This window comes from Sceloporus occidentalis, unplaced genomic scaffold (genome assembly GCF_023333645.1).
Source record: "Sceloporus occidentalis isolate IW3139 unplaced genomic scaffold, rSceOcc1.0.p SCAF_370, whole genome shotgun sequence".
NCBI lineage: Eukaryota > Metazoa > Chordata > Lepidosauria > Squamata > Phrynosomatidae > Sceloporus > Sceloporus occidentalis.
In genome coordinates, this window is record NW_028317350.1 from 245,969 (window position 1) to 318,057 (window position 72,089).

The 72,089-nt window shown below is 42.5% G+C and overlaps 2 protein-coding genes across 4 annotated transcripts; both read right to left on the reverse strand.

Moving 5' to 3' along the window:
* Positions 1 to 6,711: 6,711 nt before the first annotated feature.
* On the reverse strand, positions 6,712 to 31,367 carry LOC149273522 (insulin receptor-related protein-like). Its single transcript, XM_089506208.1, has 22 exons — positions 31,304 to 31,367; positions 26,091 to 26,639; positions 21,045 to 21,357; positions 20,674 to 20,816; positions 20,248 to 20,392; positions 19,534 to 19,748; positions 18,737 to 18,863; positions 18,119 to 18,357; positions 17,286 to 17,453; positions 15,877 to 16,069; positions 15,452 to 15,483; positions 13,725 to 14,003; positions 13,250 to 13,386; positions 12,993 to 13,158; positions 12,491 to 12,596; positions 11,462 to 11,532; positions 10,557 to 10,786; positions 10,157 to 10,267; positions 9,752 to 9,911; positions 8,936 to 9,065; positions 7,382 to 7,516; positions 6,712 to 7,051 (listed from the first exon to the last, which is right to left on the reverse strand). Exons 1-22 carry the CDS (start codon positions 31,365 to 31,367, stop codon positions 6,712 to 6,714), a joined length of 4,053 nt encoding a protein of 1,350 aa, XP_089362334.1.
* A 5,856-nt stretch (positions 31,368 to 37,223) lies between these two features.
* Positions 37,224 to 43,177, reverse strand: LOC149273523 (death-associated protein kinase 2-like). Of its 3 annotated transcripts, none has more exons than XM_089506213.1 (11): positions 43,116 to 43,177; positions 41,772 to 41,993; positions 40,656 to 40,794; positions 39,870 to 39,999; positions 39,536 to 39,584; positions 39,262 to 39,288; positions 38,634 to 38,786; positions 38,232 to 38,277; positions 38,007 to 38,096; positions 37,613 to 37,696; positions 37,224 to 37,304 (listed from the first exon to the last, which is right to left on the reverse strand). In XM_089506213.1, exons 1-11 carry the CDS (start codon positions 43,175 to 43,177, stop codon positions 37,224 to 37,226), a joined length of 1,083 nt encoding a protein of 360 aa, XP_089362339.1. The 3 variants fall into 3 exon arrangements, with proteins under 3 accessions (XP_089362339.1, XP_089362338.1, XP_089362337.1); XM_089506212.1 differs by having other exon boundaries at positions 37,224 to 37,298; positions 37,595 to 37,696; XM_089506211.1 differs by having other exon boundaries at positions 37,562 to 37,696.
* Between the last annotated feature and the right edge of the window lie 28,912 nt (positions 43,178 to 72,089).

The window sequence follows — 72,089 nt, forward strand, 5'->3', positions numbered from 1 at the left end:
TAGAAACATGAAAATGTGTTCGGTAGCAGCTCAGAAACCTTGAGCTCAAGACAGAGGACAATCAGCTGACCCCCCTACTGTTCTCTTATCGACAGACCTTTATAGGAATAAATTGCTTCCATTACACGTCCCGGTTCCCCAGTGACCATCGTCTGCGGAAGAAAGCTGAGAGTGGCAGTAGGAAGCTTCCAACTATAACCCAAACTGCAGCTGTGTCCTCCTCTCCCCATCATTAATCACGTCCAGGGTCCACTCCACATCCCTGCCTGTGTAAGGGGTTTTCATGGCACCTCCAAGGTCCATCACATTACTAGTCCAATGTCCAGTGGTATCGCAAATCATGACTTAATGACTTCTTCGACAGGACATAAATTGCCCTCACCTTCTTTTAGTCGTTTTTTCCCTCTCGCTCTGATTACATTTTAAAGCCATTAGTCCAAAAATGATTCGTAGATTTATGCTGATCTATGTGCGCCAAACCATCTCAATCCCCCTCTGTCTGTCTATGTGAACCCCCAGTTGTCCTGAGCCCAGGGACTGCAGCCTCAGGCACACAGAGGATTACTTCTAACTTGAAAACCTTTAGGGTTGTTTTCCCGACGTAGTCGAAAATGGGAAATTAGCCTCAGAGAGGTGTTGCTAAGTGCATTAGTACACACTGCCGCCTCATCAGAAGACAATTACGTTTAATTTGATAATGCTTTTGCTTAAAAGTGCTTTTTTTGATTCTGGTTTAAAAGTTTTGTTTGCCGAATATTACTTTTCAGAAATCTCTAAGCCAACTAAGGGCTACCTCCTTAAAGCAACATTATAGTTACAGAAGAATGAATTTGAACTATGAATGAGTTCCAATTTACTTTTGTCTGATGTTTTAAAACATTCCATAAGCATGTTGGTGGAGATGCTGAACCTACCCAATAGTGGGTAATGGCCCGTCATGTGCTCTTACTGACCCCGCACAGATGGTTATGAGCTCATGTCCCCCGACAGCTCAAGTTCATTCACTAAGTCCATGTTGTCAGAAGGTAGCCGAGTGGTGCTTAGGGCCCACCGCCAGGAACTCAATGGCCGACCGTCTAATATTATGGAGTGGTCCTGAGTGCATTGCTTGCATTATTGCATATATTCAGTCATACCATGTGTATGGGTAGAGGCAAACCATTGGGGCTTTAGAACTAGGTATGAGATAATGATATGCACTATAGGTTTAGATGACTGACCAGACTATAATACACAAGCCTGCGGTAGGAAAATCCTAAAGCATCCTCCCCATGATCTCACAAAGTAGAATAGTCTGCAGGGGCTTCTCTGGGCTCTGGAGTTGATACATTAGGCCAGCTCTCAGGGGAGATGGGGGTCTATTATAGTCATTATAATCATAGCCAGAGGCTAGCGTTAGACTCAAAGAGTAATTTAGTGACAAGGAAATATTAGCCAGAGGCCCATTAGTAACCTCTTTATTTGGTACAAAAGGGCATGTACCTTGAACACAAAATGGAATTCAACAATCGAGATGTACCATCTATAGAGATCCAGACATTGCTGAATAGATAATAGCCCAGTTCTTAAATTGAGGTATACCCTCCCCTTTGTTTTCTCATATAGACACTATGCGTTATTGTTTATTAATCTGTCCAGATCCAGGGGTTCCAGTAACAGGCCGGTGTCAGCAATGGCTGGTTACAAGTGAATCGAGGAGACCAGTCCAGTGGGCATAGAACAAGCAAGCCCCCCGGTCAATGCAGGCAGAGGTCAACATTCCATATAATATCATGGAAATCTGTTTAGGAAGGAGCGGAGTAAAATCACAAGGGCATAATCCAAAGAATTCATGGCGGGGTAACATAGCCCAGGCACAGGCAAGTGCCAGTGTGAAAGCAGTAGAAGGTATGAAGGGTTTTGCCGGTCTAGACCACACAATATCCCTGAATGGATCTGTGGGCATTTGTCTTGGAAACATTTAAACCTGAATCATAAAGACGTTTTGGATTATTTGTTCTAGATGATCGAAGGCGACATCAGGAAGGTAGATAATGATTTAACCAAAGCCAGTGCATGTGTTTTTTAAATTACCTTATGTCATCTTTCATGGGCCTGGCAGAGAAATAGTTAAATCTGCCATTACCACGTCTTTAAGAGACCTGTAAATGCCGTCATTTCCCAGATACGGCGGGCTACATAGAGAGGTTGCGATTATTAAACCATTTTGAGTGTGTCAGGATTATAAATATTGATCAGAAGTACTGGCTTCTACAAAAGGGCAGAAAGAGCGCAGCAAAGTGTGCCAGGACTATCACTCCAATTAACCCAGGGGTACCACGCTGCTCCAACGGCCCCCGGGGGCCCGTAAATCACAGAGGCAGTTTGTAGACATGCTTGGTATCACTGTATGGTGTGGCACGTTCACTGGAAATACAATGAGATGACCAGCAGAAGCCAGAGGCTTTCCGACTCGCTGTGTTAATAGTAACGCTGGTGCTTAAATCACGATGCGCTATTTAGCGTGTGAAGCTGGTCACATGTGATCTCCGGCCTGAAACACGGGTATCATGTAGCAAACAACCGTAAGGAGCTGGGTGGGAAGCGATAAGGTGCTGATTAGGTTTCCTGGCCAGCTGTTTGTTTAAGGTGCATTCAATTTGGCCAAATACGAAGGAGACAGGGAAGGAAATGAGAAAAAGATGAGAGTGCTCACTGCTTCACTGCCCTAGCAGTGTTTGTGAAAATGCATCTAAGAGACCGTTCAGCTTTAATTCTTTAACAAGCCTGAAGAGGACTTGTCTCGAAACCTCGCACTCTAGTTCTACTCTCATTAGTCAATCACCTCAACCGCACGCGTCTTCCAAATTGATATAAAGTTGTTAAACGGGCCAACTGGCTATTATCTGCCATAAGATCTTTTGGTTACAGGCCTACGGGCTTCGAGTATGTTGAACAGCCCCCTGGTCCTCAAAGGGTTATTCCTTTACAGGTAATAATATAGCAAATATACATCCAGGAAGATAGTGAACATCCTGTGCAACACTGACATCTAGTGGCCGTCACTCAGAATACCGCTCCAGGGCTGTGTCTGCAGTGTGGCACACATGGCGTTAACAGAAGGAAGCAAATGGGACTTTTAGGGTTGGCTAGTGTCTTGGCTCTCTTCTTCTTTGAAGCATGGAATGTTATATCGAGGTGGTCTGTTCAATACAGATTTGCAGACAGGCTAAATTATTGGGGCCACCTCCATCTAGTTGGCTTTCACACTGGAAACACTTACGTCAAGTAAGTAACAATTGGTTGGTTGGTCAAGCTGACCTTGAGTTCTCCACTTCAAAGGGGATGGACTCGAGTTGACGGAGAAGGAGGTAACTCAGAAATGGTCAGACCAGAAGTCGTGAGACTTTTGAGAAACAATTAAATGGATATTATCATATTTGTTCAGGCGAAGATAGTTAGCCCTGTTATGTCATCGAGGGGTAACAGTTGTGATGGTTCATTGGAAAGTACTATTGGACTTCGCCATTGAATGTCACATGGTGTCACCATTGTAGATGGGCATGTCCCTTTAATTCAGAAAGTGGGAATTTACCGTGAAACGTTTAAACCACGTTTCATCACCTAAGCAAACAACCGATAATTTATCAACGTCCAAGATTCTGAAAGTTATAAATAGACCCGGGGAGCAGACGTGTCAGGAAATCCATACGGTACACATTGTCCTGTCCCTGAGCTTTCAGAGAGTTGCCGGGGAATAATGCGTCAGCGCTTTGCTCGGGGTTCGTATCTCAAAGGCACCCAGGATGACTTATAATGAATTAACAGTGCTTTGTAAATATTGCCAGGTCCTCGGGTTGACTTTATCTCCCATCATATTTCTGTAGGAACCACAGAGAAAGTTTCATACGCCTGCATTGTACTACAATTTCGCTATAATCAGAACCGCAGCAATGAAAGGGTGGCCCTGGTCGTATAAATACGAATTCGCCTGAAAGGTAACATTTCCACAGATTTCGTAAATATTTTTGGGTGATTGGAACGTTTCGCTGATGTATTCTTGTCCCTTTAAAGAATTAGACCACTTTGAAATGCTAATGAAACGTGTAATAAAATAGATAATATAAGCATATTATATGAAGGGTCTCAACGACACACGATTTACACATAGCGTTTCTCTTATATAATTAGTTTATAATTACCAGGTTTTAGCCGTTAAAAAGCAAATCCGCGTTAATATCCTGTGCACACTATCCTAATAAACGTTAATGACAAAAATACGAGTGGCTCATTTGCCCAAAGTCGTGTTCCACAGGCCACCTTTCGCAAAGAAAATGTGTATCAGGTCTTACGGGGGTTATGTTTTTTTGTGCAGCTTTTTCTAGTAATTTTTTCATGCCCTCTATTCATGCTGAAATCCTAAGGATATCAATTATATGGGGCAGCTTTGGTGCCCCCCCTCCATAACCAACACACAATAACACCCTCTCTACCGAACACCATAAACTAACGCACACTCTTTGTCCCTCTCTTCTCCTTTCCCAGGTGCCACTAACCGTGAGATGGCCCCTGACAATAACATCACACTCTGATACAGATAGTCACGCTAACACCCACACACAAACACAAAACCAAATGCTAACACACATACTCACATTAACACATACACTCTAATGCCATAATGTAACACGCAATCACACACACTAACAGCATACAATAACATACATTCTAACGCCATATGCTGACACACATACTTACACACCATACAATAACATGCACTTATGCTAACATACGCTCACATACACACACTCACATTAACACCATAAAGTAAGACACACACTAGCACTAAACACTCACCCATACATAACGCCATATGCGGACATATATGCGGATACACTGAGATACACTCTTATGTGATATGCAGACACACATACTCACATTAAAAACACCCACCCTGACATGAACACTCACGCTAACACACCCATACTAATGGGTTCAATGCATCTGCGCTATAACAGGTTTACACAACACAATGTCACGTGACCCCGCTGAACCCTACCCTCCCCCAGAAAATTAGGGATAGAAAGAGGCCAGAGTAAAAAGCCCTGTTGCACCCTCCGCTGATCTGCCAATGGCTAACACATACGCTCACACTCTTATGCCATATGCTGACACACATTTACTTATATTAACACCACACAATGACACACATAGTGTAACATACTCTAACACCATACGCTCACACAAAGACACACATTCATGCCAACACCATACTCTAGCACACACTCTAACACCATATACTTACACACTTATGCTAGCACATCACAGACACACACATGCTCACATATAAGCCAACACACGCTCTTACTTCATATGCTGATACACATATACTCACATTAACACACACATTCATGCTAACACTATACTGTAACACACACACACACTTGTGGCAACACCATATGATAAGGCACGGTAAGAAAGAAACAGGGCAGATCCATTCAACTTTGAAACCTCAGAATTTTAATAAAACTTTTAAAATAAAAACAGCATTGGCTTTGTCGATATCACTCTAAACATGAGTTTGCATTTTGTCAAGAGAAAAGAGCGGTAAAATGAGATTGGAAAATATGAAATCGCTTAAATATTTCGCTAGTTTTAAAGGAAAACCGTCGTTTGTACAATTGAATTGATTGAGTTGACCCAGTTTCTTAGAAGAAAGCTAAGAGTTGTGAGAGTGGTGCCTTTCAACAACAAAGAGGTCCTTTACATCCAAGTGATAATAACACTCAGCTTTCTTTGAGGTTTATTTAACAGAGAACTATTTCCAAAAAAAGGAAGGCACAGTAAAACAAAAAAATAATTAAAAAAAAGCTTAAAATGCGATATTACTCGTGACCCACAACTCAACATTCTTGAAAATCACTGAAAATTCTGTCAATAGTCAAACATTTCTTGAACACAGTAGCTGCCGTCGGTTTTTTCAGCCCAAGATATCAGCAAAGTGCACTTTTTCACCCAGAATAAAAGCATTATTTGGAAAAGATCATTTTCAAACCATAGGTATATCCTGTATGTGGGCTAACAACGTCACGGGTTCTTCTTCTTTACCTTAAGAACCTTGTTGTCCCATTTAAGTGCTAAGATTGTTAGCGTTACATTGCGGAACTTAGAACCTGTGACTCCATTTTGCCATCGGCCATGTGGGCGTGTTTAAAATATACACGTCTTTTAAAATACAGGACTAGCGTCCCTGAGCTTTAAAAATATGCACACAAAAAACATAATTTAGGGTTGAAAGTTGGCTGGTACAGCCTAGAGATATGCTACAGAAATAAAAGTGTGCCGGTTATCACAGAAAATGTCTCATCATGACGATTAGTCGGGGACACGAAGAGAACGGTAGGAAGGCAGACATGGTCCTTTTCCTTTCCTGGCTCTTGGCATACCAGCTTCGTATCATGGAACAGCCACCAAGTTCTTTCTCACAATGACTTAACCTCACCAACGTGTTCTCCATATCATGCCGGGAGCCACTGGCCCCCAGTCAGGTCTTGAACCACCATGGAAGAATCTCAGAATTTTGAGATTATCTGTTTCGACAGGACTGAGAATTTGATGCATGTGCCTGAAATGTTCATTAATGTATAGAACCGGTATGATTGTGTGGCATTCCATTTTGTTTCATTCAAACTTGTATCGGGTCCCCTGTTAACTTTGCCGTGGGAAGTCTCCTCAGTGCTTAGCATTCCCATTCATATGATAACAGTTCTTGTTTTTTACTGAATCTCTTTTGACTGCTATGCCATTCAAAGGTGGGTCTTTCTGCAGTTTGCTCAAGGGAGAAAAGTTGTTGAAAGGAGGAGAAGGAGACTGATCCAGGAGAAGTTTCTGGGACTGGTCAACCTCCGTGTCAGAAGCCTCAGAAGACTCCCTGTATTTGTGGTCCTGGCTGTAGTAAAAGGACACTTTCTTGAAAGTGGAGTTTAGGTCGTCTTTAATACTCTCTAGGATATGGATGAAGGACGGACGATGCTTGGGATTCTTCTGCCAGCACCAGGTCATCAGCTCATGCCTGGTGAAAGACAATCAAATACCGTATTGTAAGTAAAAGATAAACATTATTACCGATTCATCTAACGGGACGCAGGTACTTTCACCAATCATACACAAGACCAGAGCCTTCACAGCAATAGGCCTGCTGTCATCTTGGGGTATATCTCAACCAGCCTTTGGCTGCAATGCTAAATATAACATCTTACAACTAACCATAGCAGAGGAACCATCAGGGGTCGTGTATAAAGACCAGTTTCTAAGGAAAAAACCTAAAAACAGAGCATTCAATGTTTTGTCGGTTGGCGCCATTAGTATTTTGTCTTTGGGGAATGGCGCCTGGAATACTTACAGTCTGTCGGGACAGTTCTCCGGTTTTTCCAAGGTCCCGTTGTCTATCACGAAGTGAAGGACTTGCTCGTTGGCCAAACCTTGGTAAGGCTGCTCTGCCAAAGTGGCGATTTCCCACAAAACGACGCCAAACGACCTACACAGGTAGAGGAGAGTAAGCCAATACTTAAACTAACCACAACCAAGACATTTGCTTGTTACGGAAAATGAAACTGAATTGTTTTCCCTAATCATTACATTTTTTTAGTTCAATATCCTAACTAAACCTATGTGGCGGTTGTTTATAGATGAAATACGGTATGAGAGCAGCCACCTTTACTTCCTGTTCTGAGGATCTGTATGATTTTCCCTCTCTTTTTGTCAGAAGATGATTGGTTCTTAGGGACAGAAAAAGGGGATCGTTTAATAACATTTTTATGAACTATAAGGAAAACTATTTTTTTGTACACAGGTTTTATCTCAAAGTACATTTTTGGATTTCCCAAAAAGTAACAAATACAGAAAAGCTGAAGAGGAAAGTGGCGGCCATTAGTAACGTATTATTATTATCATTATTGAGATACAATCCGGAATATTTCAAGCAGTTTTGATTCAAGGTAAAAAATGTTATGTAATTACATATATTATTTCATACATTATGTAAGTGTGGAAAAACAAAAAATTGAAAATTGGAATTGTTCTTTGTAACTTGGCTGGGCATGAATGGTGTAATATCTCATGGCGGCGGGGGATTAGAATTCCAGACCTCAACGGTGGTGCGAACAGACCAGGATCGCAAGTGATTTAACCAATTTCAAACATCTAAATTGTCTGTTTGTCTCTCTCTCTAACATGATACTCTGAGAAACATAGAAATGCTGCCAGAGATGCCCAAAAAAGTCCACGTAGAAGCAGAACTACTTGGTTCCGGGCCCCACCAGTTTGGTTTTAACACTGCCCCTTGTTCTCTGAAAAGATTACAGGTGCCATATTGCCACTTAATGTATAAATGGAAGCACCATTTGATAACAGACAAAGTTAAATTGTTTTGGCAGTCAACCAACATTGCTGAGATCAACTCAAATACCAAGTTGACCATTTTTCATTTCATTTATCCAGTGTTGAGTTGCAGTGGTAAGCACGGTGAGTCTGCGGTTTAGAAACATTGAGTTGACTTGGCTGTCAAGTTAAAAATAAATGCACAGATCGGACCATATTCTGGAGGAAGTGGGCTGATCCAAATCCTGCCAAATTCTCAGAATATCAAACAGATGAGCAACCAGACTGCTGTAGATCCGAGCGGTAGAGTACGACAGCTCAATGTCAGACTCGATATTTCAAACTTGACATCACCTTGGCTTTCAGCAAATAAACAAGTTATCGTAAGAGTCTGGTTTTATCGAGTGCTGTTGAGTTACGTCAACTTGGACTCTAGAGCATAGAACGGTCTTACTTTTCCACATTCTTGCCTCTCTAACCTTTCAATATGAAATTGTATCTCTTCTGACTACATGCAGTTTTGTCCACCATCAGGTTCACTAAATGTCCTCAAATATTGCAAGAAGGAGGTACATACCAGACGTCAGAATGTGGAGTAAAGATTCCATCTTTTAAGGACTCTGGAGACATCCATCGCACCGGGAGAAGCGACTTGCCCCCTTTACGGTAATAGTCAGTCTCATAAATATCTCGAGTCATTCCAAAATCTAAGGGGAGGGCAACAAAAAAAACTGTATAAAGCATTTATAGTAATTAGCTATTGTAGCTGGTTTAAACTGCGGGGAGAAAGGGAGATGTGAGAGAGAAAGCCACATATAGCATGTATGTATGTATGTATGTACATGGCAGAACAGGAGAATTAAAGTTCTCCTGAGGTAATAATAATGATTTTATTACTGTGGCATTAAGAGTAAAGAATGTATTCTGGTGGCATCATAAGACTGAGTTAAAGGCGGTAGCAATTTGTGTTTTCCGAACATACATAAAGAAGCGCAAGTGCCCAGGACATGACACGGTTTATTAATACTTTGTAATTGTTGGAATTACAGGTCACCAAGACCGGGAAGAGCCTTTGCACATCTGGACCTTTCAGCAAGACCATTCATAATCATCTTTCAAAGGCATGCGCAAACAGTAAAAAAAGGATCTCTACATAGAGAACGTACCAACGAAATCAGAAGCCTTCACTAGGTAAGGCCATAATTAATTGTGATTATTTTGTGTAAAGCAATGTGTTTTAATGTCATATATAATGTCAATAGAAGCTGACTGACTGAGTAACATTGTCTTAATTTAGAATGTAAATACAGATTAATTGTAGCTCACGACCCTGGAATATATAAAAGTATACAGCTCATCAAATAACTCATTTGGCCCCGTGGCAGGAACTTACCTCCAATTTTTACGGTGAGGTCCTCGGACACCATGCAGTTACGGGCAGCCAAATCCCTATGCACAAATTTTTTGGCATTGAGATAGGCCATGCCGTCCGCTATCTCTCCTGCCATCTGTATCATCTGCTTCAGGGATGGCTGAGATCCTCTGTGGCTATTCTGTGGAACAGGAGAGAGAAAGTTTTAATACAAATCTTTTGGGTGGAATCTGGACCTATCCCCAAACAGTGTTTTTATATTACACCATTAAAGAAAATGTAGTCTAATAAATTATTTGTACCTTGACATTTACCAAGTACTTTTCATACACACATACTTTCCTGTATGGCTTTTGGGAGGCATTGGAAATCTTTTGGCCAGGCTCAAACATAAATGTTTTAGATAACGCACAAGATAGACAGTACCTCGTCTTCTGATCTCAAAGAACGTAGGTAGCTCTTCAGGTCCCCCCTGGTCATCAACTCCATGATCACTATAGCCGGCTGTCCTTGGGACACAACACCCAACAGGCGTACCTGTCAAGGAAACATGTATTGCATTGTCAGCAGCAGAGTATAAACCCATGACCCTTGACTTGGCCTATGGACAGAAACCAGGTCTCTCCATTGAAGTTAAGGTAAAATACTCTTCACGGTGTTCTGTCTGGCCAACTTATCTCTTCCGTCTGTCTCTTACCATGCACAGTAGATGCTACAGCAGGCTAACGATGACCAGACATGTAATAAAAATTCAACAAGAGATCCCTCACCTACAGCAATTAAGAAAATAATACAGATATTACACCCACAGGACGCCGTTACTTACCACATGATGACACAGAAAGGCTTTCATCACCGAGGCTTCACTGAGGAACTCTATCCGTTCTCTCATGCTAGCCAGCTCATTCACAGTCTTCAGAGCCACTTTGGTCACGGGTTCATTATTCACAATGTCCTTGGCCACCCCCTCGTAGACCATTCCAAAAGACCCCTGGCCAAGCTCTTTGATAATACTGATCTTCTCTCTGGGGAATTCCCATTCATCTGCCACGTACACTACAAACCACAAAGAAAGGCCTTCGTTATATCCCGCCTGGTTATGCCCATTATAAGATGCAACAAAAACACGGTCCTTTTTTCAGAAGTCATGGCATGAAAGTAGAGTTTTTAAGCTTCACCAGAATAAGTTCAGAAACCCGGGTCTCTAAGTCTGCTTCCTCCCTTTTTATTTTATAAAATGCTCCTTTGCTCAGTTGCTTCTTGTAAAAAGTCATCCATTAAACTGCAATTTTATGTTTCATAAAATGTATGTTTACATTTTTTTATTCCAAAAGTATAAACAGCAATGGGTCATTACGTATAAGTTAAACTGTAACTTTAAAAAGGAACAATAAATCTTTTTTTTTGTTTGTTTTATTTCCCAGGGTGCAGGGAGGGGGGGAATGATTTTTATTTTAGAAAACGATCATTTTTTTTGCACGAATTACCTGATCTATATGTTTGGGAGGTAGGAAACACCTCAACTTCCTAATAGTACTTTAGATTATGAAAGGCCAACCCCAGTGAGCTTCTCCGGCAAAGGCAGCTTGGTCGGCCCTGTATAATGTATAGGTAAATCAGTGAGTTTAAATCACAACTTCCCTGGGAGGGAGACCGCCGAGCCCACATGAGCTGGAAAGGAACTGGCATATCGGTAACGAAAAACTAAAGAAACCAAAACATCGTACTCACTGTCTGTAGCACTTAAATATTCCGGGTTAACAGAGGCATATAGTGTTCCACTGGGGTATCCATCGCTGTTTCTATAAAGAACAAGAGAATACACATTAACAACCAAGACTGTGTCAGTGGGAAATTTATATATATATACACATATATATATATACATACACACACACATATATATGTATCATTGGAAATTGTAACAGTTATTAAGAAAAATATGTAAACTCTGCCCCATAGCGTTTCTCCTAATCTCACTCTGCCTAGGATGTCGTACAAACAGGTCCACGATCTGTTTATCCAAAAGGGGACGGAGCTCCGACTCCGGCCACGGCCAGGCCGTACCAGTCTGCTCTGGGCAAACGGATTGCTTTTCGCTACATGTTCACTTGTATTTGCAGAAAACGAAAAATCCGATCCAAAAATAAACACGACTTTGTTTATTTTCATTTCTAAATAATGGTCGGTTTAGCAGTCTAAGTGAAGACGGATCCCGTACTGTCACGTAGACACTTTTGTCACACGGTTTGCAAGAAGTTATACAAAGTCACCGCAGAAGCATTACTCAGCCACGTGTATGAGAAGGTCGCCTGGGAATACTTGCCTAGTTTATCAAGGTTAATATTTACACGGAAAATATGTTACAGATGAGAATATCTGTACAGGAGAGCCGAGGGCAAACCAGGGAAAATATTGGGGTTTTCATTATATAATATAATATACACATTTGCACTGTTGGTGGAGAAGGGGGTAAAAAAACCAGAAAAAAAAAAAGGAAGATGGAAAGTGTCTGGATCAGCCTGAAAAAAGTCCCATAAGTGCTACAAAAATACAAAAGGCTCGGCTTAAAATTTCAGAAGAATATAAAGTTATTCAAACATTTCAGCTGGGAAATGCATCTTCATTAGGGTAAGGTCATTAAAACAAATGGACTAACAAGAATACATCAGCATGCAGCACTGGAGACCCTTGTCATTGTTTTTCCCCCGACTGCCCCTCTGCCCCATCGCCCAACTGTTGTAAAAAAAGTTAACTTACCCTTTCTTGTTGTAGAAGAAGATGAACACGGCCAGTAAGGCAATAATCAGAAGCAAGATTATGGGCATCACTTTGAGAAGCAGATAGAGGTCCTCTGATTGCTCCTCTGCATCGGAAAACAAAAGGACAGGATAGTCAACACGTTTTTAAAATATTTTTTACTTGTTTCAATAGATTGTTGACTAAGTAACTCAATATAGTAAAACTTATAGGCACTAGAGACAAAGAACGCAGAGCAGCTGTGCGACTTTTTGACGCGAGTCCTATTTTTGTTTCCGTCGGGGACCCAAGTCCCGGGGTAAGTTGAGTAAACAAGCTCTCAATGCAAGCTGAACTTAAGTCGTCAGAATCCCAGGTTAGAAAGGACCCAGAAAAGTTTTCCAAGTTGGTTCGTGCAAAGGAGTTTGAATTGAGCTAAAGATACAAATTACTGAAAGCTTTCATCTTGGTTCTTGGAGAGCAGTAATGTGAAGAGCAACGCACACATACAGATCGCACCCACCTGGCCCAGGGACGAAAAAAACAGTCGGAGTCCAAGATCCATTTCCAGATAAGGATGTGGCTCTGATTCGAGCGGAATAATTTCCAGGTTGCAGCAAAGTGAGATGGGCGCCCTTGTATTTTTGGAATCGTTGGCGGGAGACACAGACCACAGTTGAAGGTCCCTCCTGGCAAAAGAAAATCTGGTTAGTTTGATCCGTGGGTCATCATTCCTAGAAACAGGATGCCATGGCTGGGGGTTTAGGTAGCTCTTGTTACCTCATTGTCTCTTTTATACTTTATCTCGTATTTAAGTATCAGGCCGTTGGGTTTTGGAGGCTCTTCCCAATTCATCAAGATGGCGTTTTTCCCAATAGGTTTCCAGGTGATGTTACCAGCGATGTTATCTGCTTGTGCTGTTAGATGGATTAGATTAGATAAATAAGACGAAAAAAAGACAAATCATGGATCAATAATTTAGTTGTCTTTCATATTAACATTAAAATGGACTCCTTTTACTTATGACATAATTTCTTTCCTTGTGTTATATGTATGTATGTATGTATGTATGTATGTATGTAATATATATATATTTGGGGGTTGCTTGTCTATTTGTCCAATTGAGGTCAAGAATATTAAGAATTTTAAGGTCTTACCAAGTCTTTCCCTTCCTTATCATACACAAACTAAAAATCTAGTAAGAGATTGACAATGACCAATAGGAACAATATGGAATAGTATAGAATCCACGTACGATCTGGCATTGTTCTGGCATAGACGAAGGTGGCTGCGCTGCACCCAACGACATCGGCAGCGTGGTTACAAGCATGAATGTCGATGCGGTATTCGGTGAAGTGCTTCAGGCTGGATATTACCATCCGGTCCCGGAAGATTTTGTCCTTGTACGGCTTCATGTCTCCCAGCGTATTGTTGATGGTGTGGCCAACAGTCCCTTCTGGTATCGTGATGTTTCCAAGAACATCACTAGTCAACCCGGATACATCTCTTCTCCTCTTGGGAGATCTGTGATTGTAACAACACCGGTTAGTGGGTAATGCTGTGAACCTTATGGGAGAACATGGCGATCCAATTAAAGGGTCGCTGGATGACCACACAGAGCTCCTCTGACATCCTATAACTCACATTAACAAAGGGGCAGAACCCCAAACAATGGTAAAAATCATACGGGCATGTGACTGCACTAGCATGCAGAGATAGCCCCCCTCAAGTCCACAAACCAAAAACTTCAGTGTTCCACCTATCTATTATATATTTTCTTGCTATTATCAAGACATATAGATGTTTCAACTTGATCGGGTCTTTATAAAGAATATTCATGAAAAATGAGAAGGACAAACAAATCTCGATGGAGTTGTGTTTACTAACCATGCCTGGGAATTCTAAGAGGTCAGAATAGCTCTGTATGGTGCGTATTAATCACAGGCCATGCAGGGAGGCAGCATTTATCAGAAACTTAGTCTGCGAGGAATACGGCCGCGCAGAATGTTCATAAAGCATTCCGCGTGATCAGAATTAAGCTTGTGCAAAGCGATGCAGGGTACGTTCTGATGGTGGTCGAATACATGGTGGCGGCAACAAAATACAGGAGTTATACAAAAAAATTACAAAATTTCCAAATAATGTCATTTTAAATGAGTTTGGCTTTGGAAGTGAACCTTCAAATGTAGAACAGTTGAAGCATTTTCTCTAATAAAAAATATGCATTTTTTTTTGCTTAGAACCTAATGTCCTCGCTTCCAGCTTCTTGATTGGCTGTTCAGCTTTTAGTTTCTGGTTTTTGTTTTTTTTAAAACCACAGCGACTGCCCTAAAATCTTAAGAGAAATCTGGAAACAGAGGAGGTTCTATGTGTGCCCCTAATGCAAGGCTGCAAGGGATGTCTGAACATCCACATGTGAGGTCCAGGGGTGTATTCACTAAACAAGGAGTGTGAATTACGAAGGATCATCCATCGTGAACATCTCCTGCAGAAATGGCTGAGCTGGCCTTGAATAGTGTTAAGTACTCAAATGTCTGAGATGACACAACCCTTCCTGTAGGAGACGCTCACTGGAGTTAGCTTTTCAGGGCGATAAGATGTTTCTGCAAACATTTGGTGCACAAAGGATAGTAGTTACAGTTGGGAAGATTAGGAAATCATAAACACCAGAAGGTTTATTATTTTGGGGCTAGACGACAATCCTCAATATCCATGTTTCACAGGAGTTTGTGAACTTTGTAGTTTAACCCCCGATTCTTTGAGAGGTGAGAAATGTGTTTATAAAACATTTACAGAACGCTATTCCACTCAATAAACCACCAGCAGAGCAATAAAGCCAACAGACTAGCAAAGCGGCATACTGACATCCCCACCAGGGGGTGCACAAAGCCAAGTTAACCATTTCTGTAGTGGGGGGTAAGCAGAGCATGGATTGGCTCATCCACCACTGAAGGGGTTAACTTTTCTACACACTATCTCACCTCTTGTTGATTAATGTCACTTTCCAAGGAGGCCTATAAACAAACAAATGCAAAACATTACAGTGACCACACAGCTAGGGGACATTGCCACTTTGTGCCAACTTAGAATTTCCTGGAGGACATCACACAGAATATAAGGCGAGTCATGGCGACATCATGTGTAAGTGTTTCTCCTCGGATGTTACAGTGCTCATCCCTATTATCATGGGTGATTTCTTGGTCGGGATCAGGAATAAGGAGGAAGAAGTCGCAAGCCCCTTGTTGACCACTAAAGTCATCAGGCCGGCTCAGTTTTTGAGTTTCCAGCTGTGTCTGAGTCACCTGGAGTCCAACTTTTCACCCACCCGAGGACAGGCAGACGCTAATTGGTAGTCAACCAGTCTTGGGGTAAAGATCTTTGAGGATGGGTCACAAAGCATCACTTACCTTGGGATGAAGATTGTGTTCCGCAAAAAGTTTTCAAACTTCTTTTGGAAGGACCCCTCTTCCCCTTCCAGAAGCTGACCCCCATTTTTTTGGCATGGGCAGCATTTATCTTCAAAGTCCTGGTTTGCATCTTGATTGCTGTTGTCATCATTGTCGAACCTGGTGTCGGCAGTACTGGTGGGTAGCTTCAGACCTGAGAAGGAGAGATGGGTAAGAGTAAAAACTTCAGAAAATGCTTTCACGGTGCAGGAGGATGGTTACTCTGTCCCTTTTAGATATATTTGATGCCAATCAGGCGGTTTTTGTAGTCAGTCACACGAGACATGAACCAGAAGCTCCTGAAATGGACCCAGATGTTGTCCCCAGTCACAAAAACCTGTTTTGTTAATGTGGGACAGATAAAGCAGTCCACTTTAGGGTATACCGTGGGAGCAGCAATTTTAACTTCCTGTTCTCAGGTTCTGTAGGATTATTTCCCCCCAATTAAGTTATCTCTCTCCTGTTCAGTTTCCCGATTGTTGCTAATTGGTTCTGGCAGCTCATCTTCTCCGGGATAAACTAAGTATCTCCAAAACACTTACACTTATTAACAAATAAAAACCACAGGCTAGTCTGATTCAGTTATGGATAAAGTTGTGACGGTCGCAGGTCATCTTTAAATCACTGCAGCCAAGGGTGGTTCTCTGTAATGTGGGTATATACGGTAAATATTCTGTTGAATTCTGTTGAACTACTTTAATCATTCCACTAAGATTGCTATGTAACCGAGTGCGAGCCGTGCAGCTCGGAGGTTAATTTTGCTACATACTGTATGTAAGTAACACACCATTAATCATCAGGATTCTCAGATACATAAACTTCCTACGGCATCTGTTTCCATTTTAGCCCCGGCTTCTATTTTGTCAACACAAAGGGTTTGCCGTCACAGAGGTCACTGGGTTTCTTTGGCCTGATGCACACGTTCTCAGCTTCGTTTAAAGCGCACATGTATCAGCCACGCACAGGTTCAGGTGCGGAGAACGAATATCTATGCGAGTTTAAGGCTATAAGATGCTACACTAGAACCAGAGCGTGCCCCCTGCCAGGCTCCTAGTCCCCACACAAACCTAGCTCTAAGACCCACACACATCACACACCATACACTCACACACACATATACACAACTTGCAGAGGCACACACTCACTCTGAAATCATACAGTAAGACACACGCTATACACTTACATACATACTCATTCTAACACCACACGCTAGCATTTACCCACTCACTGTAGCACCATAATTTAACACCCACTCACGCTCACTAACAATTTTTCCATATACACAAAACCAAAGCTTTTTTTTTTTTCTTTCTTTCTTTCTTTCTTTCTAACTGTTCTGTGCATTAGACGGAGCTAGGTTCGTGGCCGACCTTTGGTGCAGTAATCGTTAATGTACAGCTCCTGATCTTCCATCATCTGTTGCCACAAAACTAGGTAATAGGTGATGTTTCCGTTGCGTTGAGTTGGTGGCTTCCAGCGGACAATTAGCTGCGATGAGGAATTTGACATTACAATGACATCCTGGGGGACAGTAGGTGCTACGACAAAGAATAGGAGACCAAGTGAGTTCATTTAAACATCTGTCACACCAAGACTTCCTATCTAGTACCGTCTTGCAAATACGACAAGAATTCTAAGATACAAAGTAGCTCAAATAAGCCTCAACGTTCCATTTTTATTCCAAGGTAGCAATTTTTTTTCCGTTTAATTAACTGACTTTTTTTTAATTAACTTTTAATTAATTGATCCAAGAAAAATCCTACCACCCTGTCCATCTGGATCTACATGCATATACAAAATAAAACTAAATGGCAATGAGAAAAAGTCAAATTAGTACATGAAGCAGTCCTCTACTACAATACGGGGGGATTAAGGTTGCCCCCATTTTATCTGTAGACTGTTTCTAGAACCCCAACGTTTGTATTCTGCCCCTAACTTTCATGATCATGATACACGTTTGTTTGGAAATATTAAACACAATCAAAATTAAGTTGTGAGCGTTGGATTGGTTAATCTACATCTGCTTACTGTCTGGCTGTCTAGGTCCTGTGTCCGCAAAGATTAAGCCAATGTGTTGTGGATTACAATCTGTGAGTTTTGGGTTATTAATGTTCCAGAATACATGCATCTGAAGGTTCCCTGGAGTTCTAAACGCTAACTCACTACTACTCATTTGATGCGCAACAAAGATTGTGCGTCTTACCTGCTGGCTTAGTTCGAATGTAAACCACATCGCTCTGGGCTCCATAATTCTGTCCATCTTCGGCCGTAGTCAACGTGATGGCGCGGACGTATATTGCATATTGCGTCCAAGGTTTCAGGTTTGTCAGGGAAACGCTCGGCTCTTGATCTTTGTTCAAAGGCAGCTCCACATCTAGCACGTTCCAGCTGTTGGCCCCGCAGGCATCTTGCCCCAGGTACTCGGTGATGTTCTGAAACGGCCTATCAAAAACGCAAAGCCCACATGGAGCTTAGAACTTAGAACAAAACACAGATTCTTAATGAAAGTAAGGTTATATAAGTTATCTGCTGATTCTAAAATGTGCCTACCTATTTTGAGGCACATATAGAGCTGGGGTTAGAGGATATACTAAATCAAATCAAGTCCTACAAAGAACTTCTTCTTGAATCACGGGGATCAGGGTGGAGAGTAGTGTGGTAGATAAGGGGTAACTTGTTGCTGGCTCTCTAGGGTAGCTATAATACTGATGTTATTGGAACATCTGGCTGGGCTAGCCCCCTAGCATGCCCCAGTACCCTATGACAATAGAAGTGCCAGTTTCTTCTGTGTCCTCTCCTGAAACATCTGAGAAGGACTTACGATTCTTTGTAGTAAACAATGAAGCTCAGCAGGTCCCTATAATCTGGAGGCTGATATCGCTCCCATCTCAGAACAATGCGATCAGATTCCGTGGTGTTGCTAACAAAATGGAGGGTATGGGTTTTACCTGCAACCGAAATGCAGAGGGTCATTAACAGCGATATTAAAAAAAAAAGTTTTGCCTTTGCCTTCAAATTTCATGCAAACAGGAACCGAGTCACACAAACCTAATCGAAATTCTATTATATATTGTTCTTAAACTGCAAATCTTTTTTTAATGGGCAAATTCTGTTGTGTTTGGCTTCACCATCTGCATTTCACAGGAAGTCCTCAACTTGATTCCTTCTTTTTTTCCTCTCTTTTCCCTTTTTTTCCCCCTCTCTCTCTCTCTCTCTCTCTCTCTTTCATTCAAGTTACACCATTTTGGGGAACCCATCTCCAAGATAAGTTATGGGTTTAACCATACACAAACCAATTCTAATTTCCCTAAACAAAACTTTCTAGAGATATTATGATATAAAAAAAAAAGTCCAATGTGTCTACTAAACTTTTCTTTTATACAGTAAAGTAAAGGACATCATCAATCGTAAATGTGGTTTTGCAAGCTTTGCATAATAACCCTTTCCTTAGACACAAACTAATCACAGCTACTATCGCTTTCACTCACATATACGATAATATACGATAATGCCTACTCTGCTATAGAAACCTTTAATGAACCCTTAGAGGAAATACTACCAACTATTGAAGGTCGGAGGCCTGCAAGAAATAAAAAGAAAATGCAACAACTGACTCACAGGAAGCCCGGTCTCCGTTGGTACGAGGGTTGATATCAGCTTTGTTCTGTCGCCCTTTCGTGCCGGTTATTTCTTCTATGTGGTTGATCTCAGAGAGACAGAGCTTGGGGTTGAAAGCGAAGTAGAGTTTTCCGACGGGAATGGATAGGTTCTCTCGACTTGGCTCCCACAGCTGCTGAAGGTTCTGATTGTCCAACACATACAATGTGTAGTTCCTGAGCAGACACATTAAGAACATTGTAAAGAACATCGAAGGAACCCTCTGGACTTCAAGAATACCTGGCCTTTTTATCTTTATCCAGGGCAGAATGAACTGCTCAGGTATCCGTAGGCACAAGAATTCTGGAGCCCATCTACACACTAAAAAGGGAATCATTTCATTTTTGGGGGGTATATAGCTTTGGCTTTGGTCTTTCTGGCAAATAGTTAACTATCTGTTCCAACATAATTTTATAACAAAGATGGCTCCCGCATTACTCTCCATGTTTTGGGCTCCTAATTCGAACAAATTATGCTGACCAGCCAATGGTCTCTCAAATTATTGAACATAGAATGCGAGGAATAGTGGAACATACGGCCATAGTTTACCCCCAACGTGGAATCTATCAAAACCCTTCCAAGGTAGAGGATGGACAGGACACAGAGAGGTTATAAAATGTCCGCCCTCCTTCGTATTGTTTGTTGCACCCTGTATACAGTGAGGACTGGACTTACCCATCCACCATGGAATCTCCCCGTATAAGCTTCAGGTTTTTAAAAAACGACAAAGACACGAGAGCGAAGGAGTGCTTGATTTTCAGGAAGCCGGTGATGGTCTCTATTAATCCAAGGCTTTCCTGCAGCTCAGCATCTATGTTTACTAGAAACAAACAGAGTAATTCATCAATTAAAAGGGGGGGGGGGGTACATATCCATGTTAACCCAAGAGAAAATATAGCCTTTAATTGATGTTCATACCTTTAATTGGGCCACATAGGAAGAGATGTAAAGTTATGGGACCTCAGACATCTCTTCTTCAAATGGAAGAACAGACCCCTGGGTAGTCTTGACAGTTTGACCAAACTAGCCCACCCAATGCTAAAATATGAAGACTCCCAATCTGACTACTCATATGCAGACATAATTCATGTGAATACTCACTGCCTTTGCGAATGTTGAGGATTAAACTGCCTTCGATGTAAGTACATCCGGTGAGCTCCTTCGCTGTCTGTATGGAGTCAATGGGCTTTATCCCAACCTTGCACACCTTCGGACACAATCCCTCACACTTATGGCAAACGATGCTGGAAGACAAAAGTGAATTTACTAAAGAAAAAATGGAGCCCGTCCCAAAGTTTATTCCTTAAAACACGTTAAAAAGCAAAACTTCACGCCGAGCTTGGAACGCAAAGAGATTCTAATTAGAATTTCACTACAATCTTATACAAAAGCCAGATGTATGGCGGATCTCCCCGTGTACTTTGATAAACCTATTGAGAGCCACGTTAACAAGACTATTAACAACCACCTACCTGCTTTCATTCCTGGTGTATCCTGACGGACACTCTGATTGACAGCGGTTCTTGTAGATCACAAACTTGGAAGACTCCCGAGCGTTCTCGGACACCTTGCGCAGGCTGGCGCAGTACTCGGTGGTAACGCAGCGCCACCCTGCGTACTCGTAGGTTTCGGGCGGACAGGAGGGCAAGCACTGACCGTTGAAGTAAAAGTTTAGACAGGCCACGCATGCACGGTTGTCTCCCTGTCTGCTGCAACCTCCTAGGCACTCACGATGACAACATCCACCGTTTCTGGTGCAGGCGATATTCGTTGGGCAGTCACAAACTACAAAAATCATTAAATAAAAACCATTAAAGAATGAGGAAACAACTTTGGAAGTTGGAAACAACTTTACCCAATTTTATTTTTGCTGGAATATGTGGAGAAAGCATGAGGTTTTTAGCCAAGAGACAATACATGGGTTATAAGAGGGACGATTAGGACACAGTCCTAATCAACAACGAGAAGCAGAAACGCTGGATTGAAACTAGTAATAACAACCACAGAAGAATGAAAGCCAGAAAGATTTCCGTATGGAGCAGGAGAAGCCGGCGTGGTCTTACAGGCTAAGTCAATTTTAGGAACTGTAGGATTTTTCTGTATCCCCTGAACTCCGTTCTCAATGTCTAATAGACACAATGTCACCCACGTCTTGTTGCAGAAGACGGTAGACAGAGTCCACAAATCATTGAAGAAGAACCACTGAGCCGGGACATTTTATTATAATAATTATTGGTGTCCGAGAGCAGTTTAAAGTTCCAAAGAAAAGAGGTTTTTGTTGAATGTAATGAAATAAGGTACACGAGGTTCAGAGCGACCTTAGCAGAAGAGGTAGTGGAAAACAAACTATTTGAACTGGAGTTGGAGACCAAAAATGTTATATGAACTGAAGCTCCTGGCGCTCAAGCTACGGCACAGAAGAGAATACCACGTGGCCATCGACTGGTATAACAACTCTGGCTTAATGGGGACTCGAGTTTTTCATTCCGAATTAGCGGCTAATCTCCAACATTCTTTATCTGCCTTGGCTTAATACAAGCTAAATTATCCACACGGTGTTAGCATGAATCGTGGCGCCGTCCACTAATACGCAGAGATATTTAACCATAGAATTTATACATTCTGCTAAATTGACCGCCGGCTGTGGAGTAAACGTCGCTTTGCTTTGAACTAAAGGTGCGAGCGGATTTTAATTAGCCGAGAGCTCGCATAACGATGTTTAAACATTGACACAAGGTGAGCAAACGAAAGCGCAGGAGCAAGCGCCAAAACCGCTCAGATACATCGAGGTTGTGGACATTAGATTCCTCGGTGTCCAGGAAAACATCACAAGCTGCAAGGGGGGGGGGGCATTGAGCGAGGAGTCATGGCACCCGGGATGCCAGGAACTCGAGTCATCCGCCGTGCAGCCGTGGCATAGACACGGCGCTGAGCCTTAAGGGAACAGACGTTCCTCCTCGTGTTTACAAGCCAAACAATCCAAGTAAAAGGGCGTCCCGGGGCTGAAGACGCCCAGCCGTCAAGACCCCACGTTTGGCAATTGTGATGCAGGACATCGGTGCTGGTTTTGTTGTGATTTAAAACATACTTTCTTGTAAAACCCGTTTTAAGAGCTGAATGTGCAGATTAGGACGCTAATCCGGGTGACCTGTGACCTACATGTTTTGGGGGGGGGTTTTGGACAGGAGTATCAGATAAAGCATATTTCACGTGTGCCGGAACGTTATACATTATATCAGTACTGCTACAAAAAGTTCACAAAACGGTACCAAGTCTCAAATCTTCTAAAACGGTTAAAACATAGAAATGAAACCTAAATAACTGTGAATTACATTGTAATTTGGGGGAAAAACGGACGCAATCCATGCTGGGCATCGATGCTAAAATATTTTCAATTTGGTAATTAATTAACACTGATAAAAAGTATGATTGGGGTAAGATTGCCTTTGCACGTTCTGAACAGGAAGCTGCATTTAAACAATATTGGAAGTGCCTCGTGCAGTAGCAAATTGCTAAAGGGGGTAAATACACATACAGATTAGATTAGTTACTGCTAGAGAAGGGGAGGTCTGGGGGGAAAATGGGGAAAAAAAATTAAAACAAAATGGCATGTGGAATATCTTCTTTATGACACAGCATTCAAACTATATTACATGAAGACCTTTATGAAAGATGAACAAATGATGCCAGTTACTTCACTTTTTAATTTGCAATCGGTGCTAAGGAGCAGATCTGATTGGGCGATTGTGATCACTTTCCCCGTCCAATCCATGGAGGAGGATTAGAGGAGATCTTGGTTTTTTTCCGTTGATGGTGTCTTTGTTTATTTTGTTGCATTTGAGGTAAGGGGGGGGGGGGTTTACCGGTTCTAATGTAGAGTTAAAATATTCTTAACATATACAGACCTTGTTCAATTTTTTTCTGAAAATATCAGTTTTCTTGCTATCGAGAAATATATTATAGCTGACAAGAAATGCTCCTGGTGCTATCTATACACAACCCCCCCCCAGCACGTGATCTGGCCCTGCAAAATGCATAGATCCAAGGTGATTACACTATGCATTTTGCAGGGCCGACTAGATCCTCGGTGCAAAAAAAATAACTCACAGGGGGTTGGCAATAAGAATGCATTTCAGGCCATGGAATGTTTCTCACAGTTTAGTAAATAAATCGCAACAAAGAGGGGATTTTTGTATTAAAAACAAAATAAATAAAAAAATAGCTTTAATTGTTAATGTTCAAACTAAGAGCATGGGGGCCGCTGGCGGCCATGGTTTAAGGATTTGACAGCCGTCTTCGGCCATACGGTGCAGACAGAATTCCGCTCTCCCTGATCTTCTTCAGACTGGGATTAAATTTTAATTTACCTCGTTGGAAGGCTGAAGGTCGTTCTTCTAACTAATGCTCGCAACCACCATGATTACGTGCCTAATACCATGGAAATGAGGCAGGAGAAGGGCCTGGAGACCTTTCTTGGAGACATTAAAATAAAATAATCGTCACATGGGCAAGGGGGGTTATTTACTTGTGACCGGAGAATTGGCTGTGAGTAAAAGGGTTAACGAGCAAATCACATATGCTGAGAACGTAACATAACATATACTGTATGTAACATACAATGACACTTTACTATAAGTACAGAGAACACACAATTAAATACTGCTGTTTTGTACTAAACAATGCATAAAGAATATATATTATCATTTAATTACCCTGGAAATACAAAATCTGCTCGAGTCCTATCCTTATCAAGTCCTTAACTATCAAGGGTTAAATAATCACACTAAAATAAATAAATAAAGAATTTGTACAATTGTACAACTTCCACTGTAAAATATTTTCGTATTATTTATTAAAACGTTGTTGTGTATCGTGGTAGATCTGCTACATTGTAGCAAGTTTTACAAACCGGCAAGAGCCCAGAGGCCGGAAAAGCCCTGACTTATGAGCTCCTCTCGTCTAAACCAACCATATAAGCCAAAGTTTTATTTGCACCTTTAAAAAAAAAAAAAAAAAAAAAGTAAAGGAAGCAGATAAAAGAAGAGCGACTATACACCTTAAAGACACACACCGCTTAAAAACAGGCATATAAAAAAAAAAAGGGGACCATGCAAGTGTTTAGCGTTTCGACTGGGGATATCCAAAAACGATCTGATTATTTATTATTATTTATTTATTATTTATTAGAAATAAAACTGTTTGCTAATAAAATACTATAGAAATAAAATGCTAAATATATTTTGTCTTTTTTGTTTGTTTTTTTTGGCATAATTTAAAAATATAAATAAATAAATGACACGTAAATCTGTAAAAGCCTTTAAGATGGTCCTTTTAGCATCACTCCATGTAAGCTTCGTGGGCACCTACGTTACACGTGCTGGGTACTTAGGTTTAGGGAAGGTGCATTTGGCGGACGGACAGAAGATGTCGCAAGTTTTAATGTAGTGTTTCTATTGTAAACTCAGAGCAAGTATGAGATGTGCGAGGGACACCAGCCAGGCCCTCCATGAAAACAACATGCGATTAATTACATGGAAACCTGAAGTTTATGTGGTCGGCTGCTCCATCTGTATCAGTATCACATAAAACACTAGTTGTAGCAGGGATTGGGTAGGGGCCGTGTGAAGACCCAAAGTGGGATGGGGACAATGGACTGTAGACCTCTTGGCTACAGGTCACGCGCCTCCTCTTCTTACCGTTTCTTAAACCGAGCAACTCAGTGCTGTCCCTTTAAAATGCTGACCATTGGAATTCTCTGTATCAAGTCTGGATATGGCTATAAATTACACGAGGTATGTGCTTTCCTGCTATAAGCACAGCCTGGGAATTCTGCCAAGTCCGTAACCCGTCTAGTTACCATATTGAGATAAAAATTAGGTTTCTCTTTCCATTTTCGTCATGTCAATGAAACGGCTTTCGCAAACCGCGATCAAGCCAGCCTTAAAGAGTGACTGGCGTTGCAGAGGCGGCAGGCTGACACGACATCGCTATTTACCATTGGACTTTCAGCGAGATGTGGCTTGTTTACTGCAAACAGAGGCCTGCATATGGCTCCTGTCTTGTAAACATGCGCCTGGAACATGGGCCGGCTGCCGCGATACATTGACAGCTAAAGAATTCCTTGCATAATTTCCTTTTCTCTCCAACAGCTGTAAGGGGCCCTGAGGGACAGATATTTAGCAATCTGAATGGCCTAGAACAGAGGTTACCGGCAGATCAGACTCAAACCTTAATCAGTCGTCGGTCTCGTCTTAGATTCAGGAGCCGTATGTCTATCCCATGCATGTTTAATACCCTCACTGTATTACCCTGTACCACTTCTGCTGGAAAGCAGTTCCACTTTTAAACCTCTGACCCTAGTTTTAGGTTATAGCCTCTTCTTCTAACACTTCTCCACCATAAAAACTTTCCCCCTTTGTTAAATCCCTTTAAGTACTTAAACGCTTCTACATCATAAACCCCACGTGAAGACAGCATAACACAAATTACCAACAGAGCCATAGCACAGGTTCTCTAACCTTTCTGGCAGTTACTGGAAGTCCAGCAACGAGGCTCGGTGACACCGTTTATATGCGTCTTTACGCAGGACTCTTCCATATCCAGAATCCCAGGACAGACGTCGGCACATTCTTCTACCGGCTTGTTCCCCACGATGTAATGGCTTTCTACGGAATCCGAGAGCAGCGCCCAGTCAATGGTGTAGATGTGACAAAGCTCTTGATTGCGTTCAATGCGAACCACCCCGCGGAGGATGTTGGTGAGGCTGTGAAGACCCACGTCTCGCAAGTTTGGCATCTCGTAGATCACCAGAGAGTAATGGAAGAAGAGGTCCGTGCCCCGGATGACAGACAGGTTGGGGAAGAGCTCTCGTAGACTTTCCAAGCCGTAGACGCGGAACAAGAGGAGGTACTCTGTGATCATGGTCAGGCGGGGGAAGCTGAGGCCTCGGAAATCCTCCGGCTTGGTGCTGAACATGAGCAGAATCTGCAAGTTGCCTTGGATAACGGTGCAATTTTCCAGCTTCTGGAACTGTGAAACATCGTTGCGGATGTCCATGCTGCCACAAACTAAGGGGGGGGAAAGAAAAATCGTTATGAAGCCACAAAACTTTCATTACCAAATCTCCATTTGTATCTTTATCCTCAGACGATGTACAAAGAAACAAAATCACTTGCGCTGTACCACACCTTGTTGTGAAACCCAGAAAGACACTGTTGCAGTCATTTTTTGTAGTCATAATAAAAAGAGACAAAATGTAACATACAAGCGAATGGTGTGTAACTGTTCCGATTCCATACACACACACATACACATACACATATAAATATATAATATAAAACTTGAATTTATTGCAAAAGAATAAAAATTGTTAAATAAAAAGTTGTGCAATCTCTATATTTACATAGAGGGGGGCCGTCACACACACACTGTACGGATCTGCCCCTCATTTACAACATGGCCATGCAGTGCAGTTGTTCATTTGCATACGAGGCCATGTAGTGATGTCATAAATAAAAGAGAGAGAGCGGCCAAATTAAAAACCCATTTGCTCGTCACCTATACGTTGGCACGCGATCCAATAGCACAGCGTGTAGGTTACCTTATGTGATCTACACTCTCTCTGTTTTAAGTTTGTTCTTTACACCCTGCGCATCTCAAAAGGAGAAACGAATAAGGAGAACGAGGCCTCGCCATATGCCTATCCCGCTTACTGTATTAACCTCTACCAATTCTGCATGGAACCAATTATCTACCACCCTCTCTTACATTACCCTTCACAATATCATTCTTTCCTATACTTTGTTTAACCCTTTTATGAATTGAAATGTTTAATCAGAATATTTACATGCCGAGATGATTGAGATAACTGCGTTAGCCGCCACCTCCGCGTTGTAATGGCTTCTAGATAACGACATGCAAGCGTAAATCGACAGGTTAATGTAACTTTCTATACATTCATTGGCACACCGCAGAGATCAGATTACCTGGATTTTTACAATCCGTACGGGTCATGTTTACATACTTTATGTACAAAAACAATGTATTTATCCCCAAAACAGTTAAAGTACAAAGTATCAGAAACCACCAAAGCAAGTTTACAGTAAACAGTGAGGCTATACCTGCCGTGTACCCCGCCAATAAACCGAGTGGAATTCAGAGGAGGAGGAAGCAAGAAAGCTTGAAAATTACGCATTAGTTCATTTATACATAGAACATAAATTTGCCGGCAGATCGGCCCCATTCACCCCGTCTAGCCGCCCATACTTCCTGCTGGAAAGAACCTTAATCAGCCGTTGGTCTCGTCTTAGATTCAGGAGCCGTATGCCTGTCCCACACATGTTTATTACCCTCGCTGCATTACCCCCTACCACTTTTCTTTACATTATATCTAAGCCTTTCTCTAGTTTTACATTATGGCCTCTTGTTCTAACATTTCTGCTCCTTTGAAATAAACCATTTGTCTATAACAGTAATGGAATCGTAATGGAGCTCTTTGGGGCCATTTTTTTCCGGGACCCGTTTAAAGTGCTGCCCCCTGCAGTATGTGGGATGAATAAACTCCCAGGTCTGGTAACATGTTTAGTTATACATCCCTTTTACTGCAGAGGGCAGCACTTTTACCTGTGCCGCTGAGCATAATGTGAAAAGTGTAATGACCAATGGGGGGTTTTTTTTCCCCTTTAGTAAGCTGTAGGCTCCTTTGGTCAGGGCCCCTATTATAGTATAAAACTATAGGCTCCATGGAGATCGGTCCCCTGTAAGCTCCTGGATTTTATCATTGGCCTGAACACCACGACTCAATTCTGACAGCAGGTTGTAACCTCCTTAACTAGAACACTACTTTATAAAGTCATTCTGAAACTAGACTGTAAGCTCCTTTGGATAGCTTTCCAACCATACCATGATTATTAGCTCCTTCTGGCAGGATGTTCAGTAATATTGATTATATGGAAATCCCTCAAATACTGATTCGTCTACATCCTACCCGCACCTTACACCCTCTGAGCGTAACGATAACCAATTGCTTTGGGTAAATAGAGTCCTGAAACAAATGTTCAGAACGCTCATTACTACCAGTCACATTGTTACTTAGTATGTACAGTAAACAGGCTCCCTGCATTAGAAGGTCACGTCACCACACTTCTAAACATGTGCATTCATACACATGGCTGGGGAAAAAATGTATCCGAGGGGGTAAAGTGAATAAAGGGTAAAGTGCCCGCAGGACACATCATAGGAAGTAAGTTTTTTCTGCAGAAAACATTATTATTCAATATATGGATGTGTGTACCCAAGGCTGGCATGGACCAGATGGCTCCATAAAGTTAAAAAACCCAAGGAACTTGGCGGCCCACTGGCAGGAGACACCTGGGCTGCCATGGGGCAACTAAGCCGCATCCGCAAGGGAATTAAAGTGTGTTTTTGCTATCTACCACCAAATTTCACCTAAATTATTTCCTAGATGTTGGTTGTGGTGACCAAACCATTGACCAGCATCCCACCACATGGTAGATATCAGATCTTGGTTTAGTTTAGAGTACATCTAGTTGAAACCATCTGACGACTCCATCTCTTACCCCGGGCAAACACCTACTACCCAATCCCAGTAGCATAATCCTGTCTCATTGTATCCCTTCAGAACCACCAGTTGGGTTAATTTCTGGTGGCTTGAATCCCTTGGCTCCCTGAACGACTCCTTATTTTCCTCCTCCAAAGAAGTCAAGTGCCTAAGGACACTCTACAAACCAGGAAGGCCTTCATACATACCAACAGTCCTGAAAAAACATATGGCTAATCAATTTATACTTCTATAATATCGCACCCTGAATTCCATGAATGTGATACAAAGTCTGATACAGAATGGAATCTCGATGCACTTTTAACAGATGGCAACTAACATCAAAGCTCTGGCTACTAAACAACGAGGCTGCTCTGTACAGGCTGCCAGCCGACCAAACATATGTGGCTCTAAAGCCAACGGACCTTGAATGCCTTACTGTAAAGCTGGAGGCCTTTTAAACTACCTGAACCAGCCAACCTTGGCAATTTTCTCGGAAAACCCTTAAGGAAAATAAAGCAATTAAAAAAAAAAAAAAAAAACTTTTACAAATATGGGAAAAATCCAAACAATCCCTTAACAAAAGATGCGCGATCAAGTGTTGGATCAAGTCATGCAAACAGGCGCAAGGAATTCCCTGTGTCCATCGGGACCGAAAAATAAAGAGATTCCCCGCAGAAGAGACAAAACAATACGACAGGCAACCCATGCGACACGCAACCCATCACAGCGACCTTAAAGGCATACTCCGTTTTAACGGCAGGGCTCAGTTTCTATGTCAACAGCCTATCAGAGACTGCTTTTGTGCCACATGGCATCAATCAAGTGTTCCCAGCAAAAACAAAAAGTAAATGAAGAATGGAGTTATATTTTGAAATGATTAAATAATTATTTCCTGGAAGCGTTTGGATATTCAACAGTACTGGGAATGATGTATGGAATGAAGTATTTAGTAAGCCATCACTCGCTTCTTCCCAGCGGGCTCTATTTTAATTCTACACGTTTTGGCAGGTTGGTGCCCCTGGATGGTGGGGTTCGACAGACCCAGGCAAAAGTGTAGGGGAAGACTATCTCACATCAGACTGGTTTCCTGGCATAATTTGGACCCTTTGGGTGCCAGGCTTGAGTGCAAAGCTTTCCAGCTCATCTCTGGCAATCAGGGGGTTAAACAGACATACTCGGCCATGCAGCCGGCTGTCGGCAGGTACACGCTGCATGCCCGTCACTAAGCGTGTTTGACGATGCCAGCAAGGAGTGATGCGTTTCATACGGTAACCGGTAATATTTAAATCTGCTGTTCCACTTCCTCGTCTGAATCTTACACTTGTAACTAAATTCTGCATTAGAAACATCATTCTTAGTCCTGCTGAATAACCAAAGCCTTCCCAGAAATAATTCTTTAATCATGTCAAATTTTGTCTCATTCATCATTTTTATTGGGATCACTTATCATGCGACACAGAAGCAAGCATGGAAAAGCTTCTTTGAATTGTGAGGTTTTTTTTAAACCTCCAAGGAAAGAATAAAATGACAGATCTGATTACGTTTGTTGAACCCACTAGAATGCAATTAATGTTTAAGTGGAACAGCAGCTTTAACAAGAAGTTCAAAGCTCGTCCACAGATCAGACCCACCGATCAGACCCACCGATCAGACCCACCGATCAGACCCACAAACACCGCTGGTTCCTTCCATCCTTCTTCAAGAAGTTTGTGGCGGATTTCAAAACGTCCTTCGCTTTCTAGCATAGTATGAGTACATCTCTGCTTAATTAGCCTGTGACACCTCTGCTGGAAGTCAGTTCCCTGCAATGCCAATATATGCAGCAAGAATAGAAACATTTAAAAATATCCATCACTACAAATTGAATCGCCTTATTTCCGTACTTCACTTTTTCCAAGACTTAAGTAATGAATGATAATGAGCTTCTTCCAACATGCCAAGCCATTAAATGACAACATATCCATTCCAGCTCCAGACTTCGATTCTCATGATCCTCAGCCACTTCAACGCATCCAAATCATCTATTCTGTACATAACCGCTAACCGTATGAGCTTCCAATTAATGGCATTACATTGTATCTGTATAATCTCTGCATCGTTTGACATACAAAGAGAAAATAACCCTCCAACCCCTTCCCAGGTAGATATAATGAAATGAGTGGCACTTACAGTCCGCTGCCTCCCCGCTTGCTGCGAACATGGCAATGACCATCAGTGCCTGCATTAAGCCCATGATGCAAAAGGGGGCCGCTGTCCTCGTGTCTCAAATGACCCCCAACTTGCAAAAAAGATGATGATACTTCAATAAGAAACAGCTAAACAGAGACTCAGCTTCACCGGAGGGCCAATAACACAGGTCTGGGGGCCACTGGATACATTGTCATCAGGAAAGACTGCATGCACCAGATTCAGGCAGGTAAGCAAATGCTGTCTGGCAGGTCATAGACTGCTGCAGTGTGAGCGGAGGTGATCAGTAACTGCCTACACACCTGTGTGCAAGGGGCAAGGCTTTCTCTGGATCTGCCCCATTCACACAGCAGGTAGGGTGCATGCACAGCACTGATAGGCTAACGCCGTCTCCGTGGGACATCCTCCACGTCCTGCAAAAGCACACATTAATACATACATTATTTAGGGCACTTCTAAAGATTGGCCCCGTCATGGCCACTGTGGCCATGATTACAAATAAAATAAAAAGTATAAATATATATAATAGAAATGTATATGTACATATATATATATATGTGTGTGTATGTATATATATATATATATAAAATTATAAATGGCTTCTTATAGATTATAGATATTCTTTCACCAAAAATACACCCCCCAAGTGTTTAAAGGGTTAATTAAAAAATATATTGGTTTTCTGTATGTTCTGGAGTTTCATCATTAGACAGGCACGGGGGTTACGTATAAAAAGTGTTTTAAAAAGTGGTCTTATCACCATAGAAACCAGCTGGAACATTCGAATGGTTGCTATGGTGATAAGACCTTGCACCGGAATAATTGGGGGGGGGGTTAAGTTTAAAAAGCCGCTCCAATCATCATATGCACTTTAACGCGTGTGATAGCTGACAAGTGCCTTTAATGTTGGTGGTGTTCCCCTTGCAGGAGGGGTTTCTGCCGAATGCCCCCAGCTATGTTCCATTTGGACGAAAACATCTCCCTGTCCGTGATTTACTTTCTGCGTTTCAGCTCCAGGGCTGGCTCCGAGATCTCTGCCAATGGGGGTCTATTCAGACCCCTGTGCACTTGAGTGGCAACCGTTCCCATTGATTGGCTTCAAACAGCCAATCAGTGGCAAGAATCGTTGGACCATATAGGGGAGGTCAACTTAGGGTCATTTGGACTTGGTATCCTGTATGTCCCAGAAGTGCATCAAGATCCTAGTGAAAGGGAGATGAACCCCAAGTGAATTCCTCTGGAGAAATGCTAGGAAAAGATGTCATTATCTAAAACTACAGGGTCAGAGGATTAGATGCAAGTAAAGGAAGTTTTACTTTACTGAGTGGGTGGTAGATAAGTGAAACAGCTTCCCAGCAGAAGTGGTAGAGGGTAATATAGTGAGGGAATGTAAACATGCGTGGGATAGACATACGGCTCCTAAATCTAAGGCGAGACCTACAACTGATGGGGCCGATCTGCAGGCGGGTTCTATGTTTCTATGAACTCACAAAATCAAACTGTATTGGGACTATAAGGCCAATGGCTGGCTGAGGATTGTGGAGTTGGAGTTCCCCAGCAGCTGGAATGCCCCAGGCTGGCCGGCCCTGATTCCCTTCTGCACAGGAGATAATGCAGAACGTGTCTGGCAACCCGCCATCCCTGCGCGGCACGCGTGTGGCCGCCGATCCCCGTGTAAGCGGAGCAGCCTGCTGAGCTGGTTAAATTCTTCTGCTCCTGCTTTGTTTTGGGTATTTCGTTACTAAATATTTATCCTCAAAACTTTGACTGTAACAAATCTTGCGAAGCACATCAACATACCAACCTGTTTGTCAAATAACATGGAATGGAAACACCTTCGGAAAAAGAAGAAGAAAAGAAAAGCTGCTATTAACCCCTTGCTAGCCACACACATTTAAACTACACATATAGGACAATTTGTGTAAATTCGCTATGTGGTCAACTGCACTTAGGAATCCTTATGGTAAATGGGCAGATTCTCAAGGTCACCCAGTCCAAAGCTGCTTCCTTTATATTCCGCCCACACATTCTATATCACAGCCGGAATCCTTGCTTGAATACAGGTGACTTTGTCTCAAATATTGTCGCCTCCTGACAAGTCACGGTTTTCAGAAGGACTGTTATTAGAGCCGTTTGGTCGCTACCATTAGCGAGTCACCGTGATACAATCTTTGTGATGGGCTAATCATCAGAGGGTTAATGTTTGAAGCATGTCATTTTGAAAGCGCCGAGCACCCGTTCCCTCTTACCTCGCTGTCTGCTGGAAAAAATACTTAGCAGAAGGGCCACTTTTGTTTTAGGGGGTGTAGTTAGAGGTTATGGGGTGTAGCTTTATTTTATTATTTATGTGACTTTGTGCCCCATTGCTTGGTATTTAAATGACTGAGTGGCGTTAAGTACTTGAATACATTTTATTGACAATTTATAATGCCACCTCCTTCTGTCTCTATACATATTATTGGGGCTTTTAGGGCTGTAGAACCCTGTGATACCCTCATATCCAGCAAAAATTCTGAGCTCCTAGAAAAGGGGGCATCGGGGGAGGAAAAAGAGGGACGGGGGGGGGCTTAGGACACCTGGACAGTCTTGTATGACAAAGGTTTCATCAATCCAAACATTATCTGCATCACAGGAACTCAAAACGGTCTCATTGTCTTCGAGCACCTGAAATATCTGAGGGGTTAAACAAAAATTTCCAGATACCCATAACTTTTTTTTCTTTTTCCTCTAAATAAAAGCAAAATAGACTAAATGTACTGCAAAGATTGTAATATTCCACTTGTGTTCTGGTTTGATTCAGACTGCCTGCTAGGAAATAAGTGTGTTTTGTGTGCATCTCTTGCCAGAGCTGTAAAGGATAACTATGCTTTGGGTATAAACAACTTCTAGAACTTACTGTTAAGAAAATCATTACAAAGTTGCAAAAGCAGCTGGAATCCTGCCAGGTCTACTACTGTATAATAAGGCAGAAAAAAAAACATATAAAGAAGAACATATAGTAATAAAGAACATATGAAGAATATTGAGTTCCATCTAGTGGTAGACTGGGGGTACTGCACGCAGACTGAGCTTTCATTAAAAGCTATTCTTTTAATTGAAAAAACATGTCTACACAAATTTGTCGTTACTTAGGGCAATTATGATACAATATACTGAATTTGTAGCAAACACACACAAACAAAAATACCTCGCACAGCAAACTCCTGCACTGACAGTCAGACCTCAAGGACCCCCACCATGGCCACTTAGATTAACCTGAATAAAGGAGGGGAATCCATGTGGTAAATTATCCAAAGAGGGCTGGCAGCTTTCTAGTGCTTCCGTTTATATCGCATGACCTCCCTCTCATGTGCCAGGGCTGTCACTGAACATGCAACTACCCCTCATAATGAGAATTCTTATCTAGTCTTAAATAACCTAACCCTGTGCTCTGTATGCCATTACTGTTTCATACCCCATAAGTGTTATGACTGCTTAGAACCAGGGCTTTTCTAGAATGAGGAATATGTAACTAATTCAGGACTCTTGCCTGATCTTCGAAATAAAACTCCTGCACTATGTATAGTTTAATGCCTTTCAGTGCTCAGTCATGTAGCCCTTTCATCAATGCTTCATTCCAGGGTTTTCTCTCCAAGACTATACACGTATACATACATACAATACATACATGTACACACACAAACACTCTCTATTATACACTTACATACAGTACATATATACATACACACACACACACACCCTCTCTATTATACACTTACATACAGTACATACATACACACACTCTATTATACACTTACATACATACACACACACACCCTCTCTATTATACACTTACATACAGTACATACACACACACACTCTATTATACACTTACATACAGTACATACACACACACACACACAACCTCTCTATTATACAGTTACATACAGTACATACACACACACTCTATTATACACATCCATACATTTATTTTGATTAAAATTGTAGATCTTGTGAAGATGTTTCAAAAACATTCTATAGACATTTCTGTTAAGCTCGATGGTTCTCATTTGATCTATACACGCAATGTATGATTTGCACATGTCATTCAGTTGATCTCATGTTTCCAAGTTGTTCTCTTTTGATCTGTACCTGCAGGCTCTGGGGGTGATATTCAGTTGATCTTTGTTTCCTTGTGGTTCTCATTTGGTCAGAAGCAGCACGCAAGCCACTGCCACCATCCACTAAGTGACGCCTGGGTCCAATGGACCTTTCTGGACCCATGATAAGGCCGGCCCTACTTCTGGGCCATTTGCTTGTCCACTGGACTTAAAGCCCTGCCCTGCTGTCCCTTATATGAACTCACATAAATGCATATTTCTGTTTCTGTGGAAACTTTAAACTTCACACCATGGGTGGTGCAGGCTTTTAAGGGGTCCTCCAAGTCATCCAATGGAAGCGACATCTGTGAAACACTTTGGGTGCTACATATGGAGCAGCCCAGCAGGTGCTATAATTGCTTGCTGCTCATAGACAGTAATGCTCACACACTCACCCAGGTTCATGTATGCAGAGGTTATTGGGCACTCATTTACTGTCGTCATCCTACGGTATCCACACCAGTGTTGTAGTTACCTTTGAGTCAGACCAAGAACAGCACCCCGAGTCCCCTCCATCTCCATTGTCTGCGTCTCCTATACAATAAAAGGCGCTACATTTCTTTAAGAAACAGAGCGCCGGCTTCCTAAAGAAGCGCAATGTCTTTTAGCAAAGTCTATGGAGGTTGTACTGAGCTGGCACAGCGTCCAAAGCATAATGGTTGGGAAGGGGGTTTGATCGACCAAGAGAAAGATTTGGACCAGAAGTAGTGCCACCCCCTGGACCTGCCGCCCTAGGCCTGATCCATACTCAACATTGGCCTCAAGTTGGTAAGCCCTGGGAACTGGGCAGGCTACCAAAAGCTCTATTTTATCTGGGGGAGTGTGGCTAAGGACGGGCTAGCCCCAGACAGTGAGGTAAAATGTGCATGGCTAAACACCCCCCCCCTTACCCAGAGAATGACCTGGAGACCCAGGGAAGCAGCACTTTACTCAGAGACTCCAAGCCAAACTTATCTTTGTTTTCCCATCTGAAAGTAAATCTGTTGATATGCCCCCTCATCAGACTCGAAGAAAGCGTGTTATGGACCCCCATCACATACTTTTCTTTTTTGTATACGGAGGTCAATTCTTTGTAGTGAACAGGTGGTGGGGGAGTGTGTAGCAAAACCATTACCTACAGATTACGATGAAATGTTACTCTGGGAAAGAGCATTCTTCAAACATGTATTGGGGTTTTATATTTTACTTAGAAATAACAACTCTACACAAATTGGGTTAAAATCTTAAAAAGAAATGAACCATCCGTCCGCAAATTAGTGCCATGTGACTAATTCCTGTCGTTTCCAGGCTGTGCAAGATCTAGATGATGATGCAAATGTTGTAAGATGGTTACGTAGGTGGCTCGACGAGAAATACATTCAGTGGATGGTTTGGTAACGTAGAGTTTCACATAATAATAAGTCACGGTCGTGATAAAGTAAAGCACTCATAAAACATAAAATCGCTAAATCAAGGCATGTTTGGTGAACAAGGTTTTCAGGATCCCTTTTGGTGACTGAAGGGTTAAAGCCATGCGGCATGCTTGCTCTGTTGTTCGGTCATTAATTATTGACATGCAGGTGGAGCAGGCTTGAAGGGGTTAAAAATATCAGCTTCTGGAAGCCCCCCATTTGCCTCCTCTTTGGTTCCTTCTAGCAGCATATCCGCTCTCCCGCGAGTCTTCTTGGAACCTGTCTGTAACACTGCGGCGCCCGGCTGCGCAACCAGCCAAGGAGGGAGCCACACGCTCAGGGACGGATAGCCTTCGGAAGAGTCGGCCCCGCTCAGGAGCAGCTGCTCAGACGCCTGCGCAAGAGGGTGACGGGTTTGGTCTTCTCATCCTCCTGGTCGCTTTCGCACTGCCGCTAAAATTGTTTAAATTAGAAAGAAAAATTATGTTAAAAATTGTTTACTTGAGCGAAAAAATTCCGGCTGGGGTGAGAGCGGCTAGCAGTGAAAGGGTTAAATATATCGGAAGTGCTTGCGCTCCGAGATGGACAGGTCAAATAAATGGGAGGGACATGTGAGAGTGGGGGCAGGGCCATCATATAGCCACACCCCTCTGCCAGCCAAGCACGCTCTGGGGGGGGCCAAGCAATTAGCAGCCTAGGGAGATCCAGACCCGAGTGTTTGATCGTTGAGTGTAATACCCCACCCCTGTATTATTACTGACCAACTCCTCCTGGTCATTCCGGGGGCTGCAGAGCAGTTTCATGCGACACAGTCTGTTACATGCAGACACCATGTTGTACGATAGCTGAAACAGGAGGTAAAGGACACATTAAGCACATAAGTAGAGTCACCGATTATAAAGTTAGTCTCTCATTGGGTCGGCATTAAAGTTTTATCATGTATTGTGTTGAAAGAAACCAACACATTTTACAGTCTGGTTTTTAACTGTACTTTTGATGGCACAAGGGGATGTAGCGGGTTCTGACCGCTGGAGAGTCGATACAATGTAAAAGCTTTGAGCTGCCTCTTTGTCTTTTCATGTCAGACTTTCATCCCCTTTGTGTGTCTTTTTGTCATTGTGGGGGTTCTATAGAGAGTTTCTTCAGGTCCCTCACCTTCCACTTCCTCCGCGCGTTGAACTTTTTGAAGTTCTTCATGTTAATAGAAGAACGGCTCCTGTTCATTGCTTGCTTCCTTGTCAATGGCTGTTGAGGGAAAGAAAACACAAAATTAATATGAGTTTTATCACTCCATTTCGGAAATAATTTCGCATCCAAAAAAGCCACCAAACCCAACGCTGCTGGCCAAGCCCATGGTGCATACAGCGAGTATCAGCTCACCTTTATCCAGGGGTGTATGAGACACTCCACCGCCGTTAGCCTGTCGCTGGAGAAGTGAACACAAATGGAATGTCTCATTAATAACGGGGACTAAAAGGACAACAAAAAAATAGTTCCGAACAACCAACAGCTAAAACACAAACTTTTACTGATGCATATTAACTGCCCTTTTTGAAATATTTACAACTTAGATGGCAGTTACAACGAAATCTACTAGGGGTTTGTCTGTAAGCGTTTAAAAGCAACATACGGATTGGTGTCTTGCAACTTGACGATTGGAAGAGGGTCTGTTGGAACGTGCTGCTCTCCCCTATTCAAAACCTAAGTCTAGAGACAGGCAACCAGCCTTGGTAGAAAAGCCCTCGATTTATTAATACGTTGAGACGATTTACAGGTGCTAACCTTGGGTCTTTGACCAGTAGCTGCCGTATGAAATCCTTGGCCATTTCGCTTGTGTCCTTAAAGTATCGGTCATCGAACTCGAAATTACCGGATACGACATTGGTTAGGGTCTCTGCGTCGGTCTCTCCTTGGAAGGGTGACAAACCGCTGAGTCTGCGATGATGAAGCAGGAAAGATAAGCATGACATGCTGTACAAAACAATGATCGTAGTATTGGTCTTGGGGGAAATTGTCGGCCAAAGCTGGCGGTGACTCCATGGGCCCACACTTCATACTGTTGGCCCTACATGATGGCATAAACGGACATAAAACTGAAACCTTTAAGGTCCATAGGATTCATGTCCCGCTCTTGGTTGGGCAAACAGTCATACCTATACATTCATTAACCCACCTTCTAAGAAAAAACAGCAATACCTGTTAGCTTTCTGTTCTTTTAATTTTCACTACTGTTTTTAATGCTTCTGGTCAATAATCCAGGGAAAAAGGAGAATGCATGGACAGTGCTTTCTGTTTAAACCCTTAAGGACAATGGGCGGTCCCTAAACCCATTGAAAACAATGCATTTTGAGCTCGTACATGTACGGGCTTTGTCATTAAGGGGTTAACTAAAACAAAATATTTTACTCACAGGATGTAGGTGATGACTCCGATACTCCTGCAGAAATAAAATAAAACAATTTTAAAAAATGCTGATCTGAAACGCACCAATGGTCCTCAAGAATGTTATGGTGCTACAGAAGATTTTTGTTTGTGTTTTTTTTTAATATATATATATAATAAACCATGCTTAAGGTCCTGCGCGTTTAGGAAGCAGCTGCTCGTACCTAAAGTAATTGGACAACTAACTCTAAACGAGGCTGGTTAAGGATTATAAACTGGGGTAAATTGCTAAATGTACTTACCACATGTCGGTGGGGGGACCCAAAGGTTCATAGTTTATAACCTCGGGAGCTGAATAGTAAAAAAAACATAGAAAGGAAAGTGAAAAATTATCAATTTTACATTTTATAGATTACGAGTCGCTGCCATATATACGGTGTTTGTACGCCATGTAAAATAACTCAGCTACACAGTATAATCTTTAATTAAATCAACAATTTCCTTGTCTATTTAAAAAAGTATATTCAGGATTTTGTTTATTTTTGGAGGCCAGAAGCCTTATTGAAGAGATGATTTTGCCTCTGCATACAATGAATGAACAAAGGGCACAGCAATGATTTCTCCTGCCGACCGTACCGATGTACTGTGGGGTCCCACACAGACTTTTGAATACTGTCCCATCCTCGATCTTCTGGGCCAAGCCAAAATCAATGATCTTTATCTTGGGGTGGGGAACGTCTTTTTCTAGCAGCATAATGTTTTCAGGCTACAAGAAAATAGAAAGGAAATGTGTTATCTTGAAAGTGCGCTGTATCTTTACCTCTTCATTTATTCATCTGAAGAACAATAGAATTAAGTGTCATTTCCATCCAAAATCCATCATACCTTCTTTGGGATAGTCACAGGCTGCTCCTTTTATAAAAGGTACCTCGAATGTGCGATAATTACCATGTTAACAAAAGGAAAGATGGCAAATGGAAGTGGTTTGATCTAGCGATCTTACCATCAGAATGCATACATAGCGGGTAAGATTCTATTTTTGGAAGCCAGTGTGTGGTTGACTAAGAAGTGTCGAAATATGTTGCGTAAAGATACTGTGGTGTGCTACTCTCCCCAGACACAAGGTGGCAGCATAGGCTTGTATCAAAAACGTAACGTAAGCTTATGGTGTGGTGTTTGTTGAGCTGCACCAAACCCTTACAAGTTTATTGTGGTTTAGTAAAGGGATCCTTCTGGACATCCAGGTATTGGATCAAATATATCCTTTATATTATGACATCATGATGATGAGGATCCTCCTAAAACCAAATGAGGCACTCTTATCGAGAGAAATTTATAGGTGGATCTAAATATTTATCCCACCGATAACCCCCCACACACAAACATAAAACACTTCCATAAAACCATTGAGAGACATCCTACCTTGAGGTCAAAGTGAGCAATGCGTCGGCTGTGCATGTAGGCAACTCCTTTCAGTATCTGCTCCAGGAACTCTATGGCGTCCTCTTCAGAAAGGGCTTCCTTCTCCGCTATAAAGTCAAAGAGTTCGCCACCACGGATACTGCAGAACCAGCAAAGGACATCCGTGACACAGAGAACAGCGAGATAACTTTTAAGGTGCTCACGTAGGCATGTGAGGTCGGTCGTGGGATGCTACGGATCAACAACTCCGTGACATGTGATTGGGTCAACTTCATTATCAGGGCAGGCATGCTCCTATAAACAGCGTATGGCAAAGACTGGAAGGAACTGGTCCTTCACAGGCATCATCAAGATCAATGACCAGGCTTTTTAAGTATTTTAATGGTGGATCAAGACCCAAACTGAGCATTTGAGGCCAACTATAACTCTAATTTGCAGGGGTGAGACTTTTTTTTGGGGGGGGGGGAATAGGATTTTCGACACTAAGTATACTTGAAAACATCATTGTATAAACAAAAAGGATGATTTCTAACTTTTTAGAAATTGCCTAAAAATTGTTTTTCTCAACAAAAGATACAAGTGTCCCCAATTAATAATAAATAATAGGCCACCCAAATCGCACCCAGCTGTGTATACACAGCCCCTCGCATTTCATCTATTTATTTTCTAGCAGGATAAATTCTGAATGGACAGATTCAGGCGTAGCCTCTAAATGGAATGCACAGCTGGTGTTTAATATCAGCTGTTTAATAACAGCTCATATCGGCCCCCTCTTCACAGTGTTATAATAACGCGTACAGCACGGAGGATTCTACGCTTCTCTCTGTTAGACCTTTAAGGCGATGAAAGCTGCAGAGCCTAGAACAGGTTTGAGGAAGTTCCTCAGAGACAATGGAGCCAAATGTATTTAGAGATCTAATATTCTGGATTTATGGCATTTGCGTTTTGAATACAGAAACTCTAAAGAATCGTTGTTTTAAGCTCGTGTGGAGCAGCCAATCAGTGTCCACTTTTGTGTGACAAGATTTTGGAGGTTCAACAGCGTTAAGTTTATTAGAGTAGGTGGAACAGCACCTTTACAAAACACAGTGACTTTTTTTACTGCTCAGAACTCACAGTTCCAGGATCAGAACCATCTCCGCTTTACTGGCAAAGACGTCGTACAGTCTCATGATGTTCGGATGTTCTAGCTGCTGCAAGATGAAAACCTCCCTCTCCACCTGCTCGCGGTCCAGTCCGAGTCGGCTGCCTTTACACTTGCGTGTCTTGATGAACTTGCCGGCGTACAGGGTGCCCGAGCTTCTCTCCTTGCATTTCTTCACCTCACCAAAGTGCCCGCTGCAGAGACAGAAGAGTGAAGAAGACACTTAACACCCCAACGAGGATATCACACTTATAGGACGGCTCAGTTGGGTCGCATTGGTTGGGAAGAGTTCTAGAATCCACGTCATCTAAAAAGGGAGAACGCTACCATGATTCTATCAAAAATTTGCCTCTCTGACGAAAATTAATTAGTTCTACAACTATAACAAGAAACCTTATCCTTAAAGGTCTCCTTGTTACCGTCGTACATCTTTTTCTGCAGAGCTCAAGATACTCGATTTAACCGTTTGTCAATATTCTGCATCTTCCATGGAACATAATATACATATTTTAGTTTCTTTTCAGTAATGCCTCTCCCACGAGTGGGAATGAATACCAGGCTCCTTGGGGGTTGCCAAATTAATCACGTCAGAGTTAGTTAGAAATACGCTGCTTTATATGCATTGCAGGCTTAATTTCTGATCATTTAATAATTCAGAACTTGAGTCACAGGCCGGGCAGTAGCTGCATAATAACAAGTCTAATAACCCAGATAGAATGGATTCATGCCATACACAAGACAATTTTATTGAGACTATAAGACCCATCATCCAGGCTCTCGGACTCTGGAATTCCTGAAGGCCACATGAAAGCAGAGGTGGGAGTCAGAAGGACAGCTGGTGAGGCATTGAGGACCTAAAGTCCTTTTAAACAGAGCAACAAAGCTTATGTTTGACTACAGCAATGGTTGTACAACGTGAGGGAAGCGACCAATCAGATAAACAGTGACAGGGTGATAATGCACGGATTGGGTAACCAGTTATACCTCAACAAAGTCCTATGAAGCCTGCACCAAGGACCCTTAAAGCAGCTGCCCATGGGCATTGACTAGGGCTTACACACTGCCCCCACTGTATTGATGCTGCATGCATAGAGATGGTGCTCTATATAAAATATAACATAATAATAATAATAATAATAATAATAATAATATGTACTTAATCGAAAGCTGGGGGCAGGCATCTTGTTTTTGAAGCCAACCTCTCACCAGGCTGGAATCTACACCATTTCCTATACTGCGCTATAGAGTTTGAAAATAAGACAAATAACACATCTTTAGTTCTAAAATTATTATATATATATATTTTTTGTCCTTACCTGCCCAGCTTTTCCAGCAGTTCGTAGAGCTCCTCCACGTTATCATGCTTAAAAGAAGTCATGTTCGGGTTAAAAACTTCGTCCTCCAAGTTCAATATATCTTCATCACCCTCTGAAAATCTGTTCTCCTCCTGGGAAGACTTAAACGGAAATCAGATAGAAGCCAGTCAGAAACTCATCAACTCTGGATAGGACAGCTCTGAATGCCCCAGACATTAAACATTAATTTGCCTGCCTCGTTAGAGCACTTCCCTGTAATGGAATTAAATTCGAATCCTCCTTAATTAATCTCAATGACAGAAATCCATTTGGAATTAAACATCTGGAAGTTCTTATTGTATTCCACGCACATTCCTGATGCAGTTTCTCTTTTTCATACTTGATCTGATTAATTGGACAGTTTAAAAGCCCCCAAAACAAACATCTAAAGGGATCTACGGGTCGTCTTTGGTGAATTCATCAGAGTAAAACCATAATACCTAGGGTCTTGACCTCCAGAAAAAAATTTTTTTCCATCCCATGAAAAACGTTGGACAGCCGTGAGCAAGATCATTGATGTCCATGATCCAGTATCAAAACTAGATGGACTCCACTGTAGTGTACCATTGATTCAATCACTGGGCCCTGCCATATACCTTTAAACGTGTGTATTCATGTTAAAACGATGGACAACGCTGATTTAGACCTTTATACATATACTTTTGGTCCATCTGATGCTCTTCTCCCCACCACTAAATCCCATGGATGGACAGTCAACACCACCCTTGAGAAGCTTTTAATTTTAATAAGCCTATCCCTTGGTATACTAAAGAAAAACATATTAAATCCTAAAGCATTAGCAGGACTATGACCCAGATGGAACCAGCTAAAAAAGACTTGAATTACGAGTTTGAGATGATTATTTCCCGCTGGGGAGAAACAAACTTAAAAACATGAGTCATTAAAGTTGCATGATTAGAACGTAAACAAAACCCTGTGCCAGGCCATGATGTGATCCTTCATTGTGTCCAGGCTTCTGTATATGCCGAGCTATATCTGTTTATTTGTTTCTAAAGGAAACAACCGTAAAGAAAAATGGAACATCTCGAGCATGCAGGAAAGCATCATCATCATCATAGATCAAAAGGATAGTTGGTGAAAGCATTGAGAAGCCAGACTCTGTTTAAAAAGAGCAGCAAAGCTTACAAGTGACTACAACAATGATTGTAGCAACCAATCAGATCAACCGCGAGCGGGGTGTCATGCACGGATTGGACAAACAGTTTTAGCCTGGCACATGGTCGATCCAAAACTTGATTGATCAACATGATTTGATATTATCTGGGATTCCATGATGGAACACGAGGTCTACAGGAAAAGGAACCACCCATTAGACTGTGTAATAAAATAAATAAACTAGTTGTTTCTGCTGTTGATGGACATTCTAGGGCAGTTGATGCTGTCACAGTTGGACGTGTTTAATTTCACAACTTTAGTAATAAAAGTGATGAGGTATTTTATCTAAAGGACAAGCAATTTCTTCTAAAGAAAAGGAACTCTCTAGCAAACTTTGAAAAAAGAAAAGAATTTGTACTTGGTGGGTGTTGTCGGCAAATTCTTGACAGTTGGGGTCATGCAAGGGTTTTCTAACAGGAGTGTCCTGATTTAAGAAATGCTCAACCCCTTCAGCACCAAACCAACCTCAAGCTCGGCGTTCTGCTAAATAAGTTCCCCTACTAGACTCTACAGGGCCACGAAGACCAAAGTTGTAGCTATTTAACCTGTGCCTTTTCTAAAACATTCATATTTCATCCTCGTTGATTATATACAGACAGCGGATTTTAGTAGAATTAGCAATAAAAAAAAGCATTGTTTGCAAGCCTGTGATTAGAGGGCAAATTAAACCACTGCGTAGATAGACAACATAGCATTTATGCTCCCTCTTTGCCAGTAAGAAGGTAAAAAGCGATGCTTGTTTGGATCTAGTGCCAGCCACCCAACACGCTGCACACCTCTGGTCCCTATGGGACTCTCTCACCTTCGGGACCCCAGTGGGGCTCCTTGCCCCCATACTGGCAGCGTCTGGTAACCTGACACTCTCTGCCATTGGCTGGAAACACAAAACACGTACGGTTAGGCTGCCCCCAGAATCCAAGCTATGGCACTCATTTAACGCTCTAGAAAACAAGTGTCCGCCTCTAAAAAGGAGGACAAAGTGAAGGAAAGACAAAAAAACTAATAAGACATAATTTATGACCATCTGCTGAGATCACATGTTCAAATCGTGATCCCTTAAAGTCATGGACTGTGTGAGTGATTATTGGTAGCAAGGGCTTAAACACATCTCCTAAGTGTCCCTGTCTCGGTTCTCCAGTCCCTGTGCCTTCTTGGTTATGAGGGTATCACAGGGTTCTTCAGCCCTAAAAGCCCCCATAATGTGTATAGAAACAGCAGGACATGCTACCGAGAAGGCAAAAACTCCTTATATAAATGACCTCCGCACTAGGAGTAACGTGCCACCAGTAACATTTACAGTCCTGATAGGAGAGACATGTGAAAACAAGAACAAAATCATGCGTGTTCCTCCTTTCTATATAAATCATTTAATTGCAAGATCCAAAGAACGTTACTTACACTTTTAAGGCCGCTGCAATACGCAGATCATGATCAAACAGTCCCCCCTGGAGCTCTGGGCGTCCGGCACAGCCTGGAAGAGCTTTCCCGAATTTCGCTACGTCAGTCTCGGATCTGTAAAAGAGCGTCGTGTGTCACTGGACTGGTGTTGTGACGGCACGAAAGCGCACAGTCCTTTGATGCTAGAAAAGGGTGTTCCACAGAGAGCTCAACGCAAAGTTCTTAGACTCGGATTGTCCCGGAGGATGGATTTGTTCTGGATTATGAAAGATTCTTTAATTATACAAACAGGCTTAACTCTTCGAGATAAACGCTGGGAGGGTCAAACTGTCCTGTAGACATTGATGGGGTCAGCTGACGAGTTTGATCCATACACTGTGCTAGCAAAAACTATTCATCAAACATTGTACCTGCCTTCTGCTGGCCATGAAGCCATCCATGGCTACAATGTATAATAGAATAATAATATTTTTTTAATAATCATCACTTTGTTGTACATTTTGTTAAAAACATCCCCGGCGATAACATAAAAGATAAAATGTTACCAAAGCATTTTATGAAAACGTTGTTCAAAGCGTAACAATGGCAGGCAGCGTATCCACCGGCGCCCCCAGACGAATACAGAAGAATAATGAGACAGGAGATAAAAAGGTTACCTGTCTCCGGGTGTATCCACAAAGACGGCGTTAGCCGACCATTAGTGTAGCTGCGGGAAGACGCGGAGCCAAAATATTCCTGCAAAGAGGAAAAAATGATTTATTCGCATTCACACAATAACACACGTGCTAAACACGACTACGAGCCGAGTCCCGTGCAAGTGCCTGTCATGGAGGCTTGTTGTTGCATGTGATGGGAGTTGTACCGATGCTGTAGGCTTCTACAACAAATCAGGACAACGACATTTAGCTCAGATGTGCCGTCTACATGTTAGTAGATTGCAAGGGATGCAAAGATTGTAGAGTCTTTAAAGAGTCAGTATGGATGTTTTAACCCTTAGAGAGACACAGCTGAGCAAAATGCATTGGTGGCTAGTATGTATCCCCCCCCCCCCCCATTGGCCTGGATAAGTGGCCGGTATCAGAAACCAGATGCCATAGAGTTTTGTTAAATGTCAACCTTGTATAGGTTAACAAATACCTGCCACTTATAACGCCCTTTATTTTATGTTGGGATTTGTTTTTGGCTTTTGGGTGTGTTTCTTTGCTCCACAAGTGGACGCTTTTTATAAAAGGCCTCTTTGTTTTTCTCCTGTAAACGGAAGGCTGTCCAGCCTCCGCTGACCCGTCTATCAGTATCGAGCTCTCCAGATCTGGACGAGGCCCCCCGGGTGCACAGAATACAGGCTCTTGTGTATCAAAGTAGTCACTTGACTGTCACTTAGTATCTCCCAGAGCTGGACCCATTCCAAAGCTGTCGCCTCGCAGAGATCTGAGTATTAATCCACTACAAGCTGCAGACACCAGGACATCTAATGCCTCAATGCCCCTGTAATATACAGCCCCCTCTCTAATGGAAACCACCTTCACAATTCTAACCAAATAACTGTATATTAGAATATTCAGACAACCAAGTCCCAGACAGCTCCTCCACTTGGCTCCGGTAACGCTGTATCTTCCCCCAGAGGCTCTCTGTGACCCAAATGCATTATTTTACACCTCGCATTGGGTTACTGTGGCTTCTCTCAGTCTCAGCACTTCAGCCATTATCAATCATTAGAAAATGGACTTTTTCCCAGATACCCTCCACCCTGGGGCAGGCACTTAGGGGGCCAATTACCCACAGGGGCCCTCTACCATCCCTTTTGCCCAAAGACGGTATGCTAGAGGTTGTTGCGGAGTATAACGGTCAGTGCAAAAGTATGGAAAACTCTTGTAAATGTATCCATCCCATTTGCATGGGAGCTAGGACAGCATATAGATCAAATTATCTGGTCCTGTTTTTAGTACAATAATAGCATCAAAGTGTGAGTGTATGGAGCAGACGGCTTATAATCTCCCACTGCAATTTGCCCATAAATGAATGAAAACAATAAAGTCTTTCATTACTTAATGACATCCTCTGGCCTCTTTGGGAGAGAAGTCTGAGGATGTACAAGTTTAAATATCCTGTTTTTTCCCCCTAAACTAAAGTTTTATCAGTGGTCTTCCTCTAAAGGTTTGGTGCGTTTCCGGACCCAAGATAATTTCACTTCCTTCCAAGTGAGAGTTTCTGACAAGGCAATAACTGAGATGAGAGGGCTTTCTGTGGGAAAGTGGCCCATTCAGAGCCAGACCTTTGAGGGCGCAACACCTGTTCTGTCCTCTTTTAATAAAGCGGGTCTACCAAACCAAGTTTGTGATAGGACCCCACGTAACTATGCTTACCCACTTATTTGTCTTTCCCTTTACTCCAGGGGATATCCCCATTGACCTACCTGGCATGACCTACCGAAGAACTCATGTCCTTAAGTCAATGAGACTCTATTCACGTCACCAACATGGCGAACAAGTGATTATATAACTACATTCCTCACCAGTGCAACAATGTTACATTGTGTCTCAACTCAGTAACAGAGTCAAGCGTTAGTGAAACAGCCCTTCGGCTTACAGGCCAAAAGACTCCAGGTGACACAACAAGACCAGAAGGAAGGGGGGGACAGAACTAGCTTAGAGGAACAAGAGATCCCCCTGAGGGAATCCTTAGAAGAACGTGTGCAAACTTGCAAGGGGGATGAGAAACAAAATCAATATAGTCTATTAGACCAAGAGAACATGGAGTCCTTACTTGAAGTTTAGAACTTCTATGTTGGCCCAAAGATATCAAGTTACATAAGCCTTCTGAATCTGGGAGGTCCAAACGCCAAAGATTGCAGAAAGAAGTATCAAAAACTCAATGTTCCAAAGATTCCCCTGAATACACAGAAAAAATGGCTCATATGAGATGGGTCCATCAACCTTTTTATCTCCTACCCCAGTGTGGGGTCACACAACCCTCATTCCAGAACCTTGTGCCAAACCATAATGGTTAGAATAGTCCATCTTAACTCCTTGTCACTGGTTTTACCCGATTCCTCCTTTTAAATTCATGCCCCTCTTTTGTTCTACTTTGTTCTAGCAGGAAAACAAGAGATAAGTATAAAAAGTCTACTTTTGGTTTTATTCACATTTGCCAATTCCAACTGCGCACACAACGAATACTGCGGCATACAGAATGTTGAAAGAGCAAATGTGTCTGACGAAAGAAGGTTAAAGAGGGGTTGGGTGTGAGAAATACACACATCAAGGCGTGAATAATAGGGATCTATTAGAACATAATCTCTTGCACACATGTACGAGGCGGTAAATTATGCCGAAATGTCTCATTTCATAATCTACCAATGTCTGACAATGCAAACGTGCTGTCCATACAGCTGCATTCTGTAGGGTCTGGACCAGTCACACCTTTGCTACTAAAAGGATTAGAATCTAACTGGTTTTATTTCACCGGCTGCTCGTCCTTCACGTTGGCCAATGAACGTTTGATAGAAGGCGCAGACACGGGAACAGCTAAACGGTACGGAATGTATGGATCAAGCAAAGTCAACCTTGTCACAACTTGAAACCTAGTTGCAGGATACGTGGCCTTCAGATATCTAGCACCCCGTGATCCAAGTCTTAGAGCGTTTGTTGGCTACGTTCGGCAGGGCTCTTTAGCATTTCTTTTAGTTTTTAAATATAAAACCTCAGGAAATGAAAGGCAGTGTCAACAGCTAGGTTACGAGCAACGGAAAAAGGCTCCCGCCGAGCGTGGTCAGCGCTGCTATGAGCCAACACACAGAAAACTGAACATTTCTACCCAGAAATAACATTTAACCTCAACGTGACTGATCCGAGACGGACTTAAAGTGAACACGTCACCTTTATACAATAAAAACCCCAAAAATTTGATTCGACTTCTTTATCACAATTAACAGGGCTAAAGTATTTAAAAGGGACGGTATCATTAAATTAGTGTATTAATTTAATTACGGCCATGACGTACATTGAGATAATTGGGGGATGTTTACATTCCCTCACTCTGTTTGTATTTCCATTTTGCTGGGAGGCTGTTCCACTTATCTACCACCCTAAGTAAAGTAAAGAAGCCCTGCACAGCAGTGAGCTCAAAGTCGATGAGAAACTGCTTGCTAAACGCGTTGGACAATTATTGCACAGAACTAGAACTCAGAGGGCTTCGGATTTGTTTACAGGCTGAACAATGACTTGAAGGATGAAGGGTCACTTTGTAGCTCTGTAACCGTTCCTTGAAACAATGAGATTCGAACAAAAGAGGAGAAGCACCTTTATAACGTGACACAAAGGGAATTTGTGCTCACAGTTCTGCAGTTTTACATGGCTATGTATGGTGGATATATGGATCAGCAGACAGGCAGAAGGTTTTATGAAACCTTCCAACATTCGACACGACCAAGGAGAGACACCCATGGGGGTATGCTTATCGAAACATAGAATCCGCCGGCAGATCAGACCCATCCGGCCCATCTAGTCGCCCGTATTTCCTGCTGTAAAAGACTCAAACCTTAATCAGTCATTGGTCTATTGTTAGATTTCAGGAGCCGTATGCCAATACCATGCATGGGATGCTTCTGCTGGGAGGCTGTTCCACTTATCTATCACCACTCGATACAACTTCCTTACATTCCATCTAAGCCTCTGACCGTCTAGCGTTAGATTATGACCTCTTTTTGTAACATTTCTCCTCTTTTGAAATAATCTTCCCTTCTCTACTTGCGTAGAACTGTTTGAAAAGCAAATTAAAAATGCTACAAATTATAAATATTTACACTGTGTTTACAAACAAATGTAAAACGTACATAAAACTCTTTTAGGTTGGAGGAAACCTAATACTTCCTGCCATAGGGTAGCCTCTAGTTAGAAAGTGGCCAGGAAGTGCTCCAAAGAGCAGGTGTAACGAAAAATGTCTTCCCCCACACCAACCAAAAACAAATTAATATAATTTAAAATATAAGTCAGCGCAGAAATACAGCCGCGTATTTAACATTTCAGCGGGTTTAAAAGACCGTTTCCTATGACGGTTTCTTTCTGACAGACTCCGTACCGAGTACTATACAAGGAGAGAGATTTTTAGTGACAGGCGCCAGAATCGCTGCTCGTCGCACTACAATCCAGGTTACAAATTTCATCCTAGTTTGGTGTTTTCCAGACACGTTCTCAACGGAGACACATGAGGCTGAGAAGAATGACTTTTTTTTTTTTTAAGGCTACTATATTAGGAAGCGTCTTGGAATGGCCTTAGCAAGTATCATTTAAGCCTTAAAAATACATTAAAAAGGCAGCGGCGACGCATGCATATCACACGCCCTGCAACGTGGACCCGCAGAATCCGATTCAAACGTCTCCCCGGCAGCAGTACTTTATCCTGTGGGATTCCAAGACTTTTAACCCTCAGTTCACGGGTCAAGAGCAAATTGCGCGATATCGATGGCGTCACATCGCGTTCCGCTAAGTTTAGCTCTTCCAAGGGCTGTATATGTATTGAAATATATTCGTATTTTAGCTTTAGCCCTATCTGGCCGCTAAACAGAAAAATGGGGTAAAATCTATGTTTTATGTTCGGGTTTTATTATTATTATTATGTATTTTAGCGTTATCTCTCCCCTAATGTTACGTTGCTGATTGTTGTTGATTGGATCAGACATCCTTGGTAAGAGTGGATAGATGAGAAGGGAGAACAGAAAAACGGCTCTGGTAATGCTGGCTGTGCCAGTTTCTGCCACGTATCTCTGCTTCCACGTGTTCTGGTGACATTTCCACATTAAACGTCCTCCTAACAATTAGCTTTTATTTAAAAGTACTTGGTTTTAACACATTTTCGTTATGCAGTTCCCCTTTAGGCGGTGGTAAGGGGGGATGGACATTATCGTGATGAATCAGTTGGGAAAGGGATGTGGTGTCAGTCGCCGGGGACAGAAAAAAATAATAAATAACCAGACACAACAATTTGCAGATCAAAAACTACGGCTGCACGGGGAGATAAGACCGACCTTGGCTAAACACAGCACAATTTTGTTTGTTTGTTTTTTTTTGTGTAATCCGGGTTTCTATGTCCCAGACTGACACATTATATTTTAACACCTTCAGGGGTCAGAGATATGGTTACGGGGACAATTTAATGTCCCCAACCCCCCCGCCAAATAAGAGTGCATGCAAAAGTACTCCGACTTTAACATGCGTATGGACTTACCTGGGATAGAAGCTGCAGCCCTGCAGCTGCCCTCCTACTTGGTCTAACGTCTAACTTCCCGACTCTGAAATCAATAGGAGAGCTGCAGCGCTCCCCGGACCAGCACTGGAGCTCACCGGAGGCGAATACACCATCCTGAGGCACGGAAAATAGCTGGAGGGTGGGGAAAGGGGCAAAATACCCTCATGCCTTTACAGGGGGGGCAATCATAGAAATTTAAATCTGTTATATTCATTAAAGTGGGTACCTCTAATAAACGCTATCATGGATATTTCCGATAGCCTGATAACAGTTTCTAAAAACACATAGTTTGGAGCTTTTTTTTTTTTTTTTTTAATCAACATCATGTTGTTTTCCTTCCAAATTGCCGAGGATCACATCTTTTCACCTATTATCTTATCTTGCATTTAAAAAAATGCCGTTATGATCTTACTCAGCATCAGGAATACACAACGTACGATAATTCATCGCCTGCACCCATAAACGCAGCAGTTCTGCTTCTGAAACGCACCGTAATCTATAAATAATTTTGCAGGCATCCAGAAAAACGCACAAGCTCGGCAAAAAAACACGCAGAGCTGCCGAGAACATCAATCAGGATTCCGCAGCTTTTTTGACGAGGTGGGGGCAATTTGCTAAAAATTGATTATTGCAAACAGGATTTAGGAAAGGCAGCAGGAGCAGACACAGCCTGGATTTTGTACACTCCGGGGCTCGTTCGTCACAACGATAAATCAAACGCAGGATGAATGAGGATCCGTTACGATGGCCGCGTTCCCTGAGAAGGTTCGCAGATTGGAGAGAGAGAATGGAAGCTTCCCAAACATGGTATAGGAATACACGTCAAATATACATTGCAAATAGACCCCCCTCCAAAAAACGAGGGCAGACCCCTAGCAGCAGGGTCAGATTAATTACCTAGTCAACATTATTCTGATGCCCCAACATGCAAAACAGCATAAGTGTCCTCTAGAGCTCCTACAACAAAACCTGATGTCGTGTGCACCTACCTAATGTGACTTATTGTTGATTAGGGTATCCCAGGCAGGGCCACCATCAGAGGGGGTACAACCAGTACTGGAGGCATGGGGCTTAATCAAGCAGGAGGTACCCAACCTGATCTGTCAAGGGCCCCCTCGCTGACCCTGCGTGGGGCATATGTCCGCAGGTCATTACCCGTGTCTGGGTTCTTATGGACTTTGTGAGGACTGGGCAGGGATGGGGCATGGGTTGCATTAGGCTAGGGGGCCCCCTATCTTTAGGTTTGGACAGGACCCAAGATTCCTGATGGCTGCCCTGATCGCAGGGTTATCAGACTTCCCTAGAGTGTTGCAGACGATAAGAATTATATTATTATTATTCTACCATTCTATTAACATGAATATGTACGTGGAATGTTAAACAAAAGCGGATGGGGGCAGACAGACTGGTCCCCCCATCCAGTCCCCCCTTTGCCCCCACCAGCCTTTCGGGGGTCTCTGTGGTTGATCACAGCACTGTGGAGTACTAGAGCTTAACACCCACGCGGCTGCCTCGAAAACATTAGTATTCTAACCAAGCCTCCGGGCCCACAGGGAGACGTAGCTCAGCCGGGAATTTTCTTTTTTCATTTTATTAAAGCAATCGAAGGGGAATACTTTGCTCCGAGCTAGAATCTGTCTCAGCTTAGCCTGTAAAAGGTTAACCAACGTGCATCTCCAGGGCTTGCTGATCCTCATCTCCAAAAGATGAGAGTTGCAAACGAGGAGGCAGACCTTGCTTCAAAGCACAAGAGTGGTAGTTACATGGAATGACCACCGTGCAGATTAGGAGATGAAGGAAACAAGGAAAAAAACAAAAGAAAATGGTACGACTGGGAATGAGTTGTGGTTTTTGAACAGGCAGACATCCAAACATGTATTAAGTCCCTAAATAATATATCCCAACATAAAATTCCACTGAAGGCTATGAAGTTTTATAAATTGATCATTTCTCTTAATTACCCTTAAAAGGCTCCGTTCGTCTTTGGTGCGGGCAAAAACAGACACAAATCGTATATTCTGGGTGAAATCTTAATTACCGCTGACTCTTAAGTACTGTGGTATGTGATCTCCACTTAGCACAAACCAACATCATTAATTATGTACTATAGTAACTATAACGCCAGTAGCATCGCTCCCTGCCAGGGCACCGCCGCAATAGCTATTTCTGTCCTGCGATGCCAATAGAAGTTAAAACGTTAGCATGGAACATATAAAAATAATCTGACAATCAATAATTTCATAGGAAAAGAGATTAGTTCACTGACCACCCCCCTTTTTTAAATTTATCATACAGTCCTGTATGAAGATTATAATTACATGCGGTGGCTTATTTGCATACGGGGCCGTGGAATGATGTTCTAGATGCACATGGGAACGTGAAGGTCCATAGGGGAACCGGGGAGGGGTAAAGGTAAATTATGAGATGTGAGTTTATCCCACCAGGGCAGGAGTGATGAGAGGGCAGGAGTGATGAGAGGGCAGGAGTGATGGGACACTGGGCTGGCTAAATGCCCCAACCAGAGGGCAGGTAAACAGGAGTATTCACTGGAAAGCTCTAAATCTAGGGAAGTTCTATTGGGGCAAAGTCAAGCAATTCCAATTCTTTTCTTTTGAGCTACACATCTGCTTCACATTCTACTATTGTTACACACACATATATATATATATACTGTAGCATATAGCATATGTTTTACACATTGACGCTGTTCTCTCGGTCCCTTTAATGGAAAACGAAGCAAGGGCATGGAGCAGAACAGCTGGCTTTAATATCCACTGGAATATAAATAAAGTAAAGCATTTGTGAGCTGTGGGCTGGTTGTCATTAAAAACTGTGATGCAAGTTTAGAAAATGAATGTCCTCTGCTCAAGGACAGGGAATACAAAAAAAAATAGATATTTTTTTACCAAAGTTCCTAAAAGGCACAAAACCTTACTCATCAAGATGAATTTACTCGTTTTTATTTAAAAAAGATTTTTATGTCTACCGTCTAAAGTAATGTTAAAAGCTGCCGGTGCCTGACAGTTCTGGGAGTTGCCGCGTTCGAATGCCCCAGAGACGTGGAGTTAGATTTGTATGAGCTACACCAAGGAGTCAGCAGGAAGCAGTATAACCGGAACTGCCCCCCATTGACACGATAACGCAAGCATGCTAGGATTATTCAAGTACCAAAATACAAAAATATACAATTGAAATTGCTTGGAAAAAAAATAAATAAATAACTTTCTAGGCATGATTGGTTTTTGTTTTTTTGTTTACAGAGAAAAAAATAAAACATTGAAAATATGTATTTTTAATGTGTTTTGATTGAAAGCTGGATACTGTTCTACATTAAAGAAACAATATCCAGTATATCCTTAAACTGAAATAGCAGCGCTGCATATATATATATAATATATATTATAATATAATATATGTGTGTTTTATTTTTGCATTAAGCACATTTTCGGCTTATACCTACAAGACAAGCGCATTCTAAGTTAGGAGCTATTCTTTCCGGTATTGGTGGGGTTTACTCAAATAAAACAAGCCGGAAAAAAAGGGAATTATTTCATATAAATTAATAATTGATCTCCATAGCGCCCAAAAGTGGAAAGCAGAGCGCGCCATTTTTAATGGGCCAGATTAAACGCAGAATGGTTTCGTCATGCACTACTTGTGGAATATGATGGCGCTATATAAACCAATAATAATGATTTTCTTTGTTTTTACTGTCGATTTATTTTTGTGCACCCAGGAAGGGTTTGGATAAATAATATCCTGCCTTTTTTAAGGGCAATTATGGTTTCTTTTGATGTCATCTTTCCTGTGCCATATATCAGTCACTAAAGAGTTAAGATAGGGGTTGGTTGCGCTCGCACACGCCACAGCCGACTCGGCTACTCGGGACAGGTGGGATTCCAGAATGACTTGTCTAAACTCGCCCAGATCTTTGCAAACAGCCTCAGTTGGGTCCTTGGACAGGACATGACGAGTCTGATGTCAAAATATGTTTTAAAGAAATAATAAAAAATATACAAAAAATTATATTTCTGAGCGCGTGGAGGAAATCATTTCCCTCTGCTTATTCTTGTGTGAAACCCGCTGGCTCACGCAGGCCAAGTATCTATTAAACTGTACTTAAAAGACACTCCCTGACTTGGCAAGCGTTCAGCGTCATTGTGATTCGAAAACTAGCAGAATTTAAAGGGACCCTTTTACTAAAACGGTGTTTGAAGCTTAATAAAAAAGATATATATATATATATATATATATATCCCGTGCTCGCAGATTTATGAGTAAACATAAAAATTGTGGGAAAAAAGGCTTATGCGATACATTTTTATGATTTTTATTTTATTCCCAGTTTGTAAAAATGTGGAACCATATGCTAATATGTATAATAATAATAATAATAATACAACTATAATAAATAATAAAACAATAATAATAACAATAATGATAATAATGTAAAGTCTTGCAAAGCCTATTTGGGCCCATAATACTTATCATGTGGCTACAACACATGTACAACAGTCCGGAAGAAAATTAAGAAGTAGCTCGCAAAGCATTATGGGAACTGAAACTATCATCCTATAATAGGCCCACTTTTTTTTCCCCCATAATATTTTCACAGAAGAAAAACTTGAGTTTTCAGTTTGTGAGTCATTAATCGTTTGGAAACATTAATCTGTAAAGTAGCGATCACTGGGGAATAATATTAAAATACTAAAACTATTTAAAGCTATGAAAAGCACATGGAAAAAGTCAGAGTATTACACCAGCATTTCACTTCTGTTTGGCATGTAACACGTTAAAGGTGCCGTCCCATCTATCCCATCAGATTTAGCACTGGTAGAAAGGAGCATTATTCCCATTATTCTTGCCACTGATTGGCTGCTCGGCTGTGCCAATCACCGGCATGAAAGTGCTCTCACTGAAATCAATAGGAGCGCTTTCTGTGCATGGGTATAGAGGTGGATATGATGGCTGGTGAGCCGGATTGTACAGGCTTTAGCACAGTTTAGTTAATGTGCCTGTTACAGCCTGTCCCCGGGGCGAGATCTGGGAAGAGTTAACGTGGAAAGTTTGTACAGATGACAGCGATTCACTAAACCAGATGCTGGAGAGCGATTCCTTAAACCAGATGCTGGAGAGCCTTTGATCAGTTGGGGGAACGGCTGTAAAACCATCGGGGCGCAGGGATTTTGGGCCATTAGCATTTCAATATGTCATAACGACCCCCAGAGGGGGTGGCACGATACAGAAATACCCCTGTGACCAGCCTATATTACTTCAACCCCAACAAATACATTTCAATGGCAGCTCACATATACGGCTTACGTTCTCACATAAGGGATCAGAGTCTTCACAGCAGGAGAAACGGCCCTCTAGACAGAACGGGGCCGATCTGCAGTCTGTGTTTCTGTGTAATGATATCTTCTAAAGTATATAAAAAAATCGGGCAGCTATATGAATAATATTTGGCCCCTCTGCCTTTATGCACAGCTGGCCCTTTAATCATCCAGGTGGGTCTGCTAGAGACTAACTCATTCACCACTCATGTGGGAAAATGGACTTTGGAGATGGCTATTTATTATATTCTCTGAGTGGAATATTTATTATATTACATGAGTGTAACAGCCTCCCAGCAGAAGTGGTAGAGGGTAATACAGTGAGGGGATTTAATCATGCATGGGATAGGCATACGGCTCCTGAATCTATGACGAGACCGACGACTGATTGATGTTCGCGTCTTTACAGCAGTAGAATCGCACGACTAGACGGGGGCCGGAAGGGTCTGATCTGCAGACAGCTTCTTTGTTTCTCATTGTGTTTATTGTTTAATAATAACATGGTATTTGTTCCGTCACTAGTTTAGAGCGGGGACTCCTAAACTGCCCCTGGCGCTCCCCACCCGGCCGGGCCCTGTCCCGTGTCTTTGAAATCCCAATTTCATAAAAGACAAGAAGCCGGACATGACAGGCCCTGCATTTCGTTACTGTGATGAACAAGTCCCGACGGGTCAGGGGCCGGGAACTTTGCCCTTCCATGCCAGCAAATTCCAAGGAATGCTGAAAACACCTAGAGGCATGTACTATCCCTGCATACCTCCAGAGTGTCCCTGCTTAGTCTGGCCAGTCCCCCCATGCCAGCAGAGAGGGAATGTTGTTGGGTTAACACCCGCCTTTGAATGTCCATTAGATAATCATTTGATGCTCTTTAGGGAAAAAAAACATACATTTTCAGTTGCACAATCCTGCCTTGTGTGAAGAACTTTACACATCGTGTAATCAGTTCAAGGGTCGTCTGCTCGGAGGGGGTTTCTCATACCATTTATCTGAACCTAGCCTTATGTTTCATGTAAGAACATTCGGAAGGTCTGACAGGAGACTCAGATATAATTAAACATGCGCGGGATAGACATACGGCTCCTGAATCTAAGACGAAACCAACAACTGATTAAGGTTTGAGTCTTTACAGCAGGAAAAACGGGAGACTTGCCGGGGGCCGAATGGGGCCGATCTGGCGGAAGGCTCCATGGACGGATTTGATGTTATAGGTGAAAGGAGGGTTAGAAGCTTCTGCTACGCGAGGCCGGCACTGGGACATCGGTCTGGTAGAGTAACTAGAACATCCACCATTGCTGGTTAAAGGACCTGAGTGGGACATGATGGCGACATGCTGGGGTCCGGGGCGCCTCTGGAGTTAAAGGGTCTTCCACAAGCCATGGAGTAATGTCCATTTCAACGTCTCACGGGATGGAACAGACTCCACGCACCTCTCTTCATTAACATTAGATCAAGTTTTTACTAATGAACTAATTCAACACCATCGATGCTGCCGCACGGCCACAAGAACACTATGGAGTTTTGTTACTGGAGAGAAAGGCACTGGAATAATAATTAGGTATTTTAGGGCATAATATAGGTTTTTTCCAATCACCGTAATATCCTGATCTCAGCTCGAAACAACCGCGTTTGCTCAACAGCATACGTTCTCCATCAATAAAAGACGAGGCAACGCGGAGAGCCAAGAACCCAAAAATGACTATTTCTGTTTTTCCTGTTCTGGCTGAAAACAGACGGCATTCCACGGATATTTTTGGGGTGTGCAGTGGGATGAATGGCCTATATTAGGAATCCGGCACGTGAAGAGCTTTCATCCGCCAAAAGGCCGCTTCCATGAGAACAAACAAATCAACATAGGTTAACCTCTTCACTGCCGCCACCGCCATCGATGTGGCCCCTGAGGGTCACGATGGGACAGACCCCACCCACTTATAGCTTTCATATTTCCATATGATCTTACAAAATAATTCTGTAGAAATTCTGCAGACTGCGCACATATCATTTTTATATAAAAAAAAATAAAAACTTTTAGAAAACTTTTTCCTTATGGCCCGAGGTAACGAGTCGCTAATTAACGTGCCAAAATAGTTGGCATTGTTTCCAACTAACTACATTTCTATAGTCACCCTAACCCATAGAAGCAATTCGGTCAGGACTGACTCCAGTAATTCGGGACAGTTTGCAAATATATCACCAGGCATAGGTTAGAAGTTAGAAGCTGCTCTCTTTCACACCCCGCCGGTTATATTCACACGCGGACGTTTGTTCTCATCATAGATCGGACACCAAGTAAAACTACTGGGTGACAATTAGCATCCGGTCACAAGCAAACTTGCGCAATCGCATCACCTCAACGTTAAATACGTTCACGCTTCGTACTTTAGCTAAACGTTCCCTGGAGAGACCAAAAAGTGAGCTGGAGTAACAGAAAACAACAACAACAAAAATAAAAAGAATAGAAAATGACTGGTAGAAAAAATAAAAGTTAATAAGGAAAATAATTTGCATTGTGTGTCTCCAAAGGGTTAAACTTTTAAAGGTACGCCGAGTTATTTGACTCGTTCTCCGTCCTAACAGCAGACATGAAGAAACGTGACGTAGCGGGGCTTTCAATGCCGTCACGCAGTACTCAATAGAAGCACGGGGTTACCCTACTTCTGAGTGCCTGCTAGAACGCTGTTCCTCTGCCACACAGCCAGATACACAACCCGCTAATCTCACAGAAGATCCGGGAGCCGTCCGCCTATCCCATGCCTGTTTAAATTCCCTCACTGTGTTAAACTTCTATCCACTTCTGCTGGGAGGCTGTTCCACTTATCCACCACCCTCTCAGCAAAGGAAAACTTCCTGACGTTTCATCTGAGCCTCTTGTTTTTCGAGGAGGACTCCAAGCTTGGACCTTCTGAATGGTCTTACATTAAACATAAGCCAGGCTTGGTTGAGAGAAACGGTATCAGAAACCCCCCCTCCAAGCAGAACCCTTGATCTGATTACACAGTTGGACAAGCATTCCAGGGGTTAATCACAAAACTGCACTCTTTGGCATAGAAAAGTTATTTGTCCGTCTGAGAGAACGCTGCATTTTATGTCGTCGCCAAATAAACTTGTTAATGTCACCCGGCGCCGGACACGCATCGCGTGCAATTTACTAAGAAAAACAAGCTTTTAGGTAAAGTTCTCGGTTCCCAAAATGTAAAGCAGACGCAGCAATGCAACAACGCAGAACGATTGCAACAGAAACATTTATCCCAGCCCAGTAGCACCGCACTCACCAGATCGAGCCCTCTCGGAAGAAGCGGAGGGAGCAGATGGGGGCTTCTTCTTCTTCGCAAGATCCTAAATTCCAGGAACTGGGGTCTAGAGGGAGGGTATTCGCAATAACCACCTCCCCTAACCCAAAATGTGCCGCAATCCCCCCCCAAATCTCCAGCAAGGCTTTATGGCAGAAGTTCACGCCTGTTAATAAGAAGAAGAGGGTCGTTTCAGACGGGGTGCTTTTCTGCCCCCGCCGGTGAGCAGCGTACAAATCTACTACAACCAGATCTCTCTTCCTGCAAGCAGCTGGGAACTGCCCAGGGAGAAGAAGGCAGGGCTTGCGAGGGCAGGTGGAACAGCGACAACACACAGGAGGGCAGATCAGGAATCTCACATACCTCGCCCCGGGGCAGATCAGGAGTCCGGCTGCTAGACGCTGGTGCATGCTAAGCTGCAGCACCGCAGCCCCATCTGCATTTCCCCTGCAGCCTATTCCTGGATGGCAGAAGTTCGCCCATCCGAATCGAGCGCAGAGACCTTGCGGATACCCGTGGCTAGTCCGTGGCTAGCGCATAGGAGGCACGGAGCGTTGCCTGCAAGCCAGTGTTAGTGCAATGTGTTTGTGCAGCAGAGGGTGGTGGGGAGGACTGCATGATATTACCAGGAAGGGACTAGATTTAAAGGAACAGTCTCTCAGTCCTGCAATAGGCTATGGATGCAATGCAATTATTTATTGCCATATATATATATATATATAGCACCATCATATTCTGTAGGGTTGTACAATGGGATATTGAAATGCATAAAGCATGATTCTGATACAAAGATTAAAAAGCAGTTGTCTCCAATGTCCCTGCTGATCGGATCGGTGCTAGAATCTTTTTTTATATATATATATATATATATATATATATATATATGTATATATACATATATACCCCCAATGCGCCAGAATACCGCACCTCGTTACACGTGGAAATTAAAGCTGCTGTTCCACTTACTGCTACTTTTGTAGCTAAATGCTGCATTAGAAACATCATTCTTAAAACTGTTAGATGCACAAACCCTTCCCAGAAATATTTATTTATCAAAGTAACATTTGTTTTGTTTATCATTTTTTTGCTGGTAACATTTAATTGCCATGTGATACAAATAAAATACATTCTGCGCGTTGGCAGATCATCCATGGAGCCCAGCATACCCCACATGCTATATAGAAGCACTAGCCAGCCCAAATTGCAAGATATCATACATCCCTCCAATGATTAATAAAATGAAACACATACTATATTATTTTATCACATGGTAGCTATGTGGCTTCCTTTCTTGCATAAACCTTTTCAGCAACAAAATATTTCTGTTCTGAGAAGCTTACAGTCTACCCCTAATACCACGGCCGGCCAATGGAGCCAAGTGGGGCAACCGCTCCAGGTGGCACTTTTGAAGGGGCAGCACTTTGCCGCCCCAAGCCCTTTTTTTTTTTTAATAAGCGAAAGAGAGAAAGGGGCCCCGAGTGGTTTTCGCTTACCACGATGTCAGTACCCGCTCGGCGCCCCTCTCTCTCTCCTCTGCGGCGAATCTCCCTGTTCGGTCTCGGTGCCGGCTTGTAATGCTGAGTGCCGGAAGATTTCCGGCGCTCAGCATTACAAGCCGGCACCGAGACCGAACAGGGAGACTCGCCGCAGGACTGCTGAAAGGTAAGTACAAGGGGGGGGGGGGACGGAAGGAGAGGAAGGGTAGATAAGGGGGGGGCGGCATTTTAAAATTCGCCCCAGGCGGCATTTTGCCTTGGGCCGGCCCTGCCTAATACCCACCTTCGGGATCTCCAGACCACTGACTCCTCCTTATTACCCTCGCTACAATCGAATCATCCTCACCTAAGCAGTCCCTCAACTTCTGTCTCATTCCCTCTAAACCTCCTAATGGAGCGGGAGATTTCAAGAGCAGGTCCCTCTTTTCCTTCTGTACCGTATTTCTTAAAGTGGATTTGTTTTATTGCTAATTTTCTATATTTTCCATCGTAATGTTAATAATTTTTAATAGCGCTATGGAATCTGCTGGCGCTCTAGAATTATAATTTAATTGGGGCTCCCTCTAGTGTGCACATTGTAAAACTGCAGCCAGTATGCAGAAACCTGATACATTTATATTTATATACAAACAAACAACTCTCCTCATCCGGACTGGAGATAACTAAAGAGCCATGGCACTTTAAGGCCAGACTCCACAGCGGAGACTGGCAGATGGCAGCGGAGTCTCGTGGAGGCTGGCAGCCAGCAGTGGAGTCTGGTGGAGACTGGCAGACGGCAGAGGAATCTGGTGGAGACTGGCTTCGGAGTCTGGTGGAGGCTGGCAGCCAGCAGTGGAGACTGGCAGCCGGCAGCGGAGTCTGGTGGAGACTGGCAGACGGCAGAGGAGTCTAGTGGAGACTGGCAGTGGAGACTGGCAGACGGCAGAGGAGTCTGGTGGAGACTGGCAGACGGCAGAGGAGTCTGGTGGAGACTGGCAGTCGGCAGAGGAGTCTGGTGGAGACTGGCAGTCGGCAGAGGAGTCTGGTGGAGACTGGCAATCGGCAGAGGAGTCTGGTGGAGACTGGCAGTCGGCAGAGGAGTCTGGTGGAGACTGGCAGCCGTCAGCAGAGTCTGGTGGAGATCTTCAGACAGTAGCGAAGTCCAAGGCCAAATAGCCAGATGATGGAATCAGTTGACAGGGACAAAAACTGAGTGCAGAGCCAGGGGTCAAAACCATAATATGCGGATCAAGCAACACCACAAACAATACTGCAGGGCCAGGAAGCTCAATGTTCCAGAAAGGTAGCTGGGAGGTACGGTGATATATATAGTTCACTGATGACAGAATTGGCTGCAGGTGTGTCAGCAACATGGGCAAGGATAGCATGGAGGCATGAGGCAGAAATCCCTGCGACCAGTGAGTCTCTAGGTGGCAACATGGGTAGGAGAACGGTCTCCCATGCTCAGGGTCATTGACTCCAATACCTTGGTCTCGTCTTCAGGAGCCATATGCCTATCCCATGCATGTTTAAATACCCACACTCTACTACTTCATAACATTATATCTATATATAAGCCTCTGACCCAATGGCTTAGATATGGCTTATTTGCTGGGAGGTTATGCAATGCATGGACTACTCAAGCTTCTGGTGAACAGAACTATACGTTACAGAGTAAACAGATCTTTGTTCATGAGCTGTAGAGACACCAGGCTGAGGATGAAAGCCCCGGTGAGGGTGCCGTCGGCACCACAGCTCAGATCTCGCCTTGTGATGTTTCCATTGCGTCATCATGCGATGGGGAAGGTTTTCTGGGGCTGAGTGTTGAGTATTTTTCACCAATGTGATGAGCTGTGGTTTATTTTGTGTTTCCTGCTTTAACAAGAACAAAAAAACATAAAAAAAAGCAAAGGGCATTTATTCCTCCCTTCTTACCAGGCTTAGAGAACTCACTCATTCCTCACTTACACCGAACCTCCTGTTATCAGAACAAATCCAATGGAGTCTGACCAGGAAGGTAGGTAGCCCATGTGTCTGCATAAAGATTTGGGAACAGCTTGTGCGCATTTGATAAGTCCTGTTATCGGGGGCTGCAGTAACCCAAATATCAAACCATCAAAGTCTGCAGTATGCTCAGCTAGGTTAAGAGGTTTTTGTCGCCCAAAGAGCTTACAGTCCATTAGTATAATGGAAGGCAACTAGCAAAGAAAGCTTACAGTCAGGATAATGGAGCCGAGTGGGGCAACCGCTCCAGGTGGCACTTTTGAAGGGGCGGCACTTTGCCGCCCCAAGGCCCTTTTTTTTTTTTTTTTTTTTTTTCAATATGTTCAATATTACCATGTGTAGTCGAGGAACTCCTCTAATGTCTGATACATTGTATAAAGGTCCTGCTGCAGGGTATGTTGTGCTGCGTTCAGACAGGGAGGTCATTCATATCATTGAATAGGAGGTGAGACCGACTTGTGTTGTACGTCATTTTTACTCCGAATGCTGGGTTGATGTCTAAGAAAGCGAGTTCCTGAGGATAAGGAACCCATCACTCTTTTATTTCACTTGTACTGAAAAAGTACCCACTTAATCCCTTCTCCTTCTACAGGAGAAGCTCATTGTCACGTATAGTAAAGTTTCTCATGAGGTATATTATTTTTACACAATATAAGTATAATTCTAGGCGGCGAACATTGACGATTGGGGGTGTTTAGCCAAGAAAGTGCCTCGTGCAGCAAAGGAAGTGCTTGTAATAGTTTAGTCGTTGAGATGGTAATCATTACATAAAAAAACCTCAAGGTTCACAGGCAGCATTCTTTTTAACCAACCGAGAAGAAGCAGGGCATTTTTTCTTACATATTTAATATAGCGGGTTCTGTACAGAAATAATCTTTTATTTTTGGCTGAGAAAATTAAGAGGCAGGTGATCCGGTCTTCTAAATGAGACTTTACTTATGCAAAACTGATATGTATAAGTTATTATTTACTGATGCAAGAAAGATGTAGAATCATTGGTCAGTGATTTACGAGAAAATAATGGGTTAATTTAAGGTGCAAGAACAGCCGCCATGCCTCGGTTGCCACTTCTTTGCATAAAGGAAGTCAAGTAGTCGTGATATTATCTGCTTCTCCGAACACACTGACTCCATCTAATGGAATTGTGGTGGCGTAAACTTATGTCTTCTGTAGAACTTTTAATACGTGAAATTCCATCAGTCGTAGATTGATATCAAAGAGCGAACAGCGGGATATTACATTATGCAGTTTTCTTTTTTCTCTTTACTCTTTGTCTCAGAGTTTCCACCAATCTCCTTCACAACATTCAAAGCATTGTCGAAGGACAACCACGAGCCGTCAAGTGTTGTTTCTACAGAGATGAGCCAAGAAATGGATGCCGGAGCTACAGATGTTACCTTTCACGTATGTATTTTTCTATAACACGGCGGGGCTTTAGAATTCATTAATTAGTCGAAGGCTCCAACTCTATCTTCTCTTCTGTCTTCAGAATAACCATTCATTTAATGATCACCAACACAAAGAAATGCCAAGGAAACTTGACGGCTCCTTGAAAGAACAAACGCGTCAATGGTTCCAAAACACTCAAAGGGCACAGATGGTCAAGCAGGGGCAATTTCCAGACTGGTTTCATGGATTTCTTACCCGAAGGTAAGCGGATTTACTTTGCCATGTAATTCAAAGATAAAATCTGGTTGAATCCTACACAATTTATGTGTATACCATAAAAGAAGCCATCTTAACTTCCTGTTCTCAGGATGGGCAGGATTATTCGATCCCGGTGTGTTAGGTCGCTGGTTGTTGTTGATTGGTTCAGGCAGCCTTTGTAAGGGTGGGGATAGGAGAAGGAAGAGAACTTCAGGACCAGAACTTGGTCAGATAATGCTGGCTCTGCCACTGGCTACCTTGGTCTCGGCTTTCGCGGGGTTACATTTAAACAAATCATCTACTTAATCCATTTATTATCAACATTATCCACAATTAATCGACAACAAATTATACTGCTTGACAAATAAGAACCTAAAGCCATAGGGATTTATTCTCCATTGGTGAGGCTGTATGAGACACTGGAGCGTCCCTTTAAGTGTTAAAGATATTAAAACCAAACTGTTAAAAATGTGAACTTTTAGAAATAGCTTAAGCCATCTTAGTTTATGTTCTGTTATGACTACTAAAGGCTGTTAATACCCGCAAAACATATCGCAAAGTTCTTTTTGTCCCTTTAGCACTTAAAGGGGCTGCTAGTCAAGTGTGTTTTCATGTGAACAAAGCTTCTTCTTAATTCTATTTTTGGAATTTAGCGGCTTTAGCAAACTCTGCGTGAGGATGAGAAAATCTGTTGAACAGGAAGCCAATGAGGTTTTGGAAAATTTCTAAAATCAGTCATGCTTAGGTGCAGAAAATATATACATATAATACATATATGGTGACTCCTTCTATTGAAACTTTATCAATACAACTTTGTGTGTAGACAGTATCTACCACTAACCTATCCACTACAGCCCAGCTTATTTCTAAGCTAAGGGCATTATCTACTTATCTGTGATTTATAACGACCTTTGAAGAAGTCTCCAGGCGGAACGCGTCAGGTTATCTGTTATATGGTCCCCTATAGTTAAAAAGAAGAAATGAATGAAGGGTTTATTTGGCTACATAGAGATGTTTTAGGGACACTTGGCCGTAGAAGGAAAGTCTGTGCAGCGCTTCAATGTCTGGAGGATAAGCTCCTAAAAAAAACAGCTAGACAAAGATGATAAAGTTTAACTAAACGCTCTCACCTCCATGACTTCATGATAAAGACCAACCCTGGTGATATCATCCTGAAAGATGGACGCACATGCTTCTGCCTATTGTATAGCCAACTGTAAGAATGGCCATGGCAATGTGGCACCTTTGCAGTTTAATGGCAAGTTCATGGGCTATCAAAATTTAGGAAAACATGCCATCAAAGTGGTTGTCCAAAGTACACAGCGGAGGTCAAGAGAAGACAATTCTGAACGTCCATGAGATTTCACTTGAAGAGGCTAATCAGGAAAGCTAAAATGCAATCTGGTGTAAAGATTGTAGTCCAAGGAATATGTTTAAAGAGTCAATGAAGGCATCGACACTTAATATCAAGATCCATGTCATACATAGGTTTAGGGTCAAGCAGCATATAAAGTATTTTTTTTCCTTTTAACAGACGTGCCGAGGAGATATTGCAGGATAAGCCACTGGGGTGCTTCCTCGTCCGATTTTGTGAAAGTAGGGTTGGATACGTGCTTTCCTACAGGTATGGAACAACTCAATCACTCGGCCAGTTCCCAAGGCTGTCCAACAGTAAGCACACAAACTAGTGGTATGTGACTTGCTCTGTGTTGCTTGTGTACGGATCTGCTCTAGCACAACTCATCCCCAGAAACATAACTCAAAAGATAAACTATAAGTGGCTCTCATTGAGTAAAATGTTGAAGAACCCTACTTTGTCCTACCACGAGATGAATAAATCAAATTTTGACCGTGCCAGTTAATCAAATAGCTTGGCTTTTCTTCAGGGGTAGCGAACGATGTCGTCATTTTATGCTGGACCAGTTGGGAAATGGGCAGTACGTCATAGAGGGAGAGAAAATTGCTCACTCCCAACTCGAAGACTTAGTGACTCACTACCGGTCGTACCCCGTGGAACCCTACAATGAACTGCTTACGACTGCCTGCGTTATGGTAGGTGCAAAAACCGAAACAAAATAATTTCAATGATTTCACAATCCTCCATTCAGATGGTAGCGGTGATCTTTTAAGTAAAGCAAAAGGACCACGAGGCACCTAGGGTTTAAAGATTTAATTCTCAGATCTACAAAGCTGTTGTATCCGAGCAAGAAGCACAAAGTATATGACTTTCCAGGGAGCCTTAGAAGTATAGTCTTCTGCAGTATATCACCTGCAAGAAATCAGATTCAGATGACATTAATAAATTTCAGGTTTGCACAAAGCTGAGCCCTGGTAACCCTTTGAAAAGCCTTTGTGAAGCACCTGGTGAGGTCAAAGCATATAGTAGTATCTACAAACCAGCCAGAAGTCCTACAGAGAAGAAGCCTACCCTGACCACATCCCTAGAAGGAAAGAAAAGTCTCCTTTCTGAAGGGAAAATAAAGGTGAAATACTTTACTTTCAACAACGCTTGCCAAATGTTTATGATCCTATTAAAACCAGTCAATAGAGGAAACATTGCAATAAACGTGTTCAGGTAGACGTTACTGCCAACATGGCCAGAATTAAGTTACTCACGGAAACATCCTGGCATGGGGGGGGTTATTTTGGTGCAGCAACATCTAGAAGTATCTAGAATCGGCCTTGGAACGATTATAATTAATTTCAAGAAGATCCTCCATGGTCTGAAGATGCAGTAGTTCCTTGTGGTTGTCTCCTCCTAGAGCAAATTGTCCCACTTGAAGTTAGGACAGTCCGGCAATTATCCTCATGCTTGCCAGCCAGCCAAAGAAACACATTGGGATCAGTTAATCAAACCCAGATATCTCTATTTAATAAACCAAACTTGATTGCATCCATTTTTTTTCTTCTAAATATCTCCCGTTAGGCGGAGCAGGTCATGCATCTGTTCTTCAAGAACACATCTGAAATCCACGAAAAAGAATCCAAGAAATATTCAGATCCTGAAGACCTGGCTCACACCTACAAGCCAACAAAGATGGCACCCGGCTCCGATACGCATTCTTTGATGGAGATATGCCCTCCAGAAAAGGATTATGCTACAATGGAGGAATTCCATACTTACGCTGACCCAACACCGTGCGGGAGATGGGCGAGAGACGTTTTTCACGAGGCGGACGAAACAATTGCTTTTTATGCTATAGGACGAGGCTCTTGCAAGGACAACCATGACAATGTTTACTCCGAGGTGGATAATCGTTCGGCTGGATCAGACAGATTCGGAGCCAAAATGTGTAGAGAGGAGGTATCGTCCACCCTTCCCCATCCCGCAAAGAGAGTGCCACAAAATAAAGCCACGTCATTCCATTCTTCACTCCGAATGAAAAAGCACTTAACTCCGTCATCACAAGAGCGTTACAAGTCCCCAGGGAACGCAGCCAAATTTTTCCTCAGCAGCCAGGTGAATCTTCTAACGGTAATAATCAAATTAATTTGCAGCGCCTCTTCCAAAATTGAGGGGTAATATATATTTTTCTTCCATTCCAGCCAAAACTGAATATGCAGTTCGATGATCCAGCTTATGGATACAGCTCTTCGTGCGGAGGAGATCAAGGCTCTCAGGATGACCGGTTAGAAGTAGAGAACATCTATGAAAGAATTCCAGAATGTCTTCAAGCCAAGAAGTAATCGGTCAGCCAAACACTAAACAGCTTGTCCAAGAAGTGTTAAACCCAAAGTTCCCGGATAGAACCTGATGATAGTGTATAGGTTGGGAGCTGTAGGGTTATTGTGCCATTAAACACCTTTAATGCCCCTGCCAATTGCTGCCACTTTGATGGCTTTGGATGAGTAGGTGAAATTCAGGAGCCTGCAGGATATTTTAATGCCATCAGAATCTCGCATACACGAGCACCCCCAGCTCTGTTAGTGACACCGCAGACGGTACGAGGCACTCAGTGGTATGCGCGGCTTGGGGGTATTCCGGGTAAATGCTGCTAAAGTTGTAGCATATATACCACGGATCTTGCGTTAATTGACATCGTTTTCAATCTGATCTTGTTCTTATGGTATGTATTTATTTCAAATACCCAATGTCGGCAAGTGAAGACATTCAAGGACTGCCTGAACTTGCTTTTGAGCTGCAGCACATTCAAGTACCAGTGTGATCTATTGTACAATATTAGATATATAATATAGAAAGAATATAACATTATCACACAAGTATTTATGTAACGCGCAATGTAAATACTATATATTCATAAAATAAACAACTATGTGTCCTATATGAGTGGCGTCGAAAAAGAACAAATTAAAAATTTTATTACATCATAAAAAAATCTGTTTACGGAAATATTTGGTGTATTTGTGGCATACGTTTGTTGAGGTGGACACGGTCTTAACTACTTTGTAGGACCGATCGCATACATTAAAACCTACGAATAAGCCTCCACTGTTGAAACGTATGAGACTTAACATCTCTTCTGTAGTTCTGCCAAAGTTTGGAACCTTTCAGGACTTTCTTAGCGAAAGGGTCTTAGCAAACCTCTTTAAATGTTAATATCATAAGGCTAAGACTATATTTATTTTCCCTCCCGCCAGCTTATTCATCTTCCAATGAAAAGACGTCCATATTGCAAAACGTACAAGGCTTTTGACATCCACTGTCCCTTCTAAATGGCAGCTTTTGTTTAAGGATATGATGGAGGCAGTAGGAATGGGACATTACATTTTAGAAACTAAGGTATGTCTCACAATTCAACCATCTATTTAGATTTAGAGTCTAATCAGCAAGCAATGAAATAAAAACATTCCGTTATGGTATAAAGGACCGCTTACAATACTGTACAAATCGAGACTTTATTGCCCTTTATTTATTAAACCAAAGACACGAAATGCAAAAAACAGCGTATGAAAACTATAATGAGTGCGGGCCCACGGCAGGGCCGCGGGGTAACGTACTGATTGTACAGAGAAACGATACTTTCTGAGGAGGTATAGACAATGGTTTTTTTTCTCTTGGCAAATAAGAGGGGTATCCTAAAAAAAAAAAAAAAATTAAAAAAAAAAAAAAAATCTCGGCCTGTTATGACCCCATAATTTTATGAATGGGGATTGTATAAGAAACGGGACCAACGCATTACAAAGGCACTCCGAGCCCTTCCAATTCAACAAATTCATAACAGAGTACCGCTGGCAGCCGGGCAACCTGCTTGCAAACGTCTGGGATTAATATTAATACTTGTGCTTCTTCGTTTTCACGCAGTGCTGCAGAGAGGGGCTCTGGGGTTTATTTAAGGAAGAGGGAGTTTGCTGGTGATCTGCAGGTCCGGCTTATCGCCTCCACTCTGTGTTATGAATTCCCTTTGAAGCTCTATCGGCCCCCATAACGGGCAGTTGGACAGGACTGAACTGAACCAGCTGACCTACGAACTGCTTTGTTCCTGGCTGCCCAACACCCTCACTGCAAGGCCAGGCAACCCGAGACCCCCATGTGCTTAGACGCCTATACCCACCATCTCCAATTAAGCTGGAAGGCCGTCGGTTACCCAACTTCCCTAGCGGTTGGGTTAAGATATCGACACCCACGATATTTATCGCCATTTTCAAACCGCTCTATTAACTGCTTCCAGAGGAAACAACACACACTCTCCAACTCAAAAAAATATAAGTGTATGTACAGTTTTATGTTATTTACAAGATTTCACACCACAAATAACAGGATGGGTATCAATTCTGCTAGTGGAGCTAACATCTTAGGATGCATAGTAAGCTGGGAACACTTTTTGTTAACCCTTCAGGATCAGGCAATGCAGTGGGGTGGAGACCTGCTTGCCCTTGCAAACAAGGGTTATGATTGATCATACCGCAGAAGTAGTGGATCTACTGCAGGGGTAGCCAGGAGGTGGAGCCCAAGCTGATGTGGAACTACAACTACAACCATGATGATGATTATCCTGCCACAGGCGATTAGTGCATCATGGGAGATGTGAAACTGACCAGCAGGACACCACTGGTATAGCTACGGATTTTACTGGTGTTAGAAATTGTAATCGGCATCGGCAGATGAAATGTCTGTATAGGAAAAGGAGAAGTTTAACAACTGCATGTAACCCCAAAACATTAAAGGGGGCACAGAACTCCAGAGAGTTAGGAATGAGGACCCCCAACCTCATTTTTTCACATTGATATGCAAAGACACCCAAACGTCTCTTGCACAACAGAGAGGGATCAGCTGCATGTCGCTTCCAACGTCCACTCGTAGAAGATCTTCTGCCGGCGCATTTTAAAGCTTTGTCAATAGACAAAAAATGTGTTGCGGTTGTGGCAAAGGATAGCTTAAAACTGTGGTATCAGAGTCACGCGCCAGACATC

Coding starts and splice junctions, on each gene's coding strand:
- LOC149273522 (XM_089506208.1), bottom strand. CDS start 31,367: ATGGGCTTAATGCAGGCACTGATGGTCATTGCCATGTTCGCAGCAAGC. Junction 13,159..13,249: donor AGTATAAAAGAGACAATGAG/GTAACAAGAGCT, acceptor TTCTTTTGCCAG/GAGGGACCTTCAACTGTGGT. Junction 7,052..7,381: donor GAGAACTGTCCCGACAGACT/GTAAGTATTCCA, acceptor GTCTTTCACCAG/GCATGAGCTGATGACCTGGT.
- LOC149273523 (XM_089506211.1), bottom strand. CDS start 43,177: ATGACTTCTTTTAAGCATGATAACGTGGAGGAGCTCTACGAACTGCTG. Junction 39,585..39,869: donor TGGGACCCCACAGTACATCG/GTACGGTCGGCA, acceptor TTTACTATTCAG/CTCCCGAGGTTATAAACTAT. Junction 38,278..38,633: donor CTACTGGTCAAAGACCCAAG/GTTAGCACCTGT, acceptor TCACTTCTCCAG/CGACAGGCTAACGGCGGTGG.